At 39.7% G+C, this 72089-nt stretch overlaps 1 protein-coding gene across 2 annotated transcripts; it reads right to left on the reverse strand.

The window, feature by feature from the left end:
• Positions 1-2428: 2428 nt before the first annotated feature.
• Positions 2429-49495, reverse strand: LOC124233769 (exonuclease 3'-5' domain-containing protein 2). Of its 2 annotated transcripts, XM_046650955.1 has the most exons (9): positions 48580-49495; positions 30785-31170; positions 20199-20455; positions 16435-16561; positions 9544-9875; positions 8219-8325; positions 7568-7703; positions 6098-6454; positions 2429-3923 (listed from the first exon to the last, which is right to left on the reverse strand). In XM_046650955.1, the coding sequence occupies exons 2-9, from the start codon at positions 31121-31123 to the stop codon at positions 3707-3709; spliced, it is 1872 nt and encodes a 623-aa protein (XP_046506911.1). In that variant the 5' UTR covers positions 31124-31170; positions 48580-49495; the 3' UTR covers positions 2429-3706. The 2 variants fall into 2 exon arrangements, with proteins under 2 accessions (XP_046506911.1, XP_046506912.1); XM_046650956.1 differs by lacking the exons at positions 16435-16561; positions 48580-49495 and having other exon boundaries at positions 9544-9801.
• Positions 49496-72089: the final 22594 nt, after the last annotated feature.

Raw genomic sequence — 72089 nt, forward strand, 5'->3', positions numbered from 1 at the left:
TCACCCCTGTTCCATCACCTGATGTGAAACTCCTCCAGGACTGGGGACAGGCAGAAGGCATTCAGCCCCAGCATGAGGAGCCAAACAGGTGAATACCTGAAAACTAGCTGAATTCCAAAACCAAAGTATTTGGGGGATTATGTATTATTTTTATATCATTCAATCAAGAGTCAGTCATAACAAGAATCAATCTTACACCCTCTTTTAGCTTATCTCATCCAAGAACAAATGATTTTCACTGTGTTTCTGAGGATTAGGTACTCTAAAAATGACCATCAAAACAACAGAAAAGACAAAAGACCGGAAAGAGGGATCCTTTTAAAATACATAATAATTAGTAAACTAGCAAACTGAGAAACTATCTCCTTTAAGGGAAAAGTGATACCTCTCATGAGGATGAGACATAATGAATAAAAAGGAAGAAAGGATAAATGAATGAATAAAAAACTCAGAGAGCCAAAGTAAACTAAGAATTTAAATTATAGTCAAATGTTAGGGCCCCAAACTAACAGGCAGAATAGGAAGCTGAGCAAAAGCTCCTTCTGCCTGCTGGGTTCCTAAGAATCTAAAATGAGGGATTAAAATGGCTTTCTTTCAACCGAACACATTTTGTCATCTGATTTCTATCTGTGACATGGCTAAGAATAAGTAACTTATAGCTGCACTCTTATGAGGCAACAAATCCTGGAATATTGTGCCTTGTTCACTGTAGGATGGCAGATCACTAATTGCTTGTCTATCAGAAACAAAAAGTCTATAACTTCTATTTTACTTTTAATTAAAAAATTTTTACATTTTTCTTTAAAAATAAATAGGATTTCCAAAAAACACTGACTACAAGGGGAAAATGAGGCAATAAAGGATGGGGGACAGAAGGGAAGTAGAGAGAAGACTCTGAGCCTACAAACACAGTGATCAGGGCACATTCAGAGGGGCTCCACTAAGACACTGTCCTCCCACTGCCACTCATGTGGAAGCTCAGTGAACACACTGAGACACCGCTAAAGTGTCAAAGAGAAGCATGCCCTTGATATAAACCCCTAGAAGGTGACAGCAATTTGCACTCATTCCAGCAATGTGAGTCCCCCTCCTCACACTTCAATTCCTAGGATTCTATCCTAAAGAAATTCAAAGATATAGTCAAAGCTTTATACGCAAGAAAGTTCATCACAACATCACTGATATTAACAAAGGATCTAAAACAACCAAAATTTTCAATAAGGTGGAATGGATAATTAAAGTAAGATAGAGCCACTAGAAATCTGCTTTCAAAGATTCAAAGACACAGGAAATTACTTGTGATACCATGGTAAGTGAGGGGGAAAAATAGGATATCATGGTGTATATATGTCTGACTCTAGATTCTGTTTAAATATTACACATATTGTACATGCATTTTTAAATTCCGAAAGGAAATTCATAAACATACCTGCAAAGATTAGCTCTGCACTAGATGGAGGGAAGATGGATTTTTATTCTTTCTTTAGACTTGTCTCTAATAAGCACGTGTTACTTTTATATCAAGAAAAAATATTTATTTTAAAATCTGCCTACCCTAAAATATCTCATTTAGACAGCAACTGTCAGTCTTAGGAAAAGGCTGCTCAAGCCCAAGGCTGACTCAGAGAACAAAAAGATTCAAATCCACACAGTAACTCTTCGGAAAAAGATGAGAAATCTCACGTGCCACAGTCTAGTTTCCCTCTACCTTGGCTGCTGGCTCTGTGTTACTGGCTTTGCAGGAAGTTCTACTGGAAAACCCATTCCTTCTTCCCACAGCACCTTAAACAACTTCTTATGAGTTTCTCACCTCTTAGTATGAAGATCACAGAGAAAGAGAAAGGAAGAGCCTTGCTCTCTTGTTTCAGAGGAAGAAGTTTTTCTTGTAAAGTTATCAAAATGACTCAAAACCACCTACGCAAGTTTTGAAACTTAAGTCATGAGTTATGTTCAGGAACCATGTGTAAAAGCCCCTAATTTCTCAAGAATGAATATAAAACAAAATCTAGGAGTGCCACCTTGTGGCAAGCCTGACTATTATGACAACCACCCATCCATCTCCACGGTTCTCCACGTGGGCTCCACGCAGTACAGCCACTGAGACACACGCCCCAGAATAACATAGTGCGTTGAACACACGGTCCCCAAAATGGCTGGTACTATTCATTTTCAAGGATTTCTAGTTTAGAAATGCCTGTTTGAGGACAAGTGGCGATGAAAGGGCAGAGAACAAAATGCAGGACGTGTATATGAGTTTGTGAGCTGCTGCTGCTGACAGGCTGAAGGAGCAGTGTGTGTGAGGTATACCCATGCACACATACCACGGTACCGTCATGTGTAGGAACCTGCAGGATAAATATCTCCTCCCCCAAGAATATTTACCGATTTTATAAAGTTACGAAGAAAAAAGTTTTACATTTACAATCAGTGAGCTTTGTGCTTAGAAGAAGTTTTATTTATCAATGTTAGAGCAACCATCGCCAACTTGGGCACAATTCCAAAACAGAGCTGTTGATGGATTCTGGCTAAAAAATTCTTTTTTAAACTTGTTAAGATCTTGTAAAGTAAGAAAGTTTTCCTACTACTTTAGAAAAAATACTAATCACTAATAAATTGATTTCATAATCAAACTGGTGGCCTCACATTTTGAAAGATAAAACACCACCTATTTGAACATCTAAATGTACTAATTAATCTCGGCGTCCTAGGCATGAGAGGAGATGGAGGAATCCTTACACTGCAACCTGACCAAATGACTCCAGGAGAGAAGTAAGTGCTTAAAAGAGGCCAGTGTTGCAAATCTGATGGAACAGGGAACACTGAAGGGAACTGATATTGATTCTGAGAAAAGATAATCGTCCTCTCAGAAAGGGAGTAAGCTACAAACCTTGCAGTTCTGGGAGGAGGATTCAACAAGCAGACCACAACCGGCACAGAAGGAAAAGCTGAGCAAATCATCAAAGTTCTATCAGGAGTTGGTGCTTATGCTTCTCTCTGCCCCACCCAAGTGGAAGGCCTATTTCCAGAAAAGGATTCCCCCCAGTGTTAGGGTGGAAGCATATGGCAGGAAGTCGCTGCTTTGGTCCTGGACATGTAAAGGGGAGCATTTTCAAGCACATGAAACAAACTGAAAGCGACCTAGAAGGGATGGATCCCAACCAGGTGAGCTGCAGGACAGCAATAAGCCAAAGAATTTACAATGATGAGGTTGAACCGGGAAAATGAATCTGACCCCTTGTTCACCTCTCCAGCTTTTGGAAGCACGTTTTCTCCCCTCCTAACCTAATGGGACTGAAATCTTTTGACAGCCCCTGTTTGAGATAAACCAACACACTGGGCGGGGAAGAAACATATTAAAGAGCTGAGAGTCCTGACAAGTCACTTCAGGAAGAATCTTCCATTTGTCGTCTGCACATGGACAGCAGAAGAGGGAAAGTTAAATAAAGGCCAAGGCCTGCCTCATCCACAAAAATAAAAAAAGGAGGAAAAAGCAATTCTCACTCTGCCTAACTAAAATTCAAAGCCGTAAGCTCCCCTTAAAAGAATAGCCTTGCTCCACCAGAAGCACCGTGGGATCAGTATGGGTTAGTATTCTGAGTTGTGTCACCAGGCTTTGACAAGGAAAAACCTATTAAAAGAGGAAGAGGTGACTTGTCCACCTTGGCTCCAGCTTCCCAGCGGTCCTAACCTGGGAGCAAAGCACCTATCACGACAGCTTGATGGGAAGGTCTTCCCCGTACTTCCGGAGCAGCTTCTGATGGTTGTGGTCCACTGACCACTGCTGGGGCAGGTGCTTGGGCTGCATGGAGTCCAGGAAATGCTGACGCCAGCGGCTCTCCAGCTGCATGAGGGAGCGCAACCCACCCTGGGAATGGCACTGCACCACCTTCAGCCCATGAGGAACGTAGCCTTCATTGGAAATCCTGCCAAGACACAAGTACAAAGCGTCTCAGGGAAACAAGCACAGGACAGTCTCACACACGGCTCCACATGCTGTGGTTCAAGGCACCTCCACAAGGGTATCTGGGGAGGCTGCTAGACTCCTAAAAGGTTGGTTCATGTTTTTAAAACATTGTCTTTCCCATATGTGCCTTTTCCTAAAAATAGTTTGGACAAATTGCATACAATCCAACAGAAGGCACTTCAGGATTCTGAGCTATACTTATGGGAAGGCCACTGAATAATGCTCAGCCCCAACAAGAGAGGCCTTACTGTCTCACTGATGATGGGTGAAAAATGTTGGTCTTTTATTTACTCCAGGGTTACCCAGTTACCAGCTCACCCTTCTTTTAAGCTATTCATTCTGAGCCATACTTAGTATTTATATGTGGCTGTTAAATTGGCCCACATGTTCTAGTTTTTCATAACAGTGTAATACCTCAATGTAAAACGCAAGGTGGTACATTTCTTTAGTGCCTTTTCTCACAAAAAGAATGCCAAACCACATCCATGAGAAGTGTTTCAGTCATGATGATACGCTACCATGGCTGCTCAGCTGTGCAGCCAGTGCTGTTTAACGGGAAGACAAATCTTTGCCTCCTTCCTAGCTAAGCAGAGAGGCTTTAAAACTGCTCTGAAACCATGCAGACAGTGCTTCCACCTCCTGGATAAAGATCACCTTTCTCAAGGAAGCTCCCTGCCCCACGGACTCCCTTCCTCTCTCTGCATCCACACCCCACTCTCAATCCTCCCTCCCAAGACCCCGACTAGTCTAGCAGGGTTAGTATTCCCTGGGATCTGCAGACATATTATTATTTAGCCTGTGAGCATCCCACTAACTTGCCTATCTTTCCCCAAACAGCTGTTCTTCTCAGTCCTAGACAGTGAAGTCCAGCATCCTTCTATCCAAGCCAGCAGGATGAATTTGTTAAAAAGCTCTGTGGCTGAAAGGGGAAATTTAGCTCTTTGAGGAAATACATTTGGGAATTGGTTAAAGGAGCCAGTCTCATTAATTTCTAATATGACCTTCCCAAGTTACTTAACTTTAACCTCAGGATATCTAATATAAAACTTGGCAAATAACATCTATTCTACAACTTTATATAATAGTTATAAGGATAAAATTCAATAATAATTTTTTTAACTTTGAAAGATTTTTAAAATTCAGGATATAATGCTGGAAGTTACTAGTACGAAATCTAAAACCTACCTCATACTGTCACTATAAGACATAATTAAGGCAATTTATGCAAGATTTATTAGCTTGGTTAGACAGATTAGCATATCTGTAAATATGTGTCTAATAAATATTTGCTGCTATACATTAAGGTTTTTTGGGTTTTTTGATAACAAAATACTATAGGCAGCCAGCATCACTAACAGGGTTTTGTGAACTTAGTTCAATTATTTCAACCCCTAATACTATTGAAAAAGTGACTGTTGGGAGGCAAAACTCCAGTAGGTAGCCCAGAGCTTCATCATCTGAGCCATGTACCTATTCATTTCTCAGGAGCATAAACTTCCATTTAGGAACAGAGTTAAGTCATATGAATTCAAATACATACTCATAGGGAAGGAGGGACAAAGCAAGGAAGGAAGGAAAAAGGAGAAAAGTCATTTAAATAGTAACAGCAAGTCTGGCCAACATTCCATTCGGTGGGCCAAGACCCTGGAGTGCAGGTCAGATGGGAAACATGAATCCAGCCATCTCAGTTCTCATGGTCCTAGATAAGGTAAGAAACAAAACCACATACATCGCATTTCATTGGCAACTTCAAAGATTTGAGGGTATTTTTGACTATTATTTTCATTTTATGTGCCGACTTGAGGGTTTATTTCTGCATAGAATGTATAAGGCACAACTCCACTGCATTTGAACGCTCCTGCTAATCATGGAAATGACTGGCCATAAGTATATGATCTAAAAGGGTCAAATATAGAAGGCAAGTCTCCTATGGAAAGGAAATTCTCAAACAGGTTGTCCTATCCCATCCCCAAGGTATCTGAAGCCATGAGACTAAAAGGGATAAGCCTGAGGCTATGCCCTGCACCTAAATGGCTAATGCCCCTTTCTGGCAAGTGTTCTCACTGAGCAGTCAGGGTTAATGTCACTGGGTTATTCCTCAATCCCTTCTCTGACCAGAACAGTAAATTGTACCTGGTCTCCAGGTTGGCAGCCTCTTGAAGCATCTCATCTGTGACGGTGTCTGTGTTATAAAACTCTCTGAGAGCTTGCAGCAGCTCTTGCTTTCGATGAGCAGGCAAGCTCTCTGCGTTGAGCAGGGCCCTGGCTCCAGAACGCACCTGCCGGCGCTCAGGATCTTCCAGCAGACGCAAGCCCTCCTCGGAGCCAATGGGGGCCTGGAACTCCTTGGCCAGCCGCTGCTTCAAATGGTTGTCATAGTAGTTGGAGACGGCGTGGCAGGAGGTACAGAGCAGCAGCACATCGTGCGAGTTGTGGTCCTTCATCTCAATGGGGAAGTGCTTCCGGTACTCGTGTGGAATCACGTTCTTCCTAAAAAAGCCCACCCAGAAGGCAGTGCTCATTAGCACATGACACAGAATATATATGGAACTAGCAGGTGGGCTACTGGGATTCTGATCTTGGCCTGAACGTGACTGAGAAGCCTCGGGCACTACAACCCAACAGAGACCACATACAGGCAATCCTCCCTAGTCTACTCTCAGCCCACCTACGTACCAGGGCCTTACGTTTCTCTCTCCCTGAAGTAGGTACAGACCACCTGCTATCAGGCTTCAGTAGAGGGCTGGGGGAGGGAGAGGTTCATAACAACCTTTGAGAAGTCTCTGATCCCAGAAGGAAAAGCATCCAAGAAATGACAAGAAATTCTAATAACTTTTAACATCTGGAAAACAACTCTCTCAAAGCCTGTAGCAGGTAACCTCTACTCCTGAAATTTTGGAAGCCTGGTGACCTGAAAAGGCCAATTTCCTTCATCTGAGGAATCCCTTCCTCTGAGATTATTTCCCTGGTTCATCAAAGTCCACCATTATTTTCTAAGCAGAACTAAGCTCTCAGGAAAAACTTCTGGCAGCAACAACTAATTTGTCTGACTTTTCAAGGGGAGAAAGGAGGACAGTGAGTCACTCCACAGAAGCCAGGGAGAAAGCCCAAGGGTCTGGGCACCCGGGCCCAGCAGGCTGCTTCACCTTCACCACGAGGAGACCCTGGGGCAGAATAGTCTTCCCAGACTACTCCAGAGTGTGCCTTCAGGGCATCTGGATACTTCACCGCAGATACCAAAGATCAGAAAGCTTGTGAGCCACTCCAGGGAGGGTTATAGGACACAGAGAGAAAGGCGGCTTCTGAAGGAACTGATCTTTGTTCCTTCGTGAGCAAAAGGGAACCATTCTGTTTATGGCGAACCGTTACTGAGAAGAGTGCTGCATTCCAGAAACTAAGAACTGGGCTTCGGAGGAGTAGGGACCACTAGAGCAAGGCCAGGCAGAATGTGGAAGCTCTCAGGGAAATGAGGATGCCCCCTAGGGACAAGTCTCTCAGTCCCAGTGGGCAGACTTAACCAAGGCCCCTGAAGGCTCTGCATGTGGCCACAAGAGCAATTTCCATCCGAGGCAGACACTCAGGGAAGCCCAATCTCACACTCACCGAATATAGGAGTCTTTCTTGCCACATACTACACACAGGTTCTCTTTAACCATCAAGTAGTAGTCTCCTGGGGATTCAGGTCTTCCCGCAGGTTCAAACTGTAGCTTGACCACAAAAGGCTCTTCGCTCACCAGCTCTTAGAGAAAAGAAGTGTTAGTATATGACTGCCCACCTCTCCCCAGGGAAGAAGTACCACCTTAACTGTTCTTTGCTGTGTTCTGGCAGAGCTCACTATTTCCGGGTTTTTTTATTTTTATTTTTAATTTTTTCTGAGGAAGACTAGCCCTGAGCTAACATCTGCTGCCAATCCTCCTCTTTTTGCTAAGGAAGACTGGCCCTGAGCTAACATCTGTGCCCATCTTCCTCTACTTTATATGTGGGACGCCTACCACACCATGGCTTGCCACATGGTGCCATGTCCGCACCCGGGATCTGAACCGGCGAACCCCAGGCCGCCAAAGCGGAACGTGTGCACTCAACTGCTGCACCACTGGGCGGGCCCTATTTCCGGGTTTTGAATAGCCCCGTCCCACGTGTCTTAAGGTCTCTCTGCTTTCTTCTTTCCATCCCTCTCCCTTATCTCACTCCCCACTCCTGCCAGTGCCCATATGCATCTAACCATAGACAAAATATGACAGCTGAGTCTCAAACCTCCAATGCCTTTGTCCAGGTACCACTGAGCTTTCCTTCGATCACAAGTACAGAGGGGCTGTCCATCAGGAGCATGAAGAAAGCAGTTATCATAGAGGGGTGATTTTCTATAGGGAAGAGAAAAATAAATCTAAAACTGAAAGCTAACTATTGGTCAAGGTATCAGTTGCCTTCCCATGTTCTCTTCTGAGTGACCCAAGCTATTCTCAATACTCAGTTCAAACGTTACAGTCATGCATCACATAAGAAGGTTTCGGTCAACAATGGACTGCATATACGACGGTGGTCCCCTAAGATTAGTACTGTATAGTCTAGATGTGTGGTAGGCTATACCACTTAGGTTTGCATAAGTGCACTCCATGATGTTTGCACAATGACGAAATTGCCTAAAGATGCATTTCTCAGAACATATCAGTGTTGTTAAGCAACGCATGACCGTACATTTATGGAGAAAACCCAAATATAGGAAGAAACCATGTTTATTCCTCTATCTTTAACGGGCTAGGAAACAGAAGTAAAAGGAATCAGTTTATATTTCTAGTTTTTATATTTACAGATTGGGACATTAGGGAGTGAGTGGGGTAGTGTTTACATAGTTCTATTGTGAAAGAAAACAGGAAGAGAGCACCGAGAAGACGGCCCTATGGAGTAATCATTGGATTAAACAAAGTAAATTAAAATTGAAGAAATTCAGTCAAAGTCATGAGGGCCACGTGGATGTATTTCTGGCTTATACGCAATACTCGTTTCAATTTAATCAGCCAATTCCTAAAGGCACTTTACTAGAGACCACATTTCCACTCCAAAGTACTTATTAGTCACTTTCTGCAGTAGAAGCATAAGCTGTACAGGGAAATTCTCATTGGCTGGAGAATAACACTGGCTTCGAGCTGGATGCCATCTAAATAATCAAACACCAAACGAATGAGAAATCAGACGCTGCATTTCTCTGGAAAAGTATGAGGCACTTCATGTTATTCATTTTCACAGCTAGCCTGAAGCAAGGACTGATAATTACATCCTCATTTATAACTGAGGAAAGCACAGGTCTAAGGTCACATCGAGGTCAGTGACAAAGCTACATTAAGGCCTCTTCGTTTCCATTCCAACTATCCAAAAATAAAAAAGCAAAAGAAGGGGAAAGGGAGGAAAATAAATCAAAAGACAGCTCCAAATGCCCTTGAAGGAAAAAGAAAATGAAGTTACCCCTGGAGGGCCTCTGCTCCTTTAGCACACAGCCTTCTCCCCACACCCAAGGTGAGGCAGCAGGCCTTGCGCTGGAGGCTGGGCCCCCGCCTTGCTAAGGGACAGGGAATGGCTGTTACCTGGCAGAATAGCCCACCCCCAGGGGCTTTCTTTTATGTTTTCTGGGGTCCCTCCCCTGGTGGCCGCCTGGCATCGCTCCATCGATCTTAGACTTCTTATTTCTTGGCTTCTGCTGAGACTCTGTCGCCTCCCCAGTAACCTCTTCTCCCACTCTGCTAAGTCCTTTGCTCCGGAATGGCATGTCTACCACATCCTGGCATTTCTCCAAGACTTTTCTCCAGCCAGTGCAGTCACTGTTTTCTTCTGGAGTTGAATTCCTAGAGAAAGGGTATCCAAGAAGATGGAGAAAGAGAGCCACTGAAATCTGGGCATCCCTGGCAGCATAAATTACCTGAAGAGAAAAGTCAGAGATCAGTGGAATCTGGAAGGCAAACTAGAGAGAGTAACTTCAAAGTCAATCACAGAGATACAGACAACTGAGGATTCTAATTCAAGATGTACAATAACCTAGGCACCATGTGCTTCTTAAAAACGTTTCATCACGAAAAATTTCAAACTATACAAAAGTAAATCAAGGGGCCAGCTGATGGCGTAGTGGTTAAGTTCACATGCTCCACTTTGGCAGCCCGGGGTTCACAGGTTTGGGTCCCGGGTGTGGACCTACACACCACTAATCAAGCCACGCTGTTGTGGCATCCCACATACAAAACAGGGGAACACTGGCACAGATGTTAGCTCAGCTACAGTCTTCCTCAAGAAAAAAGAGGAAGATTGGCAATTGATGTTAGCTCAGGGCCAATCTTCCTCACCCAAAAAAAAAAGTAAATCAAATAGAATAATGAATCCTCACATTTCCCTGTCTATGTTTTTAACTAAAATAGCCAATGTAATGACTTACTCTAAAGGCTCAAAATTCTTAATCTATATAAATTAGTGAAGTTTCTTTCTCTCTGCTACCAAACCTGCTGGACAGATTTTTCTCAAATTTGGGGTACGGTAGTTACCACAGGTCTGACAACTAACACATGAATTTCCCTTTGGGGATGGTCATCGTCTACAACAGCTGAAACCAACATTCATTAAGAGGCCTGTGTGACTGTCAACCAGAAACAACCTGCCATACTTATTACCAAAATGTTGAAAACAGCTTCAAACATGAGCCTCAAAGCAAAGTCACAAGAGTCCATTTCTGGAATTTTATTTAATAATGGTGAGTCATTCTCCCAAGCAACTGGTCACAGGCAAGCTGGTCATAAATAAAAGTAGTCAAAACTATAATTAAAAGCTTTTCCCAACAAAGGGTGCAAGGAATTAAAATTCCTTTAATTCCCCTTTAATAACCAAGCCTAGTAAATCATACTACTAGTGAAGATTTTTTTATGCTTTTAGAATGAAACAAGTTTGGGTAACATTTTCCATCTAGACCCAACAATCTACATGTCTATCAGCAGTCGTCACCCACAGGAAAAGAGTGTGGTTGAGTGTGAAGAGTTCAGAGTGCTTTTCAACAAATTATTTTCGAACAGTAAGAAAATCAAGGCACTTTCAACAAATGGTGGTGGAACAACTGGATATCCACATGCAAAAGAATGAAGTTGGACCCCAGCCTCACAACACACACAAAAATTAACTCAAAATGGATCATAAACCTAAGTACAAGAGCTAAAACATAAGACTCTCAGAAGAAAACACAGGAGTAAATGTTCATGACCTTGGGTTAAGCAATGATTTCTTAGTTATGACATCAAGAGCATGAGTGACAAAAGAAAGAAATAACTAGACTTCATCAAAATTAAAAACGTCTGTGCCTCAAATGACCCTATCAAGTAAGTGAAAAGACAACCTGCAGAATAGGAGAAAATATTTATAAACGATACATCTGATAAGGGACGAGTATCCAGAATGAATGAATATATATATCAACAATATAAAGACAAGAAACCTACCAAAAATATGAGCAAAGGATCTAAATAGATATTTCTCCAAAGAAGATAAACAAACAGCCAATAAGCACATGAAAAGATGCTCAGCATTATTACTCACTAGGGAAAATGTAAGTCAAAGCCACAATGAAATACCACTTTATGTTTACTAGGATGGCTCTAATCAAAAAATAGACAATAACAAGCATTGGTGAGGATAGAGAAAATTGGAACTCTCATACACTGTTGGTGGGAATATAAAATGGTGCAACTACTTTGGAAAATAGTTTGGCAGTTCCTCAAACAGTTAAACATAAATTTACCAAATGACCCAGCAATTCCACTCCTGGGTATATACCCAAGAGAATTTAAAACATATGTCCACATAAAAACTTAGACACAGATATTCACAGTGACACTATTCATAGCAGCTAAAAAATGGAAGCAACCAAAATCTCTGCCAATTGATGAATGGATAAACAAAATGTGGTATATCCATACAATGGAGTATTATTTAGCAATAAAAAGAAATGAAGTACCAATAAATGCTACGATATGAACGATCCACAAAAACATGGTAAGTGAAGAAGCCAGTCACAAAAGGCCACATACTGTATGATTCCATTTATATAAAATGTCCAGAATAGGCAAACCTATAGAGACAGAGAGTAGATTAGTGGTTGCCTAAGGCTTGTGTGTTAAGACGGTGGGTTGGGAAGTGACCACTAATGGGTATGGAGTTTCTTTTTGGGGTGGTGAAAACACTCTAAAATTAGATTGTGATGATGGTTGTACATCTTTGTAAATACACTGAAATCCATTGATTTGCACACTTTAAATGGGTGAATTTTATTGTATGTAAATTATATTTCAATAAAACTATTAAAAGAAAAGAAGGAACAAATGAACGAACCCAGACACAAAGAAGTAACTTTCTCTGGGTCATAGCAAACCAGAAACAGCTATAGAAAACAAATTCAGATGTGATTCCCGGAACTCCCCTTAAAATAATAACTATTGCTAACTTTTCCCATTAACAATGTTTTGGAAAGATGAACAAGTGGTAACTGACTCAGCAAACAAGAGAAGGCTGACACCTCGGCCCATAGGGAGTGGTAAGCAAAAAATTCAAAAATCAAATTAATTAGAGCCACAAAGAACGGCAAAGCATAAGGAATGGGAAGCACAGGTACCATCTGTGAAAGCAGGATACAAGCAGGGGTGAAACAGGAGGATAAGATGAACGTCTCCATAAAGAACACCTACAACCCCAGATCCCCTCTTTTACCCCACAAGGCCAGGCAATTACTTCTTCTCTGACCTAAAAGAGTAAAAGTTTGTAGAACCAAAACTAAAATGGAGTCACTCATGTCAGGGACAAAATGGAGTTGGCCAATGCAGGCATATTAAAGAAAATGAAACTTAACTTTACTTAACATGAGCTGCAGGAATTTACAGCTTCCCTTAGAAATCAGTGGAGGACAGCAGCCAATCCCCAAACACTGAGTCTGTTCACGCTTTTTCTTCTTTGTTCCCCCGTCTCAACTACCCTGATCCGAATAAGGAAGAAGACCGCCAGGGAACCAGTTAGCTGAAAAAGCCAAATAACTTCTGCATCTACCCCATAGAAATCCTTTAGTCTGTGAGCAACTCGGAACTCATCGCTCCTGCAGCCTCGAGTTTCCTGGCTTGCAGGTCAAAACCCTTGCAACAAACTCATCTTTTTCCTTTGTTTTACTTAGTGTGCAGAGGTTGGTTTTTGACAAGTTTAAGTCATATAATGGCTAAATCACAGAGGATCTGGACCTAGTAATACCAGTCACGGTGGAGGTTGGAGGCAAAGTGTCACCTAAAAAAGGGAGGATTATGGGAAAGGCTATACACTGAATGGTGAGACTACCAGGACCTTTCCCCTATTCAGCTACCAGAATATAGGCTGTGAGGCTTATACCTCTTGGGCAGAAGACTAGAAGATTCATCTCTGGAGAAACTGAGTAACCAGAGAGAAAAGACTTAGTTACTGACACTTGACTATGATCTACAGTTACTGATAGTTAAACCCACTCGTCCAAAAGCCCTTGCCATATATGCTGTGCTTTCAATCCACTTTTTTTTAATGTCAGATTTAATATTTTCTGTATTTTCTAAAATCTCATTAAGCATGTTTATAATTAGAATGAACACAACAAATATTCTAAAAATAAAGAATGAATAAGCATGTTTGGAAATTCTGAATTCTCACAATAACATGGATCACAAATTTAGTAGCAATCAACTTTTTCTCCCTAACTTTTTATTTTGAAAGTTTTCAAACCCACAGAGAAGTTAAAAGAATGACAACTGACATTCATAATTGTCAATATCTACTTTATCTCTTTATAACGTAGATACCACACAAACACTTGTTTTTTTGGCTGAACACATTTCAAAATTAAGTTGCAGCTATTATGACACAATCTCTAAATACTTGAGTGTGTATCTCTGAAGAGCAAAGACAGTCTTCCACATCATCACACCATTATCACTCCCAAGAACGTTAACACTGACAAAATACAATATATACAGTTCTATTCTAACGTCTCCAATTATCTCCAAAATGTCTTTTACAGATGTTGCAGGATTCAGGGTTTTTAGTATATTTACAGAATTGTGCAATCATCACCACAATCAATTTTAAAACATTTTCATCACCCCCTCAAAGAAACCTTATACACATTAGCAGTCATTCCCCACTTATCCCAGCCATAGGCAACTACTAATTTATTTTCTGTTTTTACAGATTTGCCTGTTCTGTACATTTCATGTCAATGGAACCATTCAACATGTCAGGTCTTGTGACCGGCTTCTTTCCCTTAGCATAATGTTTTCAAGACTCATCCATGTTGTAGCACGCATACTTTTTATTGCTGAATAATATTCCATTGTATGGCTACACCATATTTTATTTATTCATTCATCAGTTGATGGATCCAATCAGCTGTTTAACATCTTCTCCTTAAATATGATTGGACAGCTGAGGATTTAAACATTTGAGAAAAATCTTTAACACAAAAGACAAAGACCAAACCAAACATTTAAAATAAGAAACTCAGAGGAAAAAAGGGCAATGCAGGAAGCAGAAGAAAACTTCAGAAATCTTCAATACTCGAAGATAACAGACAATATTATACCCATTAAACAAAAATGGGAAGTTATTTTTAAAGTGAATACTCAGAGAAGACGAAGGATCTCTCATAACTTAAAAATATGATAGGAATAATTAAAAATAATAGAAATATTGGAAGATAAACTTGAGAAAATTTCCCAGAAGGTAAAACAAAAAATACAGAGATGGAAAATAAGAGAGAAAATATTTTTCTAAGAAAATCAGAAGATCACTTCAGAGGGCCCACTATCCAAATAAAATGAGTTCTAGAAACAAAAGGGAGGGAAACCGTCAAAGAACTATTACGAGAATAATTTCCTGAAATGAAAGACGTGAGCTTTCCAGATTGAAAGGGTCCACTGAATTCTAATAAGGAAAAATGGCCCACACTAAAGTATATCATTATGAATTTTAAAAACTAAGAATAAAGAGAAGATTTTCCAGAAAGAAAAACAAGTCACACACTCAGTACTAACACTGGAAGCTACAAGACAAGGAGCATTGCCTTCAAAGTTCTGAAGGAAAATAATTTCCACCCTAAAATGCTACACTCAGCCAAACTCTCAGTTAATAGAGAGGGAAATCAATATCTTTTCAGACATGCAGGGTGTCAGATTAACTTCCCATGCTCCCTTTCTCAGGAAGCTTTTTACAAAAAAGTAAAAAGATGTGGCCTTCAGAAAGCAGACGATCTACTGTAGAAGGGAAGGGGATTCCCAGGCTGACGGTAAACACAAGTTCCAAGATGAGAGCTGGCAGCAGGGCTGGAGTGCCATCAGCCTTGAGAGGAGCAGGATGACAGAGGGCTCAAGGAGGGCTGGCTCCAAGGGAAGGGAAATGAGTAAGTTACCTGACGTGCCTGAACCAGCCCAGAGGAGATCACAGTTCTGTTCCAGAGTCTGGGGCTGAAAGAGCTCACAGGCACACAGAAAACTACGCAACCAGAAACACCAGTGATCACTCCCGGGAAAACAAGAAGTTGTATAAGAAAAAAACTTAACTGCAGTTTACTATGTGGCTCAGCTATAAATAACACCAATTTAAGTAGTAGATATTAATCTGATAAAAATGATGATTTACCCATATCGGGAGCATGAGGAAGGGAATAAGTATCTGTCTGGGGACAGAGGAATTGCAAGAGTACTAAATCCTGTCTTCCACAGTAAGAAGCCAGAAGATAATATACAAAATAAGAAAGAGTTGGGGCCAGCCCAGTGGTGCAGCAGTTAAGTGCGCACATTCCACTTCAGCGGCCCAGGGTTCGCCAGTTCAGATCCTAGGTGTGGACATGGCACTGCTTGGCATGCCATGCTGTGGTAGGTGTCCCACATATAAAGTAGAGGAAGATGGGCACGGATGTTAGCTCAGGGCCAGTCTCCCTCAGCAAAAAGAGGAGGATTGCCAGCACATGTTAGCTCAGGGCTAATCTTCCTCAAAAAAAACACAAAGAGTAATATATGCATGTAATTTAAAAATATAATGGTAATTACCAGGAACAAATGAAATTGGTTGCCTCTAAAGAAGGAAGAGCAATCAGGAGCAGTGGGAGGAAGGCCGAGAATTACTGTTTCTTATAAGTCTTATAACACTTTGACTTATTAAATTATGCACTTGCATTCATGATAAAAAAATAACATGTTCTCAAATGCCTGGCATATAGTAAATGCTCAAAAAAATAAAATAGAATAGAGACTCTTACCCTTTTATTTAAGTGGAACCTACATTATTATAGACCAGTTATCTTGGAAATCATCAGACAATGAGTCTACTTTGAGGCATCTATGCCCAATACTTATATCATATTTTAGAATTAGAATTTTAAAAACAATTATACTTCACAAGCAATGGCTCTTCCATTCTTCCACTACTCTGATAAGAAGTACCTGGTCCTCAGTAAGATTCTCAGCATCCCAGTTGCTGCAACGAAGTAGAAGGGACTTGTCAAGGGGAAAGTTCAAAACAGTCTCAGCGAGTGATTTCAGGCTAAGCCCATTACAGAGCAAATTGTTTCTACAAGAAATACATAAAATCAAGTGTGAAAAATAGGCAAAGGATGACTACAGGCAAATCAAAAAAGACACAGAAAAGGCCAATAAACAGATGATAGATATTCAATCTTACTAGACACTTCATAAAATAAAAATTATATATAATTTTTTGATCTATCAGATTGTAAAGATTTTTTAAAATATCTACACTATTGGTGGAGCATGAAGAATCAGTCTAATCTAAAATTTGTGAACTTTACATTTATACAACCCTTATGAAAACAGTTTAACAATAAATAGCTATCAAAATTTTGAACATGACAATTCTCTGATTCAACAATTCCACTTCTAGGAATTTATCCTAAGGACAAAGGTATATAAAACAATCTTATCTGCAGCACTATTTATAGCAGCAAAGAACTGGAAACAACCTAAATGCCCATCAACAGAAGACTGATTAAACTCCATACAGCTACTAAAACTAAGGAAGTGGATCTATATTGATGTGAAAAGATGTCCATGACATACCAGGTAAAAACAGACTGTGAAAGAAAACGTGTTTGCTTTCTGTTAATACATACACTACAATACTACATAAGAAATGTGGGTCTGCGATTCCAGGTATGTGAGAGAGAGGAAGCACAAAGACATACTAGAAAGATATTCATCAAATGTTAGTGATATTATCTCTAATATCTAATAGTGATATTACCTCTAACATCACTAACATTTGGGATTTGAGGTGATTATATATCTCCATTATGTTTTCATATATTTGAATTGGCTAGTGATCATGTATTACTTTTCAAATTTGAAAAATAAGGCTATTTTCACTGAGGGGGTGAAGGTACAATAAAAACAAATAATAACCTTTCTGCTCTTCAAATACTTTGATTAAAATAGCTGCAGGATGGTGAAAAAAATCAATTTGTCAAGGCTTGGAGATTCCAAACAAGAGATAAACATGTTAAGAACAAGCAGGTCTACAAAAGTGGAGCTGACTTCCTGGTACCCAGCAAGAGACGAGAAGTTTCAGAGCAGGAAGGTTGGGGGTGGAGGTCCCTGTCAGCGTTACGACAGGCAGGATTCCCTCAGGTACAGCAGGAAATGAAATCATTATAACAGTGAAGAACAGGAAGTCTTCCCTTACAAAAACAACTAGTAAACTGATGGATTTCATCACCCCTAAAAAGCACTGACTGACCAAAAAGTAAAAAAAAAGATCCAGACACACTTAGGTAAAATACACAAGGTCTTGGTTCAATTCATGGCAATTACGGATTTGGGGAAGACATAAAACTTTCTTTTGTTTTATTAGAAGTTACAAAAGTAATGAATGCTTATTATTAAAAATTCAGACAATAAAGCAGCATACTGGGTGACAAGTGAAAGCCCTGCGTCCCACTCCCCACTCCTCAGGAATAATGACTCCTAACAGCATGCTGGGGCCCCTCCAGGCTTTTTCTAGGCACAAACAGATGGTTAGATGGAGAAGTAGATAGAGTTTTTTGATATTTGTTTTGTTTTTTGTCCTACAACTTTCTCTATCACTTAATGTATCAGAGACCTCCTTCCACGACAGTAAATACAAAGGTCCTTATTTCATTCTTTTAAATAGCTGTGAAATTTTTCAGGCATGGATATTCCATAACTTTTGAAATCATACCCTCATTGAAGAACAGTACTTAGTTTTTGTGTATTTAATTCCATTTAGGTCATCTTTTTTTAAATGTCATATTTGGGAAGGTTCACATTTCTTGAGGGTGAATTAAAAACAAGACACCACTTTTGCCACTTCAAAGTTTCACTAGGAAAGATTCCAAAATCATATACCATAACCTCTATAATAAATCATCTTCAGTTAACATATAATAAAATATATAAATAGGATGAAGAAAAGAAAACAGTGTTACCAAAGAACAACTGTGCCCCCTCCCAAAGTCAGCTGAAGGTAACACCTACGGCAAACCTCAGGAGCAACCTATAGCTAAGAGGGCTAAGTATAACTTTTGCACTAAAATATCACATTTCTTACACTATGATGTCACAAAACTTTAATTTTACTACTAAAGTATTCAATAATAAAATAAGAATATTTTAAATTTTAATAAAATTTCATTAAAAATTGAAAGGGCTGATAAATGCTTCATTCTTATTTTTAAAGAAGTTCATGGTAATATTAGCTTTGGCCCAATTCTTATTTTGACACTTGGCCATTCTGCATTTAGCCAAACAGAGAATTCAGTGCACCTCTAATTTCTAGATATTCATAGAGAGGATTGTAATTACATAGGAAGATCTGGACGGACAAACCCATTGGATGATGGTGCTGAAGGTGGTAGTGATGCTGATGAGGATGATGACGTAATAGTTGAAATTTACACAGTACTCTCTGTATGTCAAACACTGTTGCTAAGTCCTTTACATAGCTGATCTCATTCAATTCTCACACCAATCCTGTGAAGTGGGAACATCAGTACGTCTGCTTTACAGATGAGGGAACTGAAGAAGAGTGAGGTTTGGCAACTTGCCAAAGGTCACCCAGCCTGTAAGTGGCAGATGGGACTCCCTCCCACACAGTCTGCTCCAGAGTCAATCTAGCCACTCCGCACACCGCCTAAACAGCAGAGAGTAATAGTGCGTGCCTCCGGGGAGGCGGTGCCAGAGGGAGGAGGGTCTGATGACAGGTGGCCTTTGCTGTTAGACTCCAAATACTTCAAATTTAGGCAAGAAAAAGAAAGAAAAGGTATCCAAACTGGAAAGGTTAATAATTTTAAATACAGTAAATATTTTAATGTTACCTGAAAAAAATTGATACTTTATTTATGAGTTATTTTTACATTAGCCAAACTACTAAGCTAAAATTTCATTTCATACTAAAAGATTATGGTAAACCCAGATTTTAATCAGGCCTTCTTAGTTTATCAAATCCTCTAGCCTTTTAACGTGTCATTTAAGGCAGGGAAAGAGGCTGTTTCAGTCCACATTCTTAAAACAAGGACCTGTATGCATACACGAGAAGGTAATTGTGACTCCCTAACAGAAAAGGTAGAACAGAATTTCCACAGGAACAGAATTCCAAGGGGAAGGGAAATCTCTCTTCCTGGCAGTAAAGGGTTAGGTCTACTATCATTTTTGGCCTAAAGCAGGGTGAGCCAGGGTTGCAATGGGAGAGGTGGGGACTCTGGCAAGTTGAATGGAGCATGCTCATCTAAAGAGAACAGCTGCTCCCCAGCCAGTTGTTGCCATCTAAAACCGTTGACCTCATGTAGTCAAATCATCTAATTTTTCAAGGGAAGCTAGAAATAAAGATTTTTACATTAAATCTTCTGTATTTAAACTAAAGTTTCCAAAAAATATCATATGGGAAAAAAACAAAAACAACAAAACATCTGCAGCTCTAATTTAGCCAGTGGGGCCATCAGTTTATAACCTGTAGCTTACAGAGACACCTTATTAACGTTTCATCTAAAAAGACCAATTCTAGGTAACTAAAGTTTTTTCAGAAGTTAGAGTATTTCCTCACAAATATGCATCTCAGAAGGTTCGAGGCTTCTAAAGAATTTTAGATGCTGTATTACTGAGTCTCAGTAATCTACAAATCTTGCTAAAATATCTTCCCCACAGGACAGGAATTCCAGCATTCAGACAAACCATACCTCTGCCTCATGGCTAGGTATCGGAGGTCCAGGCACCCCTTAACAACGAGGCCATAGTCCTGCAGAAGCTTGCTGGCATCTTCTGAACATCCTACTCCAACTTTTAAAATAGTGTCATCGGCCAAAATGTCCAGTAACGTTTTTGGTAGTGTTTTTCCTCCACAGACCAGCTTGGGCAAGCGAACCAAGACACAGAAGCCACTTGGGGAGGCCATTTGAAGGAGTGACAGAGGACTGGCTTTGCCTTCCAAATTCACCTGCAACAGAGGAAAACGGCCAGAGTTCACACTGTAACACAGCACCAAGCACAACACGAAACTGGCAAAAAAGTCTACGAGGTACTTCCTTAACTTCCCAAAGTGAGCAGCTAACCGGATTGTGGTTCAAACCTAAGGATGAGCGTATGTTAACAAACGCAACAGACTCAGTCAAGCAGCAGCCTAAGCAAAGGTTACTGAAGGCCCAAACAGGAGCCTGAAATATGAGCAGTGCATAAATAGGGACCAGCTGGCACGGAAGAGCGCTGGGGTACGCACTGGCAGAGTCATGTGAAACATACTGGTTTTAAAAGGCCACGGAGTAGAATGCCAAATGAAACATACTCTTTTCATTATCTAAACTCCCTAACATAGGCGCTAGTATCTCATTTACCTCATCATCACTGCCTCAAGAGCCAATTTTTAAAAAGAGGTAGGAAATACAGTACTATAAATAAGTGGTATTGCCAATATAATAAAATCCTAGGAGCACAAAGTGCTTTCTCAGCATTTTATGGTCACAAATGTTGCTCATAAAAGAAAAAATGTACATTGTGTATAAGCTAGGATCCTTCTATCTTAAGAAATGAAAAAACTTTATATATTAACTGATCTAGATTTAATTTTTGTGAGGTAATAAACTGGAGAAAATGGTGAAAGCCAAGGAAGTTATTTCCAGAAAAATTTACATACAAAATTCACATTAATTAAAGGTTCCCTAAAGTGATCCACCAAACCCAGGTTAAGCATCCAATAAATTCCAATCCTCATTTTTCAGGAGAGGAAATTTAAAGCCTAAAACCGTAGCAGTTTGCCCAAACACAGAGAGAGAGAATGGCAAATTCAGCACTAGAAACTGAATTTCCCAGTCTCTAGAACAATAGTTCTCAACCAAGAGTGATTTTGCTCCCCCTACCCCCACCCCCGGGGACATCCAGCAAGGTCTGGAGAAATTTTTGATTGTCACAACTTGGAGGAGGGTACAATGGCATCTAGTAGTTAGAGGCTAGAACGCTGCTAAACATCCTACAATGTCCAGGACAGCCCCTCAAAGAACCAGTTCTCTCACCACCATGTATCAGTGCGCCGGGCACTGCACCAGGCGCCACTTGGATATAAAGTTACAGAAGAGGTGGGACCTGCCTAAAGGATTATAACCTCATAGGTGGAGTATGATACACATAAGCTCACACCTGTAGAGATGACATGGTAAATACCGAAGGAGTGGTTCACACATAGTTTACAAGTACTCAGAAGAGAGGTATTTCACAGTTGAGGTGATCAAAATCACAGAGGGGAAACAGTCAAGATCACAAAGAGTTGCTGCTAAAAACAAAATTCAGGAGGGCTTCTACTTTAGTGCCAAGTAAAACCGCAATTCCCCAAGATTCCCCCGCTCAGGCTCTGCTCTATCAGTGAGGGCATTTCCGCATCCTCCCGTGAAAGCGTGCCAGTTTGATCTCTAATGTGTCTGTTTCTTGGGGTTCGGCCAAGGTGAAAAAGACCTACAAAAAACTTGACTACTGGCTTCTATTATATACCAATTCATCGAGATGTGGCCAAACTGCCATTTTAAATGAGTAATTCCCTCCCTCTGTGATACCAGCTCTCTCCAAGAAAAAGCTGTAAATCTCTACTTCCAATATTTAGCACTGCTCATTTGACATAATCCTCACTGTGAATTCCTAAGGCCGGATCTTTGTACATCTTTTCAGTCAGGTTCCATTTTCTAAAATACATTAAATAAATAGAGACACAGAGATAGGTAAGTTGTCTTTTTAACACTGTTTCTGGATTGTGCTTAAGATCCAATGTATCATAAATTTCTCCCACTAGGAATCCAAATGTTTATGATTCCACTAGATACCAAATTTACACTGAACGTGTAATTGGAAGAATAATGCTTCTAACAGTCAGTTTGGCTTAAAAAAAATCTATATTTATTTCTCATATTTCCCCCTTTTGCTTTCTTTTTTTTTTTTTAAGATTTTATTTTTTCCTTTTTCTCCCCAAAGCCCCCCAGTGCATAGTTGTATATTCTTCTGTGGGTCCTTCTAGTTGTGGCATGTGGGACACCGCTTCAGCGTGGCTCGATGAGCAGTGCCATGTCGGCACCCAGGATGCGAACCAACAAAACACTGGGCCGCCTGCAGCGGAGCGCGCGAACTTAACCACTCAGCCACGGGGCCAGCCCCATCCCCTTTTGCTTTCTAATGTCTTTTAGCCTTGACATCACTTACTACTCATGGAAAACAATGGAACCCTTGGCTTACCAATGTTATATCTAATAGGAAAAAAATGACATTTTAATTTCATTAGCATTATTTAATCCAGTGGTTTCTGATTTTTTTTTTGATTAGTCAATTCATATAAAAAGTATTTGGGACATACACTATATATGCATATGGACTTATAAATTATATACTGATGTGTTAGAGACACTATTAAATATATACAAAAGTAAGAATTTTAAATGAATGATGCGATCAATCATTTATAGACAAAATTTCTAACACTTTTTCTGTATTTCAGTGATTCACTTAGAGAGCACTGGTTTAGAGATCCTCCTTCCTAAGGGCCAGTGGATAATCCATTTTAGCTTCAGGATTCTTAAAAGTCCAGAGCTGATAAAACTTTCTGGAAAAGCCCGTGATTCTTTAAATGACCCCAGGATGGCAGCAGAGAGTAAAGAATGATCTGGGGCCATATTCCAGGCTGGAACAGGTTAACTAATGAGCACCCCTAGTCTGTGGAGTTTATCTATTAGTTAAATTAATACCACGACTTTGAGACAGGAATGAGCTTGCCTTGTTCAAGTGACAGAATGAAGACCCAATGAGGTTAGAAAGTAATAAGAGGATGGGAAGAAAACAGGAAACAAAATCAGAGGTGTTGAGAGAGACCAGAGCATGTAAGTCCTTAATAACATGTAAGTAAAACATCTTGGTTTTATCAAAGCAATGGGAGGGTTTTAAGCAGAAGACTGACATGATCTGATGTGCATTTTAGAAGACCACTTTGGTTACTGTACGGAGAAGAGATTCTAGGTGCACAAGAGTCCAAGAGGAGGCCAGTCAGGAGGCTACTGCAAACGTCCAGACGAGAGACACTTGAGGCTGGACTAGGGAGAAAGTAGAGATGTGGAGAAGCAGACGGGTGCAAAATCTATTCTGAAGATAGCTCTGGTAATACTCTCTAAATGGGAAGGGAAGAGAGGGGTTAGTAGTAAGGAAAAGGGAGTGGACCTCAGGCAGGACTGAAGCCTGGGCCTGCAGAAGGATGCTCTTGGGAAAGTAATCTTCACTTCATACATTCTTTACTGCATCAATTATTTGTACCTGTTAAGCAAGGACGTCTGTAGTCAGAAACTCCAGAAAAAATCAGGCAAGAGACAGGGGCCAGGAAGATATTTAACATATCTGGGGCCAGCCCCGTGGCTGAGCAGTTAGGTTCGTGCGCTCCACTTTGGCAGCCCAGGGTTTCACTAGTTTGGATCCTGGGCACGGACATGGCACCGCTCATCAGGCCACGCTGAGGTGGCGTGCCACATAGCACAACCAGAAGGACCTACAACTAGAATATACAGCTACATACTGGGGGGCTTTGGGGAGAAGAAAAAAAAAAGATTGGCAACAGATGTTCGCTCAGGTGCCAATCTTTAAAAAAAAAGAAAAGATATTTAACATACCCACCCCCACCTCCCCAGGAGAAAGGCAATAACAGCTTCTAAAACATGGCAGCATCCTCATTTTGTGCAGGTGAGTTATCCATAGTTGTACATCACCACGGTAACTCTACGGGATCTGGAAACCATGCCTCTATTTTGCAACAAGTGTTAGTTCCTGCATTCCATAACCACTTCTTTGAATTTCCATATATTTTGGCATTAAAGAAACAACATACTATACCTGCCTATCTGTGTGTTTGACTTTCAATGATATCACTTCTGTTAGAAAACCCTTAGTGGGGAGGATGTCTCCCTGATTTTAATCTTAAAGGCAGAGAAGACTAGGGATAATACAGGTTTGGGAAGAAAAATCAAGAGTTCTGTTAGGAACACGTTCAGTTTGAGATGACTATTAGACCTTCAAGGGGAGACGTCAAGGAGGCAGGTGGATAAAAAAGGCTAGAGTTCTAATTTCGAGTCATGAGCATATGGATGATATTTAAAGCTATAAAAGTAGATGAGATCACTTAGGCAAAGAATGTAGATTAGAGGACATAAATTAGTGGTCCATGGACCCATATGCTAACCCACAGATGTGTTAAATATTATTTTTTGGTCTCCATATATTTAAAAACTTGTGCCAGAATTTAAAAATTAGTAGAGTTTACATTTTCTTAAAATCTATATTCCAAGTTTTTCTTAAAAGAAGTGGACAATCTGGCAACACGTACAGCAGCTTCCTCTTTTATATAAGGCATGAATTCTCTCATTCACCAGAATGTCTTCTAAACACTGAAGCCAACTATCATTTTTCATTTCTCATTTATTTGTACACCACTGTTTTCCCAATACAAAGGAATAATTCTCAATATCTCTGTCTCTATCAAAACTAGGAAAATGGAAGATAGATCATACAGGCCTTGTGTTTAAAGAAAAAGTGAAGGAGCATACTTCTTTATGAAATTTAAGAATATTCTTATGTATCCCAAAATGCAAACAATCACTCTACATCCTTCATTTACATTTTCTGTCTGGACCTCGTAGGAATCTGAGTTTGCAGTCTCTGGGGTGGACACAGAAGGACCAAGCCTGAGCCATCTCAGTATTTAGAAGTCAGGTAGAAGGGGGACCAGAAAAGGAAAAAGAGGAAAGAACAGTAAGACAGGAGATAGGAGAATGTGAGGGCATAAAAGCCAAGAAGAGAGTGTCTAGCGTAGGAATTGTGCAGATGCTCTTGAGAGCTAGAATAATATGAGTCCAAACAAGTGTCCATTGGATTAGAAAACAACAAAGCCATCAACTTCAACAGCGTCAGTGGAGTAGTACGGTAGGATGTCAGATTAAAGTAGGCTGAAGAATAAATGGAGAACAGCAAATTATACCCAAGTGAGTAGAAGAAAAGAAATAATAGAGACAGAGCAAAAATCAATGAACTAGAACACAAACATACAATAAAGATCAACAAAGCCAGAAGTTGGTACTTTGAAAAGACTAATAAAATTGATAAACCCATAGAATGAGTAATCAACAAAAAAAGGGAAAAGCACAAATAAGCAATGTCAAGAATGAAAAAGGAGCCATCCCTACAAATCTACCAGACAGGAAAAAATATTGTCAGAGGATATTATAAACAAGTTTATACTTATAATTTTAAGATTTGAAACAGGACAGATTCAGATGAAAAAACTAATCAAAACAGACTTCAAGAAACAGAAAATATGAACCACCCCAGAACTATTACAGAAACTGAAGCCATATTTCAAAAACTTCCTTAAAAGAACACTTCAGATGGCCTCACCAGATCCTAATCAAACATTTAATGAGTGAGTCTTACACAGACTCTTCCAGGGAACATTTAAATAAGGAACAGCCCTAACCTGTTGTCTGAGGCCAGCATAACTGCATCAAAATCTGACAAGGTCATTTTCAGAAAGCAAAATTATAAGCCCATATCACTCATGAACACAGATTTTTTTTAATCCTCTAAAAAACATTAGCAAAATGAATTTGACAATGTATACAAAGAATACAACATGGTGACCAACTTGGATTTATCTTAGGAATTCGAAAATCAACATATTTCACCACAACAGAATAAATAAGAAAAACTACATAGTCATCTCAAGACACACAGAAAAAGCACTTGATAAAATTCAACAACTATTCATGATTTTAAAAAAACTCTTACCTAAAATCGTCCCCTTTGCAACAACATGGATGAACCCTGAGGGTATTATGTTAAGCGAAATAAGCCAATCAGAGAAAGACAAACACCGTATGATTTCACTCATATGTGGAAGATAAACAAACTCATGCACAAAGAGAACAGATTAGTGGTTACCAGAGGGGAAGGGGGTGGGGGCAGGGCGAAATGGGTAAAGGGGCACATAGGCAGGGTGACGGATAAAAACTAGACTATTGGTGGTTAGCATGATGCAGTCTATACAGAAACTGATATATTTAATGTACACCTGAAATTACCCAATGCTATAAACCAATATGGCCTAAAAAAATTATAATAAAAATCTGGGTAGGTCCAGGCCTGCAAGAAACAGATCTAAAAAGAACACCCTTTAGTAAAAAACAAAACAAAACAAATTATTATTTTATCAAACCAAAAATAGAACTGAATGTATTTAATCTGGTAAAAGGATCTACAAACAAACCTACTGCAGATATCATGTCAATATGACAATGCTGAAGGCAAAACGTTGAATAGAACCACTTCCGAAAACAGTTGGAAACCACGGGTACACTCTTACACTACCGATAAAGTAAGGTAAGGAGGGCAAATTAGTTAAAACTACCTTGGAAAACAGTTTTGACTATCTGTAAAAGTTAAAGATACATATATAAACTCTACAACCCAGGACTCCACTCATAGACGCCTATGCCAATAATAATGAATGCACACGTTCGTTGCAGCATTTCTTTGTAAGAGCCCCAAACCATGAACAACTCAAATGTCCATCAGTACTACAATAGATGAATAAATTGTCATGTATTTATACAACGGATCACTACATGGCAATCAATCACAGTCACACACAACAGAGGTAAATCTCACAAACATAAGGTCAAGCAACAGAACCCACATACAAAAGAATATATATTTGATGGTTTCATTTATATTAAATTTAAAAAGCAGACAAAACTAAATTACAATAGTTAGGGATGCATGCTTGAGTAATAAAAGTATAAAGAAAAATAAGAAAGTAACTATCATGAAATCAGGATAACAGTAACCCTTAGAGGGGAGGGGAGAGACAACGATCACAAGGGGTACAAGGGCAGCTTCTGGGGTACTGGCAACCTTCTGTTTCTTGACCTAGTTTCTAGTTCCACAGCTGTTCTCTTTAGATAAATCATTTAGCTGTTTATTTTTGTTTCAGGCACTTTTCTTGATGTGTTTTATTTCACAATAAAAAGGTAAAAAAAAAAAAAAAGACTCAACGGGCAAGTTAAACACCAGATTAGACAAAGCTAAAGAAAGAAAAAGGGAACTGTCAAAGAGACCTGAAGAAATTGTGCAGAATGAATCCAGAGACTAAGATACGTGAACTATACAAGAGATTACAGACATGTAGGATTGCATGAAAAGTTGAGAATACAACTGATCAAATTCCAGCAAGAAAGAATAAGGAGGAGGAGGGAAAAAAAGAAGAAAAAACAAGGTAAAGACAATCTTCAAAGAGAATTTTAACTTTAATAAAAGACACCTATCCTTATATCCAGATCTCTCTCTGAATCTCAATATGGAAGTACAGAAAGAAGACGGTGCCTAGTCTCATCCCAGTAAATCTTCAGAACCACAAACTCAAAGAGAAGATCTTAAAAGGAGATAACAAAAAATTAGATTACTTATAAGGAATCAACATTCAGACTGACAGTTATTTTCAACAGCAACAATGGAAGCCAGAAGACAATGGAATACTAGCTTGAAAATGATAATAAGTTTCCAAGCTAGAATTTTATATCCAGTGAAAATATCTTTCAAGATCAAGAGCATAAAACAGACACTTTCAAAATAATAACAATGATAATAAGTTTATTATCAATGAGCCCTCAAGAAATGAACTTCTGAAGGATGACCTTAAAGAAAATGATTCCAGGGGCCAGTCTGGTGGCATAGTGGTTAAGTTCAGCACACTCTGCTTTGGTGGCCCAGGTTCACAGGTTCGGATCCCAGGTGAGGACCTACACTACTCATCAAGCCATGATGTGGCGGTGACCCACATACAAAATAGAGGAAAGATTGGCACAGGTGTTAGCTCAGGGTCAATCTTCCTCAAGCAAAAAGAGGAAGATTGGCAACAGATGTTAGCTCAGGGCCAATCTTCCTCACCAAAAAAAAAAAAAAAGAGAGAGAAAGAAAGAAAAGAAAAAAAAAGAAAGAAAATGATTCTAAAAAGATCTGAGAGAAAAGGAGAGACGAGCAAAGAAAAGGGTAAGTAGTGGCTGGCCCCGTGGCCAAATGGTTAAAATTCCATGCGCTCTGCTTTGGCAGCCTGGGTTTGTGGTTTCAGATCCTGGGTTTGGACCACTCCACTCATCAGCCATGCTGTGGAGGTGTCCCACATACAAAAGAGAGGAGGACTGGCACAGACGTTAGCTCAGGGCTAATCTTCCTCAAGTAAAAACAAAACAAAACAAAAAAGGATTGAAACAGATGTTAGCTCAAGGTGAATCTTCCTCACACACGCAAAAAAAGAAGGGTAAACACTTTGGCAAATCAAAACAAATACTGACTGTCTAAAACAAGAACAAAAACAATAACTAAACAAACACACAAAGCAAATGAAAGAGAAAGGGAAACAGAAATGGAAGAAAGGAGAGAACAAACATGGATGACTTTCACGAAGTTTTTCAGGGTAGCAGCTATCAGGGAAATGCAGTCACACCCGAAGGAGATGTGGCATCCAGCAAGAGTTCAACATCTATTGAAAGTCAAAATGAAGTGAGTTTTGGATTATTTGCCACTTTAATTTATCCTCGAGTCTGCACAGTGATTCAATGTATTACCATTAAGTCAAGCGCTGTTACTAACTATTCACCTCACACTACCCCGTAGCTGCTACAGTTACACTTCATTTAGTTGGAATAATCCCGATATTCACAAATGTGAATTTTCCTAAGCTACTAAAGCTCACTGTCTACTAATGTTTTCTTCTATTGTTGTTGGTGTAAATATTTCTAAAATGATATAGAAATAAGTAAATATTTCTAAAACGATATAATTTCTTATACAGAATCAACTAAAAGTACCTAATCTTTCTTGATGGCCCAAGGTCAATGGTATAAACGACTACTACTATTGCTGATGTACAGAAATACCCAGTAGCTAAGGTGAAGGGCCTGGGTGACTACTAAACACTGCTCTCTTCTTGGTCGTCACTGAATTGCATCTGGCAGCCCTTCCTACCGCCTCTGACCTTGTGGCAGCTATTCTGCTTAGGGCCTCTTTTGATTACATTTCCTGGCTCTTGGCTGTACTCTGGATATCCAGAAGACATATGTCAGGGATGTTGGCAAGGTATTATGCTGAATTAACAAAAGATGATAACTATGATTTATTTACATTTTTGTAATATCTTCTGTGTCAAGGAGATTAAAGTTCACTCTGTGAATCAGAAGGATGGAAGAGCAGGGGTAACACATTATCCTCACCACAATGATGAAACAACTCCCCAAAGTAAAGCTATTAGAAAAATCAACCAGATGGCTAGAAAGCCCTGGGCTCAAATGCTGGTTACTGGCTTTGTGGCCTTGGACAAGTAACTAAACTTTTTTATGCCTCTGTTTCCTATCTGTAAAGTGAAGATAATAACAGTTTCTTCCTACATACGATTATTGTGAAAATTAAATGAGATGATGCAAACAAAACAGCACAGTGTCTGGCTTGGAGTAAACAATGTTTCAAATTTTAACTGTTATCTTTTTAAATCCTAATTTGTGTAATAATTCCCATTTAAACAGACTTCCTTAACTACATTCTCCACAGCATCCTTAGGAAAATACTAACAAAAATATTAATAGTAGTTATTACTGAACATTTACTATGTGTTAAAATTGTGCTGAAGTCTTTATAGGGGTGATCTATCTGAAGCCTTAGGAAAGCCCTGGGAGGCAGATGCCATTACAGCCCTATTACAAACAAGTACACTGACCTCAGGGAGGGCAAGGAGCTTGTCCAAGTCTACAGACAGTAAGTGGTAAAATGGAACTCATACAGCTCTGACTCCAGGATCCATGATTATAAGCACTCCCCTGTCCAGAGAAGAGAAGCAGCTTCTCCTTCTGCTAAAATCTACTTACAAACAAGTTGTGAACAAGCCAATTCTCCTTTAATCTTATACTCTACTTGACTATTCAAGGTCCCTAGTTGGAAAAGCAGAAAAGATTTATTTGTTTCATTTCACTTTCTTTTTTTTAAAGATTTTATTTTTCCTTTTTCTCCCAAAGCCCCCCGGTACATAGTTGTGTATTTTTAGTTGTGGGTCCTTCTAGTTGTGGCATATGGGACGCCGCCTCAGCAAGGCTTGATGAGCGGTGCCATGTCTGTGCCCAGGATTTGAAGTGGCGAAACCCTGGGCCACCTCAGCGGAGCGTGAATGTAACCACTCGGCCACGGGGCCGGCCCCTCATTTTGCTTTTTAACTTACCCACTCACAGTCAATTCCAAGTACCGGGAAATCTTCTAGCTCACTCCTCAGCAAGGGCTCGATCTGATCCCACTCTGCCCCGTGAGACACAGTCACCACCTTTGCCTCGAGGATCTTCTCCTCCCACGAGGCTCTGGGGGCACTGGGGCGCAGCTGCTCTTCTTCCGGAGGGGGCGGCTCTCTCCTGTCTCGTGCTTGCTGCTGCTGCTGCTGCTGCCGCCACAGGGTCACACAACTCGTTTTACTTCTCCGGCGCTGGATGCCTTTCCAGAGGACAAACCCCCCCACAGCCACACCAAGAAGGGTGGTCACTGTCAAAGCCACTAAGTGTCTCGACATCTTTGACTTTTCTGCTGTCTAGGAAAGCATATCACTAATCCCACAACCTGCAAAACAAATGCAACAATATGTTTACACACAGAATTTAAACCAATATGGAAACTAGTTTTCCCCTAAAAAGTATTCCATTCCAATCCATGTGCCAGCAAACTAAAAAACTGCTACACCTTTCCACATGAAACAGTGATATGTTAATTTTCTCACTTTCCTACCTTCTGTACTCCATCTCCATCTCCATTCTCACCTGGGGAAACCCCCTTGCTCTCTACCAGTTGCCCGGAGATCTCCTAACCACATAAGATCATGTCAGTCAAAACAATAAGCTGGACTCTCACTTCCACTTGCTGATCTATTAGTGAGCAAATTTCAGTTCACGGGTCTTCTTCAACGTGTTTGCACTTTAAACCTTCAATCTCTAACAGCTGAATGGAAACTTCTGCTTTTCAATGAAAAAACTGAATCATCTGTAAGTTGGGGGGAAGATTTCTTTGCTTTTCTGGAAGGTGTGGCCAGTGGGGGACAAAGCACACAGGCTTGAGTAAGCGTGGATTTTCTGTTGCTCCAGAAGTCTCCGCAGTTCTCCATAGAAACAGACTCAGTTATTGAGGGTGAGCTAGGGCAGAACAAAAAGGAAGGCGGGACTAGAAAAGAAAAGGACAGAGCTTAGAGAGAGATCCAAGACGCTCAGGAGGAGCCTGCAAATTGAAATGTCCATAGGGTCAAGACAGGGTAACATAAGCAAGTAAAGCAAGCCAAGCACAAGAAAAGTGACACAGACGCCCCAGTAAATATGTAGGAACCATCTTCATTTCTACCATGAAATAGTCTCCTTATCATTTGTCTTATAACATGGTTTTCTCCATCTTTTTTTTTCCTATTTTTGACAGAGAAATAGGTATATAGTACTATTCTGTACTATTTAAAAAACCACAGTAAAAGCATAACAATAAATGGGAAGCGGCCCTTGGCCTCAGTGATGGAGACGAAACATGGAACAGCAACCACCGAGCACGAGCTGACTGATCCTGTTCGGGAAGAAGGCCCAGTGCCTTCAGATAACTTGAGTATTCAAGGGAAGTCAGATATTGGGATTTTACGTGAAATGTCACCATTTTCAAGTGTCAGCAGCAAATTCACAGTTTTTAAAACACTGTGCCAACCAAACAAAAACACTCTGGGCTCTGGGCTACCCATCTGTGGGCTCTGGTCTAAAATCTGTATTGCCCACAGACTCAGCGATCTGCCAGACTCCACCTACACTTCTCTATGGCTGACGGTTTCTCATAGAATGTGTACTGTTTTTATCACTTTTAAAAAGATTCAACAGCAAAGTTTTAAAAATAATTTAATATCTACAACAACCCTGGGCTATAATCATGCCTACAGAAATATTCGGCATTGGAGAGGAAAAATGGAATCACAACAATTATTACACTACTAACGAAAATAGTAAAATGGCTACCCTTTTTAAAAACTATTGGGGGCCAGCCCCATGGCCAAGTGGTTAAGTTCACATGCTCTGCTTCGGCAGCCCAGGGTTTCGCCGGTTTGGATCCTGGGAGCAGACACGGCACTGCTCATCAAGCCATGCTGAGGTGGCGTCCCACATGTCACAACTAGAAGGACCCACAATTAAAAATACATGACTATGTACCAGGGGGCTTTGGGAGAAAAGGTAAAAATTTAAAAAAAAATCTTTGAAAAAAAACAACAAAAAAAACTATTGGCTTTACTGCGGAAACTGTGCTAAGTACTCATATATACTTTCTCCTAAACTTTTACTGAAAAGGAAACTGAGGCTTAATGAGATTAAAGAACTTGCACAGAGAGATTTCCTAATTAAAATAATCTGAGAAAGGAGGGAGAAATATAAAAAAATAATAAATTTTTTAAAAAAATAAAATAATCTGAGAAGATATAAAAACTCTTCCCTTTCCCATGCTAAACAATACAAATGCTGGAGACAACACTGAGAAGATAAAAGTTTAATACACAATCGAACTCAAAAAGAAGAAAGGGAAATCATCAGAAATGGAAGAGTGGAAGCCCCAGGGGTGGGAGGTAACGCTGGGCAGAGATAAAGCTGGTCCATCAGCAGCCCAGGGACAGACGTCTAGGCCACAGAACCAGGGCGTAGCTGGGACCCAAGAGAGTGCCACCTTGTCCATGAACAGGAACCTGAAAGTGTGCACCCACCGTGGCCCAGGCCAGCCACCTGCTCAAGGCTGAGAGCACGACCAGAGTCCCTCAGGAGAGAGCACACCCTCAAGCCTGCACTCTGGACCAGTACAGGGCCCAAGTTATTATTATCCTCCTAAAAGGAAACCCTAAGGAAGGAACTAAAACTAAAATGGTCAGAATTGGTGAATTCTGTTGGGACCAGGCAGAGTCGATCATAAAACTGTTTCATATACACATGTTTCTACCATGCAGGAAACATGCCAGACCTCCCCAGGAGACCAGTCCCTAGATGAGCACTCACCAACAGATCAAAACAAAAGCGAGAAACCCCAGCCAAGCAGGACAGATCAGAGCCATCAAACAAAAATACCCACATCTGAGATCCGAAAGGGCCTTGAAAGTAAGAACATTCAGGGAAATAAAGGAAAATAAAATCTAAAACATGCAGAGGAGGCAACAGAAAGTAGAAATTCTACATATGAAAAATATCAGTTAAAATTTTTTAATACTCAATACACAGGCGAAACAGCAGATCAGACATAGAGAGAGAGAGAGTTACGGAATTGAAGAGAAACATGAGGAAGTTACTTAGAACGTAGCCCAGAGACAAGGAGGTAGAAAACATAACAGCGGAGCATGGAGGATGGATTGGGAAACTCAATATCCACATAATGAAGATTTGGAAGACGAAGGAGGTCAGATTTGGTAGAGTTCTCTGAGTCCCAAGCTGGATAAGTTAAATTCGCCCACAAAAAGATTTGTATAAGTTCACCAAGAAGACATAACACTTATAAGCACATATATACACCCAACACAGGAGCACACAAAGTACACAAAGCAACTATTAACAAACCAAAAAGGAGATATTAATGACAACACAATAATAGCAGGGGACCTTAACACCCCACTTACATCAATGGACAGATCATCCAGACAGACAGCCAACAAGGAAACAGTAGATTTAAACAAAAAACTAGACTAGATGGACTTAACAGATATATACAGAACACTTCATCCAAAAATAACAGATACACATTCTTTTCAAGTACACATGGAACATTTTCAAAGACAGACCATATGTTGGGAAACAAGGCAAGCCTCAATAAATTTAACAAGACTGAAATCATATCAATGGGGCCAGCCCGGTGGCATAATGGTTAAGTTCATGTGCTCTGCTTCAGTGGCCCGGGGTTCACAGGTTTGGATCCTGGGAGCAGACTTAGCAGCATTGCTCATCAAGCCATGCCATGACGGCATCCAAAAAAAATAGGGGAAGACTGATACAGATGTTAGCTCAGTGGCAATCTTTCTCAAGCAAAAACAGAAAGATTGGCAACAGATGTTAGCTCAGGGCCAATCTTCCTCACATACAAAAAAAAAAAAGAAATCCTATCGAGTACCTTTTCTGATCATAATGCTATGAAACTAGAAATCAACTACAAGAAAAAAGCTGGGAAAGTGACAAACGTGGAGAGCAAACAACATGCTACTGAACAACCAATGGATCACTGAAGAAATTAAAGGAGAAAAAAAAATATCTGGAGACAAATGAGAATGAAAATACACCATACCAACTCACATGGGATGCAGCTAGAGCGGTCCTAAGAGGGAAATTCTTGGCAATACAGGCCCATCTTAAAAAACAAGAAAAATCTCAAACACACAATCTTAAACTACACTTAACAGAATTAGAAAAAGAACAACAAACAAAGCCCAAAGTCAGCAGAAAGAGGGAAATAATAAAAATTAGAGCAGAAATAAATGAAATTGAAACCAGAAAAACAGTAGAAAGGATCAATGAAACAAAGAGCTGGTTCTTTGAGAAGATAAACACAACTGACAAACTCTTAGCCAGACTCACTAAGAAAAAGAGAGAGAAGGCTCAAATAAATAAAATTAGAAATGAAAGAGGAGAACTTATAACAGATACCACAGAAATACAGAGGATTATAAGAGAATACTGTGAAAAAACTATATGCCAACAAATTGGACAATCTAGAAGAAATGGATAAATTCTTAGACTCATACAACCTCCCAAAACAGAACCAAGAAGAAATAGAGAATCTGAATAGACTAATCACAATAAAGAGATTGAAACAGTAATCAAAAACCTGCCCAAAAATAAAAGTCCAGGAACAGATGGCTTCCCTGGGAAAATTCTACCAAACATTCAAAGAAGATTTAATACCTATCCTTCTCAAACTATTCCAAAAAATTGAGGACGACAAAATACTTCCTAACACATTCTATGAGGCCAACATCACCCTGATCCCAAAGCCAGAGATGGACAACACAAAGAAGGAAAATTACAGGCCAATATCGCTGATGAACACAGATGTAAAAATCCACAACAAAATACTGGCAAACTGAATACAGCAATACATTAAAAAGATCATATACCATGATCAAGTGTGATTTATACCAGGGATGTAGGGATGGTTCAACATCTGCAAATCAATGTGATATACCTCATTAACAAAAGGATGAATAAAAACCACAAGATCATCTCAATAGATGTACAGAAAGCATTCGACAGGATCCAACATCCACTTATGATAAAAACTCTCAACAAAATGAGTATAGAAGGAAAGTACCTCAACATAATAAAGGCCATATATGACAAACCCACAGCCAATATCACACTCAACAGGGAAAAAGTACAAGCCATCCCTCTGAGAACAGAAACAAGACAAGGGTGACCATTCTTGCCACTCTTATTCAACATAGTCCTGGAGGTGTTGGCCAGAGCAATTAGGCAAGAAAAAGAAATAAAAGGAATCAAAATAGGCAATGAAGAAGTGAAACTCTTGCTATTTGCAGATGACATGATTTTATACATAGAAAACCCTAAAGAATCCATAGGAAAAGTATTAGAAATACTCAACAACAGCAAAGTTACAGGGTACAAAATCAACTTACAAAAAACAGCTGCATTTCTATACACTAAAAATGAACTAGCCGAAAGAGAACTCAAGAATACAATCCCATTTATAATTGCAACAAAAAGAATAAAGTATTTGGGAATAAATTTAACCAAGGAGGTGAAAGACCTATACAATGAAAACTGTAAGACACTATTGAAAGAAATCAACATGACATAAAGAAATGGAAAGAGATTCCATGCACATGGATTGGACGAGTAAATATAGTTAAAATGTCCATACTAACAAAAGCAATCTACAGATTCAATGCAATCCCAATCAAAATCCCAATGACGTTCTTCATAGAAATAGAACAAAGAATCCTAAAATTCATATGGGGCAAGAAAAGACCCTGAATAGCTAAAGAAATCATGAGAAAAAAGAACAAAGCTGGAGGCACCACAATCCCTGATTTCAAAATACACTGCAAAACTATAGTAATCAAAACAGCATGGTGCTGGTACAAAAACAGGCACACAGATCAGTGGAACAGAATTGAAAGCCCAGGAATAAAACCACACATCTACAGATAGCTAATCTTCGACAAAGAAGCTAAGAACATACAATGGAGAAAGGAAAGTCTCTTCAATAAATGGTGTTGGGAAAACTGGACAGCCACATGCAAAAGAATGAAGATGCCATTATCTTTCACCACACACAAAAATTAACTCAAAATGGATCAAAGACTTGAAGGTAAGACATGAAACCATACAACTCCTAGAAGAAAATATAGGCAGTACACTCTCTGACATCAGTCTTAGACGGATCTTTTCGAATACCATGTCTACATGGACAAGGGAAACAAAAGAAAAAATAAACAAGTGGGATTTCATCAGACTAAAGAGCTTCTGCAAGGCAAAGGACACCAGGAACAAAACAAAAAGACAACCCACTGACTGAGAGAAAACTTTCGTAAGTCACATATTATCTCCAAAATATATAAAGTGGGTTAACATCCAAAATATATAAAGAATGCACACAAATGAACAACAAAAAACAGACAATGCAATCAAAAAATGCACAGAGGATATGAACAGACAATTTTCCAAAGAAGATACACAGAAAGCCAATAAGCACATGAAAAGATGCTCAAAATCACGAATCATAAGGGAAATGCAAATCAAAACTACACTAAGATATCACCCTACACTCATTAGAATGGCTATAATCACCAAGACAAAAAATAACAAATGTTGGAGAGGTTGTGGAGAAAAGGGAACCCTCATACACTGCTGGTGGGAATGCAAACTGGTGCAGCCCCTATGGAAAACAGTATGGAGATTCCTTGAAAAACTAAAAATAGAATTACCATACGACCCAGCTATCCCACTACTGGGTATTTATCCAAAGAACTTGAAATCAACAATGCAAAGAGACTTATGCACCCTATGTCCATTGTAGCATTAGTCACAATAGCCAAGACGGGAAGCAACCCAAGTGCCCATCAACTGATGATTGGATAAAGATGTGGTATATATACAATGGAATAGTGCTCAGCCTTCAAAAAAGACAAAATTTTCCCATTTACAACGTGAATGGACCTTGAGGGTATTATGTTAAGTGAAATAAGCCAGATAGAGAAAGGCAAACACCCCATGATTTCACTCACATGAGGAAGATAAACATGTGGACAAAGAGAACAGATTAGTGGTTACCAGAGGGAAAGGGGTGTTGGGTGGTGGGCATAAGGGGTAAATGGGCACATATATATTGAGACTGACAAATGATAATGTACAACTGAAATTTCACAATGTTATAAACTATTATGGTCTTAATAAAAAATATATAAAAATCATTCTCAGTTCATGGGCTGTGCAAAACAGGCAGAAGACCAGATCTAAGGAAAAAAAAACCAAAAAAGACACTAAAATGCTCATAAAGGAAGTGGATTCACAATGACAAAGAGAATGGCACTGGGCAATGAGCAGATGCGAGATTTTAACCCAAATCTATAAGACAAAAAGTGGTCAGAGAGGCGCTAGGGAGTGGCCTGGTGGTGTAGTAGTTAAGTTTGCATGATCCACTTCGGCAGCCCAGAGTTCATGGGTTCGGATCACAGGTGCAGACCTACACACCACTCATCAAGCCATGCTGTGGCAGGGTCCCACATACAAAATAGAGGAAGATTGGCACAGATGTTAGCTCAGTGACAGTCTTCCTCAAGCAAAAAGAGGAAGATTAGCAACAGATGTTAGCTCAGTGCCAATTTTCCTCACCAAAAAAAAAAAAGTGGTCAACCAATATGCCCTATGGAATCCTGAAGAGGCAGTGAAGATTATAAGGGAGCCATGATGCTGAAAACTAATGTGTTATTTGAAAAATGTAGAACAGAACAGTGCATCTTCTACCCCTTAATCCACAAGTGACTACCTGGAGGCAGGGAGCTTCCCAAAGGCAACAATTGCTGTCCTTTCTATCACCATATATTAACTTGGCTTGTTAGTGGATTTCCTATATGGAATAACATATCATGTATGCTTTGGTGTCTGACTTCTTTTGCTCATCATCCACGTTACTGGATGAATAGAAGCTTATTTCTTTCTTTGTTGAGGCTATTCCATTGTGTGGATCTACCACAATGTGTTTATTCATTTTCCTGTTGATGGACATTTGGGTTGATTCCAGTTTGTAACTAGCATGAACAAAGTTGCTGTTCCTGTACACACACACACACAAAAAGATGTATAAGAATGTTCTTAACAGCTTTATTCCTAACAGCCAAAACCTGGAAACAGCCCAAGTGGTGGGTACATCCATACAATGGAATACTACTCAGCAATAAAAAGGAATGAATTACTGATACACGCAACATGGATGAATCTCAAAAAACATTAGACTGAGTGAAAGAAGCCAGACACAAAAGAGGTACTGTATGGTTCTCTTTATATAAAGTTCTAGAACAGCTAAAACTAATCTATGGTAGAAAAAAATCTGAACACTAGTTGCCTCTGGGGGAGGAGAGTACAGGGAACAGACATTTAAGCTGAGCACTGAATAAGTGAAAAGGAGCCAGTCATGCCAAATTCTACGGAAGGGCATTTCAGGCATGAGAGAACTTTCCGGGACTGTGGTAAAGTTCCCTGTCTTGATGGGGGTTTGGCTTATGCAGGTGTACGCATTTGCCAAAATTCAGAGATCTTTCTGATTTTTCTCCTGTTGGCCTGACTGATGAATGAATAACTATTGGTTTATTCACTGTCTCTCTTTCCCACTAGAATGTAAACCCCATGACACAGGGATCCTAACTGGCTTCTTTACCACCACATACATCCCTAGCAACTAGCACAGAGCTGACAACAAGAAGTATTTATAGAATGAACAAAACTCAATTCAAGGTATTATATGTTAACATTTTATGATTTCTCTAATTCAATCATCGAATTACAAAAATCTATTCAAATGAAAAATTTTTTTTCCCTTGTTGAGCCTTGATGCTATAAAACAGCAGTATGGTTCAATACCGGGCTAGGAGTGAGAAAAATCAAATCTTGTATTATAGACTGAATATGTGTCCCTCCAAAACACATATGTTGAAACCCTATCCCCTAATGTGATGGTATTAGGAGGTGGGGCCTTTGGAAGGCAATTAGGATTAGACGAGGTCGTGAGGGTGGAGCCCTTGAGAATGGGATCAGAGGCCACATAAAAGTCAGAAGAGAGCATGCTTCCTTTCTGTGATCTCTGCCATGTGAGGACACAAGGAGAGGTCAGGAGTCGCAACCCGGAAAAGAGCTCTCATCAGGACCAAGCCATGCTGGCACCCTGATCTCCGACTTGCAGCCTCCAGAACTGTGAGAAATAAATTTCTGTTTACAAGCCACCCAGTCTGTGGTATTCTATTATAGCAGCCCGAACAGACTAAGACACCTTGCTAAAGGCTCGCTCCGGAATCCAAACCTTTCAATGCCTCGCCATCTCCTGTGACTTAATCTGCCATTCTTGTTTTTTTTAATTGCATAAAATAATTAAACAGCAAACTGATAACAGTGGTTACATAAGGTAGTAGGATTATAAATAATTCTGATTTTTCAAATTCTGTATGAGTACGTATATATTCATAATTAGAGAAAAACAAGTTTTTTTTAATGGGGCTTTTTAGCGATAGACAATGTAAATATTCCACTTAACACTTAAGACAGACGATTATATTCCTGAAATAAATCCTGTTTTAATGAATTAAACAAATATGTCAATGTGTCAGAGAGTAGCATAAGGTAGAGGATAGCAACAGGGACCCTAGAGTCTAATACCCTGGGTTCAAATCCCACCTCTGCCACTTGCTAGCTATTATACAAACTTGGACAATTTAGTGAAATTCTCTAAGCCCCAGTTTCCTTATCGGTAAATGGGAAAGACAGTATCTACCATGTAGGATCATTGCGAGGCTTCAGTAAGATGTCAATATACTTCACCCAGCACATTGGCTAGCACATTAGGGTTCAACAAATGTTGCCAATTACTACCACTGGGGTTCTACAAACCACAGAACTCCCATCAAAAGGAAAAAAAGAATCACAGAGTTAAAATTTAGGAGCCAAATTCAGCTCCCATACAATTCAAGAATCCTTTCCGTGCTAATCCTGACAGATCACGACCTGGTTTCTACCTGAATATTCTAAGAACGGAGTTCATTACCTCAAGAGGCAGCTTTTATTGAAAAGTCCTTGTATTCTCTAAAAGTTCCCTACATAGAGATTGCTCTCTTTGATGCTCAGTCTGGCTTCAAAATGACAAAAGTGTTCACTCCCTCCTGAGAGCTGCGAAATATGTTAAGACAGCTCTTACGACCTCCCTTAGAACATCTTACTTAACCCAACCAGTCTTCCTGTGACCTAGTTGACAGGCCACTGACCGTTGTGGCCAGATTCTTCTGAAGAGCTCGAAGTTTGTCAATGTACCTCTTAAAATGTGGCCCCCAGGTCTGTATTCATCATGGTCTAATTGGTGTGGACCACACTGACACTATTACTTCCCAAAGTCTGGACCCTGTATTTTATTAATGCTGTATGAAATGACATGTTTGTGAGTAGCAGAATCACACTAAGGGGTCATATAAAGCTTGTGGTAAATTAAAATTCATTGATACCAAATCAAGTTCCCCATTTTATATATTCATAATTTATACTTTGCACTTAAATCCAAAGCTTTACATTTTTCTTCTCAATTATATCTTGTTTGTTTCAGCCAAATGTTTCATCCTTTGAGACCAATTTGCATTTTGATTGTGCCTTCCCTCTCAATTAAAACATGATTTTGTAAAGAAAAGTGAATTTGTTTTCAAAGAAAATAACATCTTCTAACATGTTTTTATTAATTCATTTCTAAAAGTCATTTTTGCATATCATACTGTCTATATTTAATAACATTAAAATGAGGTTACATTAAAGGAGAAAAGCTTAAAAAAAAATTATTATTGACTTGCTTCCACTGAGAAGGGATCCCCTCAGATTTGGAGCTCCCAGGTGCACAGTCTGATTCCCAACCTAGGGGCTGGCCCCGTGGCCGAGTGGTTAAGTTCGCGCGCTCCGCTGCAGGCGGCCCAGTGTTTCATTGGTTCGAATCCTGGGCGCTGACATGGCACTGCTCATCAGACCACGCTGAGGCGGCGTCCCACATGCCACAACTAGAAGGACCCACAACTAAGAATATACAACTATGTACCGGGGGGCTTTGGGGAGAAAAAGGAAAAAAAAATAAGATAAAAAATAATAAAAAAAAAAAGATCGATTCCCGACCTATTCTTCATCATGTGTGGCCTGTGTAAAAGAAAGGCCTCAGAGGGAAACTGAAGGAGCAAATAGGGTACCTCCATAGGAGGGAACCCTGGCAACATTCAAGAAACATATTAATTTATTTTTATTGAGAGAGGTTTTGTGCAGGGTTTTTTCCAGCCAAAGGATTCACTCAGCAAACACATATACAGCACCTTCAGTAAGTCAGACATTGTGCTGGACTCTCAGTAAAAAGGGTTAAAAGGCACGATCTGCTTTCATAAATTCAGGATTCAGGAAAGGAGAAACACATGTAACGAACAATTTGCAGCACAGTGAGACAACACCAACAACAGAAGCACACAGTACACGGATGGGAAAGAGAAAGAGCGGGGTATCATTAAGAGAAACACTTGCTGAGAGAGATGATATCTGAGATCGGTACTGGCATTAAAAAATGAGCAAAAGTTCTCCAGGGGCACAAGGCAGAGAGAAGGGCACTTGAGGCAGAGGGAGCAGCAGGTGCAAGGACACAGCATGGGTACAGACGCAACACGGTGCAGGGGGAAATGTTCAAGCAAACTTTACATGCACTGTAAGTGTAAAATACTTACCGAATTTTGAAGACTCACTTCAAAAAAAAATGAAAATATCACTGATAATTTCCATATTGATGTTTCTGTGTGAGGAAGATTTGCCCTGAGCTAACATCTGTGCCAGTCTTCCTCTATTTTCTATGGGCGTGGCTGCCACAGCATGGCTTGATGAGTGGTGTATAGGTCTGCACCTGGGATCTGAACCTGAGAACTCCAGGCTGCTGAAGTGGAGTGAACTTAACCACTACACCACCAGGCTGGGCCCCCACATTGATTTTTAAGGTGATCTTTTTTTATTGTAGTGAAATATACATAACACAAAATTTATCATTTTCACCATTTTTAAGTATACAATTCAGTGGTATTAACCACATTCACAATGTTGTGCGATCAACACCACCATCCATTTCCAGAACTTCTTCATTATCCCAAACAGAAACTCTGTACCCACTAAACAATAACCTCCCATTCTCCCCTCCCCCAACCCCTGGTAACCTCTACTATACTTTCTATGAATTCCATATTCATTTTTTAGATCTCTGTTGAAGTAATATTTTGGATACACTGGGTTAAATAAAACATGTTATTAAAATTAAGTTAACCTTGTTTCCTTTTATATTTTAATGTGACTACTTGAAAACTTTATTTACAGGGCTCACATTATATTTCTACTGGACAGTGCTATGCTAGAGCATATGTAAGTAAGGAAATAGAGATGATGCTGGAACGAGTAGATGCAGGTCAAGTCATAAAGGGCCTTATATTACCTTATAAGATAAAATCTTACAAGTAGTGGAGAGCCAATAACAAACTTCTAAGGGGAGGGACATATTTCAAAGAATGCCATGTTGGCAGTGTGGGTGCTAGACCAGAGGAGGACAAGGCTAGAAGCAGGAGACAGGTTAGAAGAGTCACAGCAGTAGAGCTGAGAGGGGAGGAAGATTCAAATCAGGGCAGAAGAGGACTGGATGGAAAAGAACCACAGCTCGTAACAGAATGGCTGCATCACAATCACCTGGATACGTAAACAAGTCATAACTGTCACAACTTACAAGATAATTGTGAAAGTCTGATCAATATAAAATCAATAGCTTTCTAAGCTCATTATAAAAATATGAAGAAAATCCCATTCATAACAGCAATATATACTATTTTAAAACTACACAAAACAATCACATATACACACACACAAACCTAGGTATAAACGCAACAAGAAATGTGTAAGATCAATATGAAGAAAAACAGAAAGCTTTACTAATGACAGAGAAGACAACTGGAAGAGCAGAGACATATTAAAGCAGCTAACACAGAGCATATATCATGTGCCAGGCACTTTACACATATATGTACTCATGTATACATGACTCATTTAATTCTTTCAACAACTCTCTGCAGAAGGTACTATAATCATCCTATTTTTTTAAAAAAAAGAAGGGAAGAATAACTGTTTTACAGAAATACTCAAAACAATATATGAATTCAATACAAACTTAATTTTTTTAAACTTTTTAGAGCCAGCCCTGATGGCCTAGTGGTTAAAGTTCAGTGCTCACCAGTTTGGCAGCCTGGGTTCACTTCCCAGTCGCGGAACCACACCAGTGGTCTAGTTGCCATGCTGTGTTGGTGGCTCACATAGAAGAACTAGAACAATTTACACCTAAATATACAACCATGTCCTGGGGCTTTGGGAAAGGAAAACAAAAAAATTTTTTAAAAATGAATTGACCATCAAGAAAGTGAAAAGACAACGCACAGAATGGGAGGAAATATTTGCAAGTCATATATCTGGTAAGGGCATGTATCAAGAGTATATAAAGAACTTACGACTCAATAATAAAAAGAAAAACTAATTAAAAATGACCGAGGAGTTGAATAGACATTTCTTCAAAGAAGATACACAAATGGCCAATAAGCACATGAAAAGATGCTCAACATCATTAGCTATTAGGGAAATGCAAATCAAAGTCACAGTGAGATACCACTTCACACCCACTAGGATGGCTCTAATCAAAAAGATAAGAGCTGGCAATAATATGGAGATATTAGAGCTTGCATACACGCCTAGTGGGAATGTAAAATGGTGCATCTGTTTTGGAAAACAGTCTGGCAGTTCCTCAAATAATTAAACAGAGAGTTGCTAATCACCCAGAAAGTCCACTCCTAGGTATATATCCAAGAGGAATGAAAATATATGTCCACACAAAGGTTCACAGCAGCACTATTCATAATAGCCAAAAAGTGGAAACAATCCAAATATCCATCAGCTGATAAATGGATAAATAAAATGTAGCATATTCATAATATTATGGATGGAATTGTGTCCCCCAAAAAGATATGTTGAAGTCCTAGCCCCCGGTACCTGTGAATGTGACCTTATTTCAAAATAAGGTCTTCGTACACATAATCAAGTTAAAATCAGGTCATACTGGAGTCGGGTGGGCCTTTAATCCAACATACCTGGTGTTCTCACATGAGGGGAGAAGAGACGCAGAGACAGACTCACACAGAGAGAATTAGGATGTGAAGACAGACACTTGGGGAAGAAAGCCGTGTGAAGACAGAGGCAGAGGTTGGAGTCAACCAGCTGCAGACGAGGACTGCCAGCCACCAGTAGAAGCTGGGAAGAGGCAAGAAAAGATCCTCCCACAGCCCTCAGAGAGAGCACAGCCCTGCTGACTCCTTGACTTTGGACTTCACAGCCTCCAGAACTGTGAGAGAACACGTTTCTGTCACTGAAAGCTACTGCAAGGTGTGTGTGTCACTTTGTTACTGTAGCCCTAGGAGACAAATACACCACAGGATGGAATTTTATTCAGCAATAAAAACGAATGAGTACTGATACACGACACAACACAGATGAACTTTGAAAACATTATGCTAAGTGAAAGAAGGTAGTCACGAAAGACCACAAATTGTATGACTCCATTTACACAAAATATTCAGATCTATAAAGGCAGTAAGATAGTGGTTGCCTAAGGCCAGGGTACCGGGGAATGGGATAGGGAGTGACTGCTAATAGGTATGGGTTTCTTTTGAGGGTGATAAAAATGTTCTAAAATTAGACTGCGGTGATGGCTGCACAACTGTGAATACACTAAAAGTAATGTACACTTTAAATAATGAATTGTGTGAATTACATCTCAATAAAGCCACCTTAAGAAAAAACTATTTGACAAGCTGATTCTAAAATTATCTGGACAAAAACTGTAAGACTAGACCCCAAATATTATTATTTAAATAACGAGCATGGGAGCTGATAAAGTATATGATTTCCAACAAAATAACAATTATAATTATCATGAGGGAGTATTTTCCCTATCAGATATCAAAGTATAATACATATTTAATATACATATTACATATTTAATATATATTGTGGTATTGGTTCAGCAAAATAGAAAATTAGGCCACAGAACAGAAGAAAGTCCAAAAACAGACTGTGTGTGTGTAAGAAATTAGAACACGATAAATGTGGCGTTTCAGATTAATGGGTCAAGAATGGACTAAATATTCAGAGTGACATTGGAAAACAGTAATTATGCACAAACCATTCACACACACACAGAAATTTTTTTAAAAACTCAAACATATAAGAACTTACAGGAGAAAATATAGTCCTAAGACAAAACCCTGCTCTGCTTCAGCACTACTGATATTTTAGGCCAGAACAACTCTTTGTAGTGGGGGCTCTCTTGTGTACTGTAGGATCATTAGCGGCATCCTGGCTTCTACCTGTTGGACGCCAGCAGCACCACCACTAAAAACTGGTGTTTTGGACAACCAAAAACTGTCTCCTGACATTGCCAAATGGCCCGTCCTAGAAGGCAAAATATCTCCCCCATTTGAGAATCAGTGGGGTAGCCACAAAATACAAGATATACACAGTAAAAGACTGACACATTTAAAGATAAAACTTAAAACTTTGGTTCAACAAGGAGGCCACATGGTTAAAAAAGACAAGCAACAACTTTACAAAGTACCAAGTTTGGAATAAACATTTAAAACATATATACATGACAAAGGATTAATATCCAAAATACATAAAACACTACTATATATAAAAAGACAACTCAATAGAAATAGACATTTCTCAAAAGAGGAAATACAAATAGCCAACAATCATGAAAAGATGCTCAATCTCATGAGTAACCAGGAAATACCAATTAAAACACCAATTAGAATCATTTCCCACTCATCAGATTGGCAAATATAAGAAAGATTGATACCATTAAATGTTTAAAAGAGTTGGGGAGGGGCTGGCCCCGTGACAGAGTGGTTAAGTTCACGCACTCCACTTCAGTGTCCCAGGGTTTCGCCCGTTCAGATCCTGGGTGCAGACATGGCACCGCTCATCAGACCATGTTGAGGCGGCGTCCTACATGCCACAACTAGAAGGACCCACAACTAAAAATGTACAACTGTGTACCAGAGGGCTTTGGGGAGAAAAAGGAAAAATAAAATCTTAAAAAAAAAAAAACTGGGGAAATAGACATTATTACACACTGTTGGTGGGCAGTTTGGCATTAAATGTCCACACACTCCAGCCCAGCAATTCCACTTGCTGATTTCTGTCCTCGAGAAATGCTCCCATGGGCACAAGATGCATGTGAAGGATGTTCTCTGCCACACCATGTCTAACAGTGAAAAACTGTAAGCAATCTATGGAATCTCACATACTATGGAATTTACAGAGCAAGAATAAAGAATAAGGTGGATCTCTACATATTGACAAAGAAAAAGTTCCAAGACCCCTTTTTCAGCATAAAAACTCAAGTTGCTGAATAGGTACAACATGCTGTATATGTAAAAAAAAAATTTGTAAAAATTTAACACGAAATCTTACATACATATATCTTATACACACAAACATTTGTCAATAAATGTAAAGAAAAAGAAACAGAAAAACACACCTCAAACTGATAATAGTTCTTACGTTGGGGCAAAAGATTAAAGAACAAAAGATGGAGAAGCAAAGAGACAGGTCAAAGAGAATCTATTTAGGTTAAATTTTTGACATGAATTTTTTACAAGATTGTAGGCATGGACTCCAACTAAAACAAATATTTAAAAATAAATACATTTTATTGCTGGCGAGCATGATGCAGTCTATACAGAAACTGATAATAATGTACACCCCAAATTACAGTTATAAACCATTATGACCTCGATAAAATAATTGGGAAAAAACCCTACAAATTACAAAAAATAAATACATTTTTAAAACAAGCTCAACTTGCCCAAGATGAACCATTCCCTCTCCCTATTAAATCTCCCTTCTCCTCACTTCCTAATTCTGAAAACTAAAAACCTTTCAGTGCAGTTCCTTCTGGGCTTGCCACACAACTAAAAAAGCACGATATAAATAACTTAGTGTTTCCAAGGAGTGGGCGTCTAAGGGAGTGTGTCTGCGTCCAACACGGTATCCAAAGCCTATAAAGGTTTGAGTTTGATTACACTCTAACGAAGAGGTGTCAATTTTGTAATAAGTCGTCATTAAGGTTCTCGCTCTGATCTATCCAGGGATGCGAAAAGAGACAGAGGCGGCCGTCAGCGAGGCCCCGAGGCGCGGGCGCGGTCTGCGAGGAAAGGGGTGGTAACGGGGGGCGGGGAGGTCCCCAGGAACCGAGGGAAGGGCTGTACCCGGGGACGTGCACCGCCCGAGGAGCTGCTGGGCGCCGCGGGCTGCGCCTCCCTCTCGGCTGACCGGGTCGGGAAGCCACGCAGGTTTGCTGGATGCTCCCAAGGAGAGAAGGGGGTCCGAGGGGCGGCCCGGGGAGCAGTGAGGGCCGCGGACCCGCGTGAGAGCCCTCGTCGAGCAGCCGGGTGTAGAACCGCCCCGCCGCGGCCCAGGGGGGAGAAGAGGCCGCACCGGGGGGCGGGGAGAGGGGCAGGGCCAAGTCGCCTGGGGACCGCGGGGTCCCCGCAATCAGTCGCCCCCGCACATGGCTCCGGCCCCACGACCCGGCTCCTCAATCGGCACTGGAAACCCCCTCCGTTCCTCGCACATGCCCAGCGAGAGGCCTCGCCAGCCTCTGATGCTCGCTTACCTACGGCCCAGGACCCGACCCGAACACCTGCGGCACCTCCCGTGAAGAACTGGAACCTCCGCGGCCACCTGCGCGCACCCACCCGGATCTACTAGGGCCGAAACCACTTCCGGTCCAGCTACGGGCAAAGAGGACCTACCTCCAGCTGCGGCGTGTACAATGAGCGACGCCATCTTGTACGGAAGCTGCTGTTGCAGCTGTGGCCCCCCAGTTTCTCCGCTGCTGAACAAAGGATCTGCTAAAATTGGAAAGGCTTAACCTCTCTTCAGAAAAGTGATGTTTTTGGTTTTGTTTCTGGGGTGGTATTTTTGTTTCTTTTGGTTTGGGGTTTAAAGGGAGAAGCCTTTGGAACCCTCACATGTGCAATATGGGACATCTATTACTAATTAGCGCGAGTAGTGTTTCTCTATTAATTTTCTTAACTGTTAAGTGGTGAAGGTAAAGAGGAGAGACATTTGTTTAAATAATATATTCCTCATCAGCAGTGCATTTCATACTATAGCCATTATAATAATTTATGCCATCTTTTATAACAACCACCACAATATTTTCCAGTTATATTTAAAATCATTCAACCAGTCTTTATCAGCAACTATTATATGCGAGGCAGCTAATGTCTGCTCTGTGCTGTTGTTTTGTCATAGAATGTGTAAAACAGAAAGAGAAATGAGATGTGCGTAAGCAATATAAGGTGTAATAATAGCTGCCACTTGTTAACTATGTGCTTGCTCACAGTGTGCTAGGAACTTTGCAAAGTGTTTTACATATTTTATCTCATTTAATCCTCATAACAACCTCGTGAGGCAGTACTGTTATTTGTGCCATTTTGCATAAAATGGAGAAAGGTTAAATAAATTTCTTAAGGTAACCCAGCAAGTTAACATTGTATCTGGGAATTAAACCTCAAAGTGTCTGACTGCACGGCTTGTTTCCCTCATCCTCTCTATATATTGCCTCCAGTACAGAAAAAAAGTTCTGAGTTCCATGAGATAAGTACCAAGGGGGAAATTTCTGGCAGGTGTAGAGGATTAACCTCTTGAATTTTAATCTGCTCTATCCTGAAACATCTAAAAAACAAACAAAAATGTAAAGAGGAAATGCAGATTAAAGCCACAATGAGATACCATTACATACCCACCAGAAAGGCAAAATGAAAAGGACAGAAAATACTAAGCACTGGCAACATCGTGGAGCAACCAGAACTCTCATATGCTGCTGAAGGGACCATAAATTGGTACAATCGCTTTGTTAAACTAGTTTGGCCATTGTCAACTAAACCTGAATTTATGCATAGCCTTTCTCCCAACAGTTTCACTCCTAGGGTATATACGCAATAGAAATGTGTACATATGTTCACTAAAAGGACAAGTACATGGGGGTGGCTTGGTGGTGCAGCAGTTAAGTTCACATGCTCCGCTTCAGTGGCCTGGGGTTTGCCAGCCCGGATCCTGGGTGCAGACCTATGCACCGCTTGTCAAGCCACACTGTGGCAGGTGTCCCACATATAAAGTAGAGGAGGATGGGCACAGATGTCAGGGCCAGTCTTCCTTAGCAAAAAGAGGAGGATTGGCCATGGATGTTAGCTCAGGGCTAATCTTAGAAAAAAAGAAAGGACAAGTACAAAAAAAGCTCATACCCATACCTTGTAATAGCCCTAAACTGGAAACTACCCAAATATCCACGCTGTTAGAAGTCAGTGCAGTGATAACTCTTGGTGGAGTAATGGCTCTGGAAGAGAACATGGGGAGGCTCATGAAGTGCTGATAATGTTTTATGTCTTAATCCAAGTGTTGGTTTCCATGTGCGTTCAGGTTGCATATTGGTGGGCACTTTTCTGAATGCATGTATAAAAAGTTGTTTTTTTTAAATGAATGTAAAGGAGTGAAAAGTTAATAAACCCAAAGAAGAAGAAGAACAGGAGAGGAGATAATAGCAGACAAATAAATATCAGTATAACTTCGGAAGATAGAAATTGGATTAGGATGGCAGAATATTGACATTTGAGGGATCCCGTAACGAACTGTCTGGGTCCATAGGCAATCACCCTACATTGAAGGCCCAGTCAACAAGCCCCCTCTGTGTATAAAGAATTTCCAATCAGCTTTTTAGTTCCTCACTTTGTCTTAGTCTGTTTGGGCTATTATAACAAAATACCATTGACTGGGAGGCTTATAAACAACAGAAATTTATTGCTTACCGTTCTGGAGACTGGGAAGTCCATCATCAAGGCACCAACAGGTTTTTTGTGTGGTGAGTGGCTGCTTCCTGGTTTATAGACGGCAGTCTTTTCACTCTGTCCTCCCTTGGCTGAATGGGTAGGGAGCTCTCTTGGGCGTCTTTTATAAGGCACTAATCCCATTTGTAAGGGCTCTACTCTTATGATCTAATCACCTCCCAAAGGCCCGACCTCCTGATACTATTATATTGGGGTTAGTTTTCAACATATGAATTTTGAGGGGACACAAAACATTCAGTCTATGGCACTCTTGAATGTGAAAAGACATCCAAGAATCACCAGTTATTGCAGGAACCTCTCCAATACCAATAATTAACATTTTCTAATGAACATGTATAGAAAATGCACCCCAGCATTTTGAGAACACATGTACTTTTTTTCTTTTTCTTCTTTGTCTTCTCCCCAAAGCCCCCCGGTATGTAGTTGTATATTCTAGTTGTAGGTCATCTGGTTGTGCTATGTAGGACGCCGCCTCAGCATGGCCTGATGACCAGTGCCACGTCTGCTCCCAGGACCTGAATCGGCAAAACCCTGTACCGCCAAAGTGGAGTGTGCAGACTTAACCACTCAGCCACAGGGCCAGCCCCCACATATACTTTTAAAACATATAAAGAGGATGTAAGAAAATTAATTTTGATTTAGGCCATTGAGCAGCTTTCTACAAATTACAAGAAATTGCTATCATACAGATCTCATTCTCTGACCATATTAAAATAAAGTTGGAAATCAATAATAAAATGATTATTATTTTTATTTTGAGGAAGATTAGCCCTGAGCTAACATCTGCTGCCCTCCTTCCTCTTTTTGCTGAGAAAGATTGTCCCTGAGCTAACATCCGTGCCCATCTTCCTCTACTTTATATGTGGGATGCCTGCCACAGCATGGCTTGCCAAGCAGTGCCGTGTCTGCACCCGGGATCTGAACTGGTGAACCCCAGGCCACCAAAGCAGAACATGTGAACTTAACTGCTGCACCACTGGGCGGGCCGCTAAAATGATTATTTTTAAAACTCCATATATTTGGAGATTTTAAAAAATCTTAATAACTGAAAGATTAAAGAAGAAATCCCAATGGAAATTTATAATATTAGATTTAAGAGGTAACAAAAATATTATATATGAAAATTTATAGGATACAGGTAAATTAATAACCTTATATGCTTTCACATTAGAAAATAAGACTAAAAATTAATTATATAAATAATAATCTTAATACATTAGGAAAAAGACAAAAGAATAAATACAAAATAGTAGAGAAAAGATAACAAAGATCAAAGAATAAATTAATGAAATAGAAAAATGCAACACAGATGGCCAACAAAATTAAGGTTAGATCTTTAAAAAGACTCATAAAGAAAACAAAGTTCTGTGAGACTGATCCAGATAAAAGAGAAATAGCAACAAATAATATTAGGATTAAAAAGGGGGGCATAAAATACAGCAGAGATTTAAGAAATTAGGAAATATGGTGAATAATTTTATGCCAAAATAATTGATTAGAAAATAGAATGAAAGGACAAGCCACAAACTGGGAGGAAATATCTGCAAAACGCATATCTAATAAAGGCCTGCTATCCAAAATATACAAAGAACTTTTGAAACTCAACAACCCAATTAAAAACTGAGCAAAAATCGAATAGACACCTCACCAAAGAAGATATATGATATCCAAATAAGCATGTGAAAAGATGTTCAACATTATATGTTATTAGGGAATTGCAATTTAAAACAACAGTGAGGGGCTGGCCCGGTGGCACAGCAGTTAAGTGCATACGTTCCACTTCGGCAGCCTGAGGTTCACTGGTTCGGATCCCAGGTGCGGACATGGCACCGCTAGACAAGCCATGCTGTGGTAGGCATCCCACGTATGAATGGAGGAAGATGGGCACAGATGTTGGCTCAGGGCCAGTCTTCCTCAGCAAGGAGAGGTGGATTGGCAGCAGATGTTAGCTCAGGGCTAATCTTCCTCAAAAAAAAACAACACAAAACCCCAACAAACCCAACAATGAGATACCAGTATCTCGTGGAATGGCTAAATCCTATTAGAATGGCTAAAATCCAAATACTGACAATGCCAAATGCTGACAAGGATATGAAGCAACATGCACTCTCATTCATTGCTGGTGGGAATGAAAAATGGTACAGCCACTTCTGAAGATATTTTGTTAGTTTCTTACTAAGCTAAACATAGTTTTACCATAGGACCCAGCAATCATGCTCCTACATATTTATCCAAATAAGTTGAAAACTTTATAAGTCCACACAAAAACCTGCACTCAAACGTTTATAGCAGCTTTAGTCATAAACTGAAAGCCACCGAGATGTTCTTCAATAGCTGAATGGATAACCAAACTGTGGTATATACATACATTGGAATATTATTCAGCAATAAAAAGAAATAAGCTATCAAGCCACAAAAAGACAGAGGAATGTTAAATGCATATTGCTAAGTGAAAGAAGCCAGTCTGAGAAGGATACATATTCCAACTATATGACATTCTGGGAAAGGCAAAACCATGGGGACAGTGAAAAGATTGGTGGTTGCCAAGAGTTCCTGGAGAGGAAGGGAGGGGTGCATGGGTGGGGCACAGAGGATTTTCAGGGCAGTGAAACTATTCTGTGTAATACTGTAATGGTGGGTGCTTGATATTATGCATGTGTCAAAATCCAGAGAACTGTGCAACACAAAGAGAAAACCCTAAAGCAAACTATGGGCTTTAGTTAGTAATAATGTATCAATATTGGTCCATCAGTTGTAACAAATGTACCACACCAGTGCAAGATGTTAATAATAGGGGAACTGTGGGGAAGTTGGTGGGAGGTATTATAGGGACCTTCTGTACTTTCTGTTCAAATTTTCTGTAAATTTAAAACTGTTCTAGAAATAACCTCAATTAATTAAGAAAAAGATCATGCTGTCCACTACTTGATTATCTAAAAATGCTTTATTCATTTATTCATTGATTCCAAGGACAATTTAATGCCAAGCACTGGGATGGCATGTACTGAAAATTCAAGAGGACCTGTGGCAGGAAGTACTAGTGGTCTACCCAATATCCATTCTCCCCATCTGCTTAGTAACAGAAGTCAGGGGCATTTAAAAATTGCATTTAAAAAAATACATTTTTCTGTGTCCATTGGGAATAGGTATGGTCATATGACTAAGTTCTGGCCAATGAGGTATAAACAAAAGCTTTTACATTGGACTTTTGGTAAAGTTCCTAAAAAGGAGTCAGACAACTGGCACCAGCCTTTGTTGCCTTTTTGTCATTGCCCTTCCACTTCTTTCTTGCTAAGACTAGGACCTGATGGCTGGAGCTCTGACAGCTCTCTGCCACTGCAGTGGCACCTTGAAGACAGAAGCCATGTGCTTAGGAAGGTAGAGTGGAGAGGTAGAAGCCTGGCTCCTTGATGCTTTCTGTAGTTTTCGTACTTACCCTGAGCTACGTAGCTCTGCCCTTCTTTTACATAATTTTTTAAGCCACTGCTGTCAGTTGCAAGTCTTTTGTTACCAGCAGTGGAACCCAGTCCCTAACTGATGCTGATATTAATAATGAGTGCATGCCATACAGGTCAACTAAAACCTATTGAGACAGTGCCCAGCACTGAAGATACACGAGAAAGGGGGAAAACTTCCACTGGATTTGTTTAGCGTATTGAAGATAAAGGCCAAAAACTTGGAGGAACCAATAAATAGGCTCTTTTGAAATCCTGTTTTCGTCTGTCAAAATTCTGTCCATCCTTTCTGCCCACTGATCCCTTCTATAAACTTTTGTAATATTATTAGGTACTATACAGATTATGAGAATATGTAGCTATGCACTCAGGAAGCTTACAGGCTAGTTGGAAACACTATTCATTAGCAAGTGGGAAAAGGTATCCTTTCCTGGCGGTTTAGACAGATAGGGAACTTTCTTCTCCCCCTAAGGAGTTGGAATGAGACTACCTCTTGGGAAAGATGCCTGTATTCATTTAGAAGAAAGTAATGAAGGCCCCTTAGAATGAGGGTGAGATACCTCCCCCCAAACTCACAATGGGACATGTTCACCTGACCATAGAGGTTGAAAGGCTGGTGAATCAGCCAGCATTCCTTTTGTTCTGCAGTGAGTGGTGTGCTTGGGGCTGAGTGGAACTGCTTTGTAGGATAAAGGGGTGAGTAATTAGAAGATTCAGGGGATCAATCAGAGATAGAGGGAGGAGTCAGCAAGACTCCAAACTTGCTGCGAGAAAGAAATGGTTAAAGTGTTTGGGGAGTTGAATTTAAGTTCTTTGCAGTGGGGTGTGTGTGTGTTGTATAACCTCATCTTCTAGCTCTCAAGGGTAAGATTCAGTAAAGTCTATATCATTCTCTAGTGCTTTGGTTTCAGTAGATTCTTTGGAGGAATTTGAATAGGTGTTGAATTTTGCACCCAGGTTTGCAAGAGGTAAAAATGAAGGTTATGTCTGGGCTTTCTGGAGCTGGAGGGTAAAGGATGGACTGCTGACATCTAAGTCACAGAGAAGACAGCATAGGAAGAGACCTCCAGTTAAAGATGATGGATCGAGCCACGTGTAACTCCACTTCCTGCTGGAATCTCTCTAAAACAATGGGAAAAACACAAAACTCTACGGTAAAAAAGATAGAAAAAGATGCAGATCACCCAAATGAAACTGTTTATTCAGAACTTGCTATAGCAGAGAGTCAGCCACCATCACTTGTGACTGGCAAAGACTCAAGGGCAGGCAGAGGAGGGGGAAGCTTTATAGTGAAAAGAGGGGAAGGCTTCAGATATGCTCTGATTGGAGGTCAGTGTCATGGGGAAGCTGGAGATGGGCTCACCAGAAGCCAGGCTTCTTATGTGATGGGTTTGGCTTTCTCTGATTGGTCCTGTGCCGGAAGTGGGGCCAAAATGTAAGGAAGCTGACTCATTAACAAGTTCTGACCATTCTGGGCTGACTGTCCCAGAGGTTGTGGTTTGGCTTCCCAGGCTGGTTGCTGTAGAAGCTCTGGGTCAGATTTCTCTTGTCATATACGGTCTGGCTAGTGTCCATTTGTAATAGTCAGTCTCTCAGAGGACAGAGGAGGAGATAAAATCACTAACATTTTGGAAGCTGGAAAGCAGGAGAGTGGGAAGTGACTTAGCTGACTCATCATCTGTCAAAGAAGAAGGCTGAGAGGCAGCTTGATTTGCCCCAGAGAACCACCAAAAGGCTCAAGAATTGGCGGCACCAGGAACCTCAAAAAGCTGCGGTAAAGTCGGGACTAACAGCAGAATCAGAAGCACTTAGACCGCCAGATTTCCTCCCTCGCTCCCAGCAACTGCCCGTCCTGTCCCCTGCAGAAGGCTTAGGATTGATTCCCCGGAGCAGGTGGAGGGTAGCTTGTCTAATTAAGGATAGGGGTGCCATTCTAAAAATAAGAGGATTCAGTGAAAATTATTTACTTTTGAGACTCCTGCCTCACTCTCGCATATTAGCAACCAATGTGAGAAGTAAGTGTTAAAGAAAATTTTTCTGATAATTTTGTTGTGAGCATAGATAAAAATTTCGTTACTATTGACAAGAGATTTTCACATATTGAGGTATATGGGGTAGCTGTTCTGGTTCAAAACTGTTTCGGCTTGAAGTACAGAAGCCTGACTTATGGCCTATCAAACATACATTGTACATCTCTTTAACCATGAAAGTAAAGAATGCATGAAACATTATCTCAAAGTAGAAGAATGCCCTCTTTGGGGCCGGCCCCGTGGCAGAGTGGTAAAGTTTGCGCACTCTGCTTCCACAGCCCAGGTTTTTGCCAATTCGAATCCTGGGTTTGGACATGGCACCACTCATCAGGCCATGCTGAGGCAGCATCCCACATGCTACAACTAGAAGGACCCACAACTAAAAATACACAACTATGTACCAGGGGGCTTTGGGGAGAAAAAAGAACAATAAAATCTTTAAAAAAAAGAATGCCCTCTTTTAAGATAAGAATGCATCCTTCCCCTCCTTCGCCCACCAGTATCAGTAACATTGATGAATATGTATCCTGGGCGTGTTTAATCTATGTTCTTTGTTCTACAAGGTCTAAGACTATACTGAAAACCATGCTTCTCCAGAACGCTTTCTTCCTTTGTGGAACCTGCTTTCCCAGGTTATAATCCTCAGCTTAGCTCAAGTAAAACTCACCTTCTCTCTCTTATCTATAGAATGGCTGTTGGTTATTTTGCATGACACTATCTTGTAACAAGAGAGAAGGCCTATAGTAGCACAGGAAAAAGTGTGAAATACTTTTAAATGGACCAAAAGATTATTGGGCAATGGAAAACTATGCATCGTTTTAAGCAGAACCTTCCCACTCATCAGATTCTATGGGGTTTATGCCTCTTACTGTCTTTGAACTGTTTTACAATTCTGAAGAGAGATAAGCTAATTTGTGGAAAACTGATAGTAATGCCAACAATTATTGTCTTTAGACATGCAAATAAATTCTGTTAGGTGAAGCTTCTGCTGACATTCCTGTGCCCCTACATCGCCCAAGAAGCCAGCTTTGCATCTATTAAGAAAATTGATTTCCGGGGCTGGCCCCGTGGCCGAGTGGTTGGGTTTGCACGCTCCGCTGGAGGCGGCCCAGTGTTTCGTTGGTTCGAATCCTGGGCGCAGACATGGCACTGCTCATCAGGCCGCGCTGAGGCAGCGTCCCACATGCCACAACTAGAAGAACCCACATCGAAGAATATACAACTATGTGCCGGGGGGGCTTTGGGGAGAAAAAGGAAAAGATAAAATCTTTAAAAAAAAAAAAGAAAATTGATTTCAACATTTCTGATGGGCTTAGCTATTTTTCTGGTCTTTGGGTTTTCATTTGAACTGATTGTAACATCTTTTCTGGTTCTCTCATTAATTAATGAGCTAAATTAAATCTTTAAAAACATTTTTTTAATTTTTTTAGTTGCAGTAACATTGGATTATAGCTTTCAGATGTAAATTAAATCTTTGACACATATGCATTTCATATCTGCATCTGAGTCATGATTTTCCTTTTTGTTTTTAAACTATTACCTTTAAAAAGTTCAATTCAAAGCTTTGCTTTTGGTAGGGATATTTGGAACGAAAAGGGATTGGTTAGAAAATCATTTTAGATTAGATACAAAAAAGAAAAGAATATTTGGTAAAAGTCACTACACTCAACTGAAAAGTGAGTGGGTAGGTAACTGGTTTCTCAGAAGTTTTAATCCCATTAGTTTATTAGAATTTTATGTAGGCATTTTATCAGAAATTCTGATTTTTTCCTGGAAGGAGGCTGTAAATGACATCGTGCAAAAAGATTGCATCCTAGTCCTAGTTTGGATTGTTTTTTCTTTTACAGGATGATGATTCCCAAATCTGCAGTCCAAAGCTGTGTCTCTAAATACCTATTATACCAGTGCTACTCACAGTGCTGGGCTGAGATGAGGAAAGGACCTTGCTCCAGAATGGAAATCAGCATTCTGCTTCCTTCACTGAAAAAATCTTCCTAAAAGATGTCGAGGGAACTAAACATGATGCTTGCTGACATAGGCATTTACATTCTGGCACGAGCTTTTATCTTGCTGAGGACTGATAAAAACAAATTGCACTAAATGTGGTTATGTACCTAAAATGAAATATTATTCAGCCTTAAAAGGAATGAAATTATAATGCAGGGTATGACATGGATGAGCCTTGAAGATATGATGCTAAGTGGAATAAGCCAGACACAAAAGGACAAATAATATATGATTCCACTTATATGAGGTAGCTAGAATAGTCAAATTCATAGAGACTGGAGTAGGGTAGTGGTGGCCAGAGGCTGGGGAACGGAGGAGTAGGGAGTTGGTGTTTAATGGGTACAGAGTTTCAGTTTGGGATAATGGAAAAGTTCTGGAGGTAGATAGTGACTGTACTTAATGCCAAAGAACTGTACAATTAAAAATGGTTAAAATGGGAAATTTTGTTATATATGTATATTTTACCACAGTTTTTTAAAATTCAGACTGACTAGTCCAGAGACTAGACTTTGAATTGTACTATATTAGACTCCAGGCTTCTCAAAGTAAATTTATAAACCCCAACAGATCTCTTCACTCGCTACAAACTGGCTCCTCTCTACTCCCCACTCCACATATATTCTACATCTTTCTCCACCATTCATTTGGTTACTAATACTAGAAACCTGTGAAATGCCCTAGACTCCTGCCTCTCCCACATCCTTTTATATGTAATCTGAACAAGGATTGTCCAACTGTGCTGGTTATAAAGAAGTCATTCGTCAGCTTCAAACCTACCCATCTATGGTGTGTCTTGTGGCGCTGAGGCTGGGTCTCTGCAATTTATATTTTCCCTCTGCCAGCCTGGCTGTCTTAGGGTCTGCCAATAGTGAGGGATCAGAGACAAGAAGAAGGGAAAAGTGACTTGCTCCTTCCTGTTCGCTTCCTGTTTCTATCAGTGTCCCCCAGGCAACAGTTCTTCATGCCAGCAGCAGCAATTGGTTCCAGCTTTGGACTTCTTTCCACATTCCCAGAACATTCCTCAGATATACCAGTACCAGCAACCCTGCTCAGAGTTCAGAGTCCCAGCACTGAAGGGGCCCTCCTTTGAGCTACTGAGCTACCGGTACAAGTTGGGCAGCATGTTCTCCTCAAGGTCTGGGTTCCACTCTCTAGGGCCCGTCCTTTAAGTGTTTGGTCCTAATAACCCCAACCTTGACCCTTTATTTCCCCATCTACTTCTTGCAGTTACTACTTTTTTGTTCCAGTTTCCCTTTTCAATTCTCCAATCCCTATGATATCTCCAATGACTCTTTATATTAATTTTCTCAGCTAAGATAACTGCTATGGTTTCTGTTTGTTTATTGAATCCTGACTAATACAGAAAATGGTCCCAAGAGGGGTTCTGAGAAACAGGCTTTCAGATATATGATTTTGGGGTGATCTGGTCATGCCCTTAAACTCAAATTCAATGTTGAGCAACTTGTCAATGGGAAATGGGATGTAGTGGCATCATAAATAATCAACTTACCACCTTTAGTCATTTGTGTTGCAGTGTCCAGGAAAGCAAGAGCTTTGGTACCGTGTTTGACTATTTGACGGTAATAGTGACTATAACAACTGTAGGTCAGGAGTGGCTTCATTTGTATGCACTGAAGAACTTACATAAAGAAATGAGGGGGCCAGCCCGGTGGTGCAGCAGTTAAGTTTGCACATTTCGCTTCTTGGCCGCCTGGGGTTCGCTGGTTCGGATCCCGGGTGCAGACATGGCACCTCTTGGCAAAAGCCATGCTGTGGTAGGCATCCTATGTATGAAGTAGAGGAAGATGGGCATGGATGTTAGCTCAGGGCCAGTCTTCCTCAGCAAAAAGAGGAGGATTGGCAGTAGTTAGCTCAGGGCTAATCTTCCCCCCCCCAAAAAAAAGAAAGAAAGAAATGAAAAGTTCAAGTCATTAAACATTCAGTTCAAGTCACAGTCAGAGAATGAAAAGAATCTCTTATTTTTTGTACCTACAGACTAATCTTGTTGAAAATTGAATATCAAATTTAATTGTGCAGTTTTCAGAATTACAACATTAGTTGAGTTCATAGCCTTGCTAGAACTCTTTAGTAAAAGACAGGGCATGACTGGGAAGGGTATGACACTGAAACGTAGAATGGGGACATTTGGGTTGACTCAAACAAAGCTAAGATTCTAGAATGCCCAAATCTCTCTAAACCTCCAATATCAGTGGAAATAGCCCTCCATCCTTTGCTTAAAAGCTCTATAATAAAATCATCTGAGGGATGTCTATTTTCCTCAAGCTTAACTCCAAACACTCATTGTTGCCTGTAGATCAGGGGTTTTCAACATGTTGGGCTGTGGATAATTCTTTGTTGTGAGGAGATGTCCTGTGCATTGTAAGATATTTAGCAGCATTTCTGACCTCTGCCCACTAGAGCTAGTAGCACCTCCCCTAGTCCAAGTTGTGACAACCAAAATTGTTTCCAGACATTTCCAAATGTACCCTGGGGGTGGAAATCATCCCCAACTGAGGACCACTGCTCTAGATCCATAAGCAGGGTCAGATCTCAACATGTTCCACAGTCTGACTGGAAAGAAATGACTTGTGCTTATTATTGCAACATTTTGCTAATTTATATTTTCAGAAACTTGGAGAATATGTGAAATAATGGATTCTTCCTTTTCAAGAAGTAAATAGAGAAGTCAGAATGTAACCCTAGATTTGGTTGAATTGTTGATATGGGCACTCTCACCACAATTCTAGATTTAACGTGTTAGCTTGCACAGCTGGAAATGGCTCTACAGTTGGTTGACTGAATTTCAGTAATGGCCTACATTCAATAAAGTTTAGATGCAAGAACTTTCTGGCATAACTTAGAAGAAGGAATCTAAAGGCTTAAGGAGATAGAAATGTTGGAGGGAATCTATCATGTATGAACTGCCACCCCCTCACTATGGCACCTAAGAAATCCCAGAAGACACTCCTTTCACTAAGGCATTGAGAAATACATTAGTGGATGGGCACCAGTATCCTCATAAACTATGCGGTGGCTGTTGTAGACAGATTCGATGAAGAGAGAAGTTACTGTTAAGATAGGTTCCCTGATCTCAATGCACACGATGGGATCCTGGAGTAGCGAGATGTCAGCAACAATATGAGTCAAGAGACAATGTGTGGACTTCTTTCCAAAGAATATACTATGGAAAGAGGGAGAAAAAAGAGTGACGTTACAATGTAGAAACCTGACAAACACTACTTCAGCCAGATTATCAAGGATTATAAGATTACACATCATATTGATAGTATATACCTGCCTAAGTAAACTAGGACTGCCATAAGAAAATGCCATAGATTGGATGGCTTAAAGAACAGAAATTTATTTTCTCACATTTCTAGAGGCTAAGAAGTCCAAGATCAAGATGCCAGCCAATTCTGTTTCCACTGAGAGCTCTTTTCCTGGCTTGTAGACAGCCACCTACTCACTGTATCCTCATATTATGGAGAGAGAGAGAGAGAGAAAGCTCTCTGGTGTCTCTTCTTGTAAGGACACCAATCCTATTGGATCATGGCCCCACCCTTATTACTTCATTTAGCCTTAATTACCTCCTAAAGGCCCTATCTCCAAATCAGGGCTTAGGGCTTGGACATATGAATTTGTGGGGATGGGATGGGGACATAATTCAGTCCATAGCAATACCCTTGATATAATTCAATGAAAATGGCACTTTACCTCTGTAGTCTTCCTCCCCCAAACACATAACCCCAATCTAATCATGAGATAAACATCAGAAAAATCCAAATTAAATGACATTCTACAAAATACTTGACTAGAACTCTTCAAAACTGTCACGATCATCAACAACAAGGGAAAGTCTGAGAAACTGTTATAGCCAAGAGGAACCTAAAGAGACATATCAACTAAATGTAAAGTGATATCCCTGATGAGATCCTGGAACACAAAAAGGACATTAGGTAAAAGCTAAGGTAATCTGAATAAAGTATGGAATTTACTTAATAATAATGTAATGACATTGGTTCATTAATTATGACAAATGCACCAAAGCATAAGTAAGATGTTAATAATATGGAAAATTAGGGGAAGGGTATATGGGAACTCTTTATCCTGTCTTCACAAGTTTTCTGTAAAAATAAATCTATTCTAAAATTAAACGTTTATTTAAAAAGTAAAAAATAAAAATGATAATGTGGGCATAATTACCATAATGAGCAGCAGGAATGAAGCAGTATTTAGAAAGTTTTGATACGCAAGAATCTTTGGTAGTGGCTAACTGATCCTGGTGTCCCGGGTTAAATGGACCACTTAATAAAAAGTTTCTGGAGTCCCACTTACATGGTGTGTCCTAGTAAGCCACTATGCTGGACTGGATATAAACTCTGGATGAAAATACACCGAAGAACAACTCTCCGAAGGCATTGGAGAGTGAACAAAAGCAGACAGATTCTGACAGGGAGTCACCACCTACAAGACAGCAATAGCATAGGGTGAATTTTCTATCTTTTATAGTCTTTATCCTGAGGGCAGGCTTCAATCAGTGCTGCCTGGAGTACTAAAACACTGATAGAAAATCCATTCTTTCTGACCTGAAAACCCTGAGGAGAGAGTTGAGGGGAACCATAGCTGCTGGACAGTGAGAGGGGGATTGGGGGAACCATAGCTGCTGAACAGGGAGAGGAAATCCAAGAAAGGAGAGAACCAGAGAGAGGGAGTCCCATAATATACGTTCAAACACTGTTCAACTTCTGATGAAACCCTGAAACCCACTTGCTCAGTAAAGACTGCAAGCAAATCAATCAAAGATAAAAGAACTGAACTGAGATTTGTGTCGCAGCCCAGAGACAAAGTTTGCAGTTTGAATCCATCTAAATTACTGCCATGCTAAAAACAAGAACAACAACAACAAAATCAACACTCTTTAAGGAAAATAACAGAATCTAGTCTCTACAGCAAAGAATTCAAAATTACTTGACATATGAAGAAATGAGACTATGTATCACATCTTCTCAAGAGAAAAGACAATCACCAGAGGTGGACACCAATATGACACAGTTGCTGCAATGAGCAAAGATTGTAAGGCAGATAGTATAATTATGTTCAATGAGGTAAAGGGAAAATTCTCATAAATGTGCAAAAAGATAGGAAATCTCAGCACACAAGTTGAAATGATAGAAAAGATCCAAATGGAAATTCTAGAACTAAAAAATATATGTCTGAAATAAAAAAATTTACTGGATAAGATTAATAATAGAATAGAGATGACAAAGGAAAGAGTCAGTTTAACTTGAAGATAGGTTGATAGAAATGATCTGATATGAAAAAACAGAAATGAAAAATTATTGGAAAGAAAATGAACAGTCTCAGAGATCACAGAAAATATCAAAATGTCTAATGTATATCAAACTGGAGTCCCAGAAGGAGAGGAGAGAGGAAAAAAGAGACAAAAAATATCTGAGAGCAATGGTCAAATGATCAAGAATTTTCCAAATTTGTTGATACATACACATTTACAGACTCAAAGGTCTCAGCAAATTCCAAGCTGTATAAATTCAAAGAAAAGCATGCCTAGGCATAGCATATTCACACTGCTGAAAACCAGACAAAGAGAAAATCTTGAAAGCAGCAAGAGAAAAACGACTCATTACATGCAGGTGAATAATGAATAAAAAAACTACCAACTTTCATCAGAAACAATGGAGGACAGAAGACAGAAGACCAACATTTTTAAAGAGCTAAAAGAAGACACTGACAATCCATAATTAAATATCCAGTGAGAACATTTATTAAGAATGCAGGCAAAATAGAAACTCTGAGATTAAAAAAAAAAAAAAAAAGCTATAAGAATTCATCACCAGCCTGTACTATAAGAAATACTAAAAGAAGTTCCTTGGGCTAAAAAAGAACTGATACCTATCAGAAAATCAGATCTTCAGGAAGGAATGAGGAGCATCAGAAATAGTAAATATCTGGGTACATACACAAGAGTTATTTTTCCTCTCATAATTCAAACAAACAAACATATGACTGTTTAAAGGAAAAATTGCCATGTGGGGTTTATAACATTTGTAGCTGTAATACATAAGACAATTTTGGCATAAAGGATGGGGGGTGAAATATTGATCTGTAGACTTGCAAGTTCTCTACATTCTACGTAAAGCAGTAAAATATTAACTCTAAGTACACTGTGAAAACTTAAGGAGGTACATTGAAATACCTAGAGCAAATACTAACAATGCAATGAAAATAGGTATAGCTAAAAAGTCAATAGGTAAATTAAAATTAAATTTTTTTTTCCAGGAAGATTAGCCCTGAGCTAACATCTGCTGCCAATCCTCCTCGTTTTGCTGAGGAAGACTGGCCCTGAGCTAATATCTGTGCCCATCTTCCTCTACTTTTTATATGTGGGACACCTTCCACAGCATGGCTTGCCAAGTGGTGCCATGTTCACACCTGGGATTCGAACTGGCTAACCCCAGGCCGCTGAAGTGGAACGTGCGCACTTAACTACTGTGCCACCAGGCTGGCCCCTAAAATTAAATTTTAAAAAATGTTTAAGTAATTGAAAAGAAGCCAAGAAAGGAAAAATAGAGGAACAATAATCAGAGGGGACAAATAGAAAACAAATAATACAATAGAAGACCTAAATCCAACCATGCTGATAATTACATTAAATGTTGATGGATTAAACACTTCAACTGATGGATAGAGATTGGCAGAATCGCTTCATTAAAAAACAACTCCAATTTTTTACTACCTATAAAATACAGAATTTAAATAAATAAAATATAAAGACACAGAGAGTTTGAAAGTAAATAGATAGAAAAAGACATGCAAACAGTAAGCATAAAAAAATGGAGTGGCTGTATTAATATCAGATAAAAGAGATTTTAAGATAAAAAGTACTACAGGAGATAAGAGGGGGAATTTTATTGCATGGGATGAGAAACAAGGGAAATACAGAAAAACTAGAAAATAAGTGGTAAAATGTCAGCAATAAGCCATCAGATATCAATAATCACTCTAAATGTAAATGAATTGAATCATCCAATCAAAAGACATACAGTGGCAGGATGGATTAAAAAATAAGATCCAACAGTAAGCTGCCTCCAGGAAATAGATCTCAGCTCTAAAGAAAATACAGGCTCAGAGTGAAGTGATAGAAGATGATGCTCCAAGCTAATGGCAGACGAAAGAAAGCAGGTGTTGGGCCAGCCCTGGGGCTGAGTGGTTAAGTTCGTGTGCTCTGCTTCGGTGGCCCAGGGTTTTGCCAGTTGGGATCCTGGGCACGGACATGGCACCACTCCTCAGGCCATGTGGAGGTGGCATCTCACATAGTACAACCAGAGGAACTCATGCCTACAATATACAACTATGTACTGGGGGGCTTTGGGAAGAAGAATAGTTGTTAGCTCAGGTGCCAATCTGAAAAAACAAAAAAAAGAAAGCAAGTGTTGCCATACTTATACCAAACAAAGTAGACTTTGAGGTAAAGGCAATGAGAGACAAACAGGGGCAATATATAATGATAAAAGGTACACTCAACCAAGAAGACACAACACTTATAAACATATATGCACCCAAAACAGGAGCACCAAAGTACATAAAGCAACTATTAACAAACCTAAAAGGAGATATTAACAACAACACAATAACAGTAGGGGGCCCTAACACCCCATTTACATCAACTGATAGGTCACCTAGACAGAAAGTCAACATGGAAATAGTGGAATTAAATTAAAAACCAGACCAGATGGACTTAATAGATAAATATAGAACACTCCATCCAAAAACAGCAGGTTACACATTCTTCTTAAGTGCACATGGAACACTCTCAAAGATAGACCATATATGGGGAAACAAGACAAGCCTGAATAAATTTGAGAAGATTCTGGGCCAGCCTTGTGGCTGAGTGGTTAAATTCACATGCTCCACTTCAGCGGCCCAGAGTTTCACTGTTTTGGATCCTGGGCATGGACGTGGCACCACTCAAGAGGCCATGCTGAGGCAGCATCCCACATAGCACAACCAGAAGCACTCACAACCAGAATATACAATGATGTACTAGGGGGCTTTTGGGAAAAAAAGAAAGAAAGAAAAAAAAAGAAGATTGACAACAGATGTTAGCTCAGGTGCCAATCTTTAAAAATAAATGAATAAATTTAAGAAGATTGAAATATCAAGCATCTTTCCTCACCATAATGCTATGAAACTAGAAATCGACTACAAGAAAAACCTGGGAAAGTGACAAATATGTGGAGACTAAACAAGATGCTACTGAACAGCCAATGGATCACTGAAGAAATTAAAGGAGAAAAAAAAATGTCTGGAGACGAATGAAAATGAAAACACACAATACCAAGTCATATAGGACGCAGCAAAAGTGATCCTAAGAGGGAAATTCACAGCAATACAGGCCCACATTAACAAACAAGAAAAATCTCAAATAAGCAATCTTAAACTACACCTAACAGAATTAGAAAAAGAAAAACGTACAAAGCCCAAAGTCAGCAAAAGGAGGGAAATAATAAATATTAGAGTACAAATAAATGAAATTGAAACAAAAACAACAGTAGAAAGGATCAATGAAACTAAGAGTGGTTCTTTGAGAAGATAAACCAACTCAACAAACCCTTAGCCAGATGCACTAAGAAAAAGAGAGGGGCTGGCCCTGTGGCCGAGTGCCGGGAGCCGTGGCTACATCATTTGATCGGCTGCTTGACAGGGTCCAGCCGATTAACGCCGAGGGGTGCAGGGGCGCTCCTTGGTGAAGAATAACCGGCTGGCCCCTCACATAGTTCTGAAACCTGTGCTGCTTCTAATTGCCCTTCATTCCTTTTCCTTTCTTAACCTTCAGTTTTCACTCCGTTGGGTGGCTGCTTTGGAGGCACTACTTCCCGTGAGAATTAAATATAGTAAGAGAATGTGACCACCTGCAGGTAACTTTCAGGATATTTTTCTGAGAGCTAATTTCGTTTGATGCAGTTAATTGATGGAGGAGCACACAGTCCCTTTTGAGACAAGCAGAAAGGAATCCTGCCCAGATAAGATGTCGAATTAGGTTCGTAGCCTCCATCTGGTTAATGTTTCCTTCTTCCTCCAGTTCTTTGTCTAAATATATATGCATCGTCCTTTCATGTTTGCTGCTTAATTGGATGATCAAGAAGTATCTATATATTATTCTTGACCTTCTGCTTTCTGTTAAAATGTTATAGAAGTTTTCTCCAAAAAGCAATAAATAATAAATAATTGCTGAGGTTATTTTTCTAAGAGAAACTAGTCATTAACTTGTGTACTTCAAAAAGATAACACTTGCAAAAATTGTTGTGCATCTGTTCTGTGCCTCTTTATCTCATGAGAACACCTGTAAGAACTGCCTTTTCACTCTCTTTGAAAAATATATAAGCGATGCTGAAAACTCAGTAAAGCGGACTTGATTGCACCAACTCAAGTCTCATGTCCCCTCCTTTCACTTCGCCGACTCGGTCTCTCCCTCAGGAACCTGGACTCAGCCGGAGTGGGACTCTGGCAGCCGAGTGGTTAAGTTCACACACTCCGCTGCAGGCGTCACAGTGTTTCGTTGGTTTGAATCCTGGGCGCGGACATGGCACTGCTCATCAAACCACGCTGAGGCAGGGTCCCACATGCCACAAGTAGAAGGACCCACAACAAAGAATATACAACTATGTACTGGGCGGCTTTGGGGAGAAAAAGGAAAAAATAAAATCTTAAAAAAAAAAAAAGAAAGAAAAAGAAAGAGAAGGCTCAAATAAAATCAGAAATGAAAGAGGAGAAATTACAATGGATACCACAGAAATACAAAGCATTATAAGAGAATACTATGAAAAACTATATGCCAACAAATTGGACAATCTAGAAGAAATGGATAAATTCTTAGACTCATATAACCTCCCAAAACTAAATCAATAAGAAACAGAGAATCTGAATAGACCAATCACAAGTAAAGTGATTGAAACAGTAATCAAAAACCTCCCCCAAAATAAAAGCCCAGGGCCAGACAGCTTCTCTGGAGAAGTCCACCAAATATTGAAAGAATATTTAATACCAATCCTTATCAAACTTTTCCAAAAACTTGAAGAAGATGGAACAAGTGTTTTTATGAGGCCAACATCAACGTGATCCCAAAGCCAGAGAAGGACAACTCAAAGAAGAAAAATTACAGGCCAGTATCACTGATGAACATAGATGCAAAAATCCTCAACGAAATATTGGCAAACCGAATACAGCAATACATTAAAAGGATCATGCACCATGATCAAGTGGGATTTATATCAAGGATGCAGGCATGGTTCAACATCTGCAAATCAATCAGTGTGATACACCACATTAACAAAATGAGGAATAAAAATCACATGATCATTACAATAGATGCAGAGAAAGCATTTGACAAGATCCAACATCTGTTTATGATAAAAACTCTCAATAAAATGGGTATAGAAGGAAAGTACCTCAACATAATAAAGTCCCCATATGACAAACCCACAGCCAATATCATAGTCAATGGAGGAAAACTGAAAGCCATCCTTCAGAGAACAGGAAAAAGACAAGTGTTCCCACTCTTGCTACTCCTATTCAACATAGTACTGGAGGTTTTGGCCAGAGCAATTAGGCAAGAAAAAGAAATATAGGGGATGCAAATTGGCAATAAACTGAAACTCTCACTGTTTGCAGATGACATGATTTTATATTCAGAAAATCCTAGAGAATCCATGGGAAAACTATTAGAAATAATCAACAACTACAGCAAAGTTGCAGCATAGAAAATTAACTTACAAAAATCAGTTGCATTTCTATACTCTAATAATGAACTAACAGAAAGAGAACTCAAGAATACAATCTCATTTACAATCGCAACAAAAAGAATAAAATATCTAGAAATAAATTTAACCAAGGAGGTGAAACAACTAAACTATGAAAATTATAAGACATTATTGAAAGAAATCAATAATGACATAAAGAAATGGAAAGATATTCCATGCACATGGATTGGAAGAATAAACATAATAAAAATGTCCATACTACCTAAAGCAATCTACAGGTTCAACAGAATCCCAATGACAATCTTCATGGAAATAGAACAAAGAATCCTAAAATTCATATGGGGCAACAAAAGACCCAAATAGCTAAAGGAATCCTGAGAAAAAAGAGTAAAGCTGGAGGCATCACAATCCCTGACTTCAAAATATACTACAAAGCTATAGTAATCAAAACAGCATGGTACTAGCACAAAAAAACACACACAGATCAATGGAACAGAATTGAAAGCCCAGGAATAAAACCACACATCTGTGGACAGCTAATCTTCAACAAAGAAGCTAAGAACATACAATGGAGAAAGGAAAGTCTCTTCAATAAGTGATGTTGGGAAAACTGGACAGCTACATGCAAAAGAATGAAAGGGGACCATTATCTTTCACCCTACACAAAAATGAACTCAACATGGTTCAAAGACTTGAAGGTAAGATGTGAAACCCTAAAACTCCTAGAAGAAAATATAGGCAGTGCACTCTTTGACATCAGTCGTAGGAGGATCTTTTCAAATACCATGTATACTTTGGCAAGGGAAACAAAAGAAAAAATAAACAAATGGGATTTCATCAGACTAAAGAGCTTCTGTAAAGCAAAGGAAATCAGGAACAAAATGAAAAGACAACCCACTATCTGGGAGAAAATATTTACAAATCATATATCCAACAGGGATTAATCTCCAAAATATATAAAGAACTCAACAACAAACAAACAACCCAATCAAAAAATGGACAGGGGATATGAACAGACATTGTTCCAAAGAAGATACACAGAAAGCCAACAGGCACATTAAAAGAGGTTCAACATCACTAATCCTCAGGGAAATGGAAATCAAAACTACACTGAGATATCACCTTACACCCATTAGAATGGCTATAATCATCAAGACAAAAATAACAAATGTTGGAGAGGTTGTGGAGAAAAGGGAACCCTCATCCACTGCTGGTGGGAAAGCAAACTGGTGCAGCCACTATGAAAAACAGTATGGAGATTTCTCAAAAAATTAAAAGTAGAAATAACATACGATGCAGCTATCCAACTACCGGGTATTTATCCAAAGAAGTTGAAATTAACAATTCAAAGAGACTTATGCACCCCTATGTTCATAGCAGCATTATTCACAATAGCCAAGATTTGGAAGTAACCCAAGTGCCCATTGACTGATGAATGGATAAAGAAGATGTGGTATATATATATAATGGAATACTACTTAGCCATAAAAAAACACAACATTGTCCCATTCACAACAACATGGATGGACCTTGAGGGTATTACGTTAAGCAAAGTAAGCCAGACAGAGAAAGACAAACACCATATAATTTCACTCACATGTGGAAGATAAACTAACACATGGACAAAGAGAACAGATTAGTGGTTACCAGAGGGAAAGGGGTTGGGAGGTGGGCAAAAGGGGTGTAGGTGCACATTTATATGGTGACGGACAAATAATAATGTACCACTGAAATTTCACAATGCTATACACTATTATGACTTCAGTTTAAAAAATGGGGCATCTTTTTTAAGGTATACTTTTGGTTAGGAAGATTGTCCCTGAGCTAACATCTGTTGCCAACCTTCCTCTTTTCTTTTCTCTCCAAAGCCCCAGTACACAGTTGTATATCCTCGTTGTTAGTCATTCTAGTTCTTCTATGTTGGATGCTGCCACAGCATGGCTTGATGAGCAGTGCTTAGGTCTGTACCCAGGATCCAAAGTGTCAAACCCTGGGCCACCGAAGCAGAGCACGTGAACTTATCCACTCAGCCACAGAAATCCCCCTGAAAGGGGGCATTTTATAATAAAATGGTCAATATATCAGGAGACATAACAATCATAAATGTGTGTATACCTAATAACAGAGCTTCCAAATATATGAAGCAAGAGTTGACAGAATTAAAAGGAAAATGGACAATTCCACAATCATAGATGGAGATTTTAAAATCCCTCTCTAGCCAATTGATAATCGAACCAGGTAGAAAATCATCAAACACATATAAGAACTGAACAACACTATCAACTACTTTGATATCAATTACTTAATTGATATTTATAAAACTCCACACTCAACAGCTGCAAAATACACCTTCTTTTCAGGTGCAAATGGTATTATCACCAGGACAGACCATATATTAAGCCATAAAAGAAGTACTGATAAATTTTTTTTTTTTTTTTAAGATTTCATTTTTTCCTTTTTCTCCCAAAGCCCCCCGGTACATAGTTGTGTATTCTTCGTTGTGGGTTCTTCTAGTTGTGGCATGTGGGACGCTGCCTCAGCGTGGTCTGATGAGCAGTGCTGTGTCTGTGCCCAGGATTCGAACTAAGGAAACACTGGGCCGCCTGCAGCGGAGCGCGCGAACTTAACCACTCGGCCACGGGGCCAGCCCCCTGATAAATTTTTAAACATTGAAATTTTAAAGAGTAGTTCTCTGACAATGGGAGTAAATGATAAATAAATAACAATAAGATTCTAAAAATCTAAAAAATTTGGAAATCAATCTATACACTTGTAAACAATTTACAAGTCAAAAAATAAAGAGAAATTGGAAGATATTTTTAAATGAATGATAATGAAAATAAAACACTTCAATATTTGTGGAATCCAAATAAAGCAGTGATTAGAGGGAAATTTATACCTTTAAACATTTATATTAGAAAAGAAGAAAGATCTAAAATCAACAATCTATGTTTCCACCTTGAGGAATTAGTAAAACAAAAGCAAATTAAACCCCAAGGTAAAT

The sequence above is a fragment of the Equus quagga genome, unplaced genomic scaffold (assembly GCF_021613505.1).
Source record: "Equus quagga isolate Etosha38 unplaced genomic scaffold, UCLA_HA_Equagga_1.0 220_RagTag, whole genome shotgun sequence".
NCBI classification, from domain to species: domain Eukaryota; kingdom Metazoa; phylum Chordata; class Mammalia; order Perissodactyla; family Equidae; genus Equus; species Equus quagga.

Coding starts and splice junctions, on each gene's coding strand:
- LOC124233769 (XM_046650955.1), bottom strand. CDS start 31,123: ATGTCGAGACACTTAGTGGCTTTGACAGTGACCACCCTTCTTGGTGTG. Junction 9,876..16,434: donor AGAATCTTACTGAGGACCAG/GTACTTCTTATC, acceptor TTTTCTCTTCAG/GTAATTTATGCTGCCAGGGA. Junction 6,455..7,567: donor AAGAAAGACTCCTATATTCG/GTGAGTGTGAGA, acceptor GGGCTTTTTTAG/GAAGAACGTGATTCCACACG.